Source organism: Panicum virgatum, chromosome 3N, assembly GCF_016808335.1.
Source record: "Panicum virgatum strain AP13 chromosome 3N, P.virgatum_v5, whole genome shotgun sequence".
NCBI lineage: Eukaryota > Viridiplantae > Streptophyta > Magnoliopsida > Poales > Poaceae > Panicum > Panicum virgatum.
Window position 1 is genome coordinate 9812503 of NC_053147.1, and position 67239 is coordinate 9879741.

Sequence of the window (67239 nt, forward strand, 5' to 3'; positions counted from 1 at the left end):
TCTGGTTAGCTTCTATACCTGAAACAGGATAAACAACAAACCATAATTATACTAATACTCAGCAAGACTTACCCGACTATGAGTATACGTAGCCCATTATCTAGACATGCAAGGCTTTTGGCTGTTGGTTTGCTTTGCGGAAAATCAGCTAAAAGTGAGTTCTTACTTTCACTATTTTAGCTCAAGATTATCTTTAACCTAACCATCAGCTAATATTTGCATAACAACTAGAGCAAATATGGTGGAACATTAAATAATAATTCACAGTAATCATCATCATATATTATTCATATTCCATCTCATTACTACGATGTGATTCGGAGATCAAGGTGCTCATATCCGAGAGCGATTGACGGCGAATCGATTCGATTTAACCTTGCAATGTGGACCTAACCAACACGGCACGCATATGCCCCGTCGAACTATACGAGACAACAATTCCCCTCCCCACCTCGAACTACAGGAACCAGCCCAACGACATATAGTCAGCCGAGCCCTACGAGAGACCACCAAAAGTAAATACGTACAACCCGTTTCTCCGCGGCCACTCGACCACCCTAGGAGTTGGGTGCGGGTTCCTGTACTTTCAAAGCAAGGCAGTACTAGGTTTACCGGTTTCGACTACCTCCTACTCCCGGCATGCGGTTAGTACAGTTCAATCCCCAATCAGCATTGCCGACAACGACCGGTCCTTAATAGACACAGACGGGGCTAAGACAACCAGAAACCCTGTTCTGCTGTCATACCTACATATCATCATCATTCCCCGCCCAGTCTCAATTTTCCATCATTTCCACCTTTCAGTCCATAACTCACATACTGAAGTATAAAGACAATTATATATATATATATATATATATATATATATATATATATATATATATATATATATATATATATCGCGAGTAATCCGGCAATTACTCGACTTCTAAATTTTCTGTATCTCGCGAGTGACAAGGTTGTCACCCGTCTTCTACCGACACCTATTAAGCATGGCATCACTATCGACCTATACATACTAGTATAAACTCAAGGCATCCTAAGGATAATGCAACTAGGGTTCCAAATAATTCCTAAAACATAATGCACAATTAATAAATAAACATATATATACTAAATTATAATTTAAAATAATAGGACATACACCGGGGCTTGCCTGAGGGTAACACTAAGTCAGTGTTAATGCTATTAAGGCCTTGGGCCCTTCCAACCTTGGGCCGGGTCTTCGGTTGCTTCGGCGGGTCCTTCCACCTTCTGGAGATGTCCACCGAACACCGTCTCGTGGTCCGGCTCCAACACCGTGTGCTTCACGTCCACACGTGTACATCTAGCGTACCTAAATGAGATGCAACAATGCATATGTATAAATGCACGGATGATACAACAAAAGGCGTAGCAATACATGCATCAAAAATCATTATTGCCTATACATGAGTAACTACATACGTGGAGGTTAATTAAACTCGGCACGAATCTAAACAAAATTACCTATAAAACATTTTAGCTAGCATAATTAGAACTATATAGTAAAAGTTGTTAAACAATATATTTTATAGATCTAACCTACAGAACATGAAAATACAAGTCTAACAAATCTAGTTTTACATTTTTCCTATTTTTCTACAATTTTCTACAAAATTTACGAGTTTCAGCCGAAATTATAAACCCAACACCACCGGTCAGACCGGTTGACCGACCGGTCAGACCGGTCCTACACGACCACTCACTGAAATCCAAGAAGCTCACATGGTCGGATGATCTGCCCATAGGCCGGATGATCTGGCCAAACAATACTTTTCGCCACTGGACAGTTCCGGATGATCCGACCCATAGGCCGGATGATCCGGACCCCTACTACCGGTCAGACCGGTCCAAGAACTGGTCAGACCGGCTGACCGAAAATAAACTCCAGCTAAGTCATATAACACTGGTATAGCTCTCTAATTTAATTCAACATAACTCTTCTTGATTGTAAACTATCCCTTAACTTCTAAATGTACTAATACATGGACAAACTAGCTAACACCTCAAACCACGTTTTCTAGACATGAAATTTTTACGGAAGACTAAACATGCCTAGATCAAACTACTGTCTAAATGTCACAATTTTCCGACTAATAGATTGGCACAAACAATTTAAATAAGCCTAAACACCATTTAATTTCTAACACGGGTCAAAAAGGGCATTTTGCAAGAATAAATATTTTCCCCTTAGAAATTTAGACCTAAACATTCAAACAAAACTAATTTTATATTTTTAGAATTTTTTCTTAATATACTAGACAACCTACAACTTTCATCAAATGAATAAAGGAGCAACTACCAGTCAGACCGGTTATAACAACCGGTTAGACCGGTCTAACCGGGGGCCATGGCCGGCGGCGGTTTGAGGCCGGAATCCGGCGAGCTCGCTCACCGGCGGCAGGAGCTAGGTGGGGAAGGAGCAAGAGGAGGTCACGGGCTACCTCGGGGTGGTCTTGGCGCGGCGAAAGGCGACCGGAGGCGTGCTGTCCGCTGCGGCAGTGGCCCGGCGGCCATGGCAGCGGCGCTCCGGCGAGGGAGGGCGAGCGAGGTCGGGCCGGGGAGGCTCAGTGGGAGGTGGCGAGTGCGCCTGGGGGCTTGGTGGAGGGCAGGGCGAGCTCGGACGGCGGTTCGGCGTGGAGGTGCGGGCGGCAGCCATGGCGAGCGGTGGCGGCGTGGCCGTTTCGGCCAGCGCAAGGCCAGACAGCGACGCTGTGGGGCGGGGCGAGCATCAGCGCCGCCGGTGCAGCGTAAGAATGAGGGGGCGGCACGGCATGGTGGGGGCGCGTGGCGCTCGACGTGCGCGAGCGGCGCCATGCAAAAATGGAGCACGACTCTGAGTCTAGGGGCTTCGGGAGGAGAATGGATGAGAAGCATGACAAGTGGGCCCCGGTGGTCATAGAGAAGATGAAAGAGAGGGCTAACACTGGGGTGTTACACTATGTCCATGGTTGCCATTTCCAAAACCTTTCAGTCCTAATCATCCATCCACATCTGACTAATCGCACGTGGTCCACCGTTGGCTAGTTCCTTGGGCCATTATCAATGACCACTACCATAGACAGTGCCAACTAATTCGAGCATGGTTTTGTCTATGCACAATTAGGATTTTTTTTACTATATATATACACGATCACCTATGTAGATGACTTTTTCAAAACACACGAGCATGCATATGCATCTTCATTGGTCAAAATGGCTTCATGGAGAGAAGAAGAAGAAAAGTACGAATGCACCAGAGAAAATAGTAGTGAAGCAGATTGAGACGTTTGCCAGCCTATGATGTGCACTGTGGGGTAGTTAATCCTACCTAATCAGTGACTAATTCAACATGGCAATCTATGCAGTGAAGCAGATTGAGACGTTTGCCAGCCTATCGATTTACCGGTCGCAGATGGCATTTAAAAAATGCGGCACAAAGTCTTGTGCAGGTTTCCCTTCCAGAGGACTTGATGTGACGACCAGAAAGTAAGGTCAAACTAAATCTAAAGGAGGGTACATCTTAGGTGTGGGCGTTATATAACTTTGAAAAAGAAAGACGTTCAACTTAAGGCCGTGTTTAGATCATTTTGTCAAAAAAATTAAAAAAGAATCTTGCTAATTTGAACTATTAAATAAAATCCATTTATAATATTTTTTGCACAGATAGCAATTGCGAGACGAATCTAATGGGCCTAATTTCCAGGGTTGAGAAAGAGAGAGTAACTGCGTTCTAAACAGGGGCTTAACCATGTAACAGAGCTCTGCACGTATATTTCCAGGATGAAAACAAATTAGAAGCTTCATTTGGCACCCTCACATCACATGGCAGACCAATTTCCCATGGTCCCATGCTGCTTATGGACGATTCGGCACACTTGCAGAAAAAACACTGGAGGAAAGAAACATTCAGTCCACTGTGAATGACATAGACTACCCTGACAAGGAAGGAGACGACAATTCCGATTTCCAACGGGAACCAGGAATCCAATTCTGGCCTCACAACTCTTGCGATTTTCCCCACATTTTCCTTGCGAGAAAGGACCCGAGAACACGAAGAAACCCAGGACCACCCAAGGTTATGCGAATTCCATGGACTCTCTGATCTTATGGAGTCTGATTCTTGAGAACCTTCTCAGCTGAAACCTGAAAAGCCATGTTTAGGGCCACATTTTGTTGATGCAAATTCATTAGGCGCAAGTTTTCCATGGAAGATGCCCCAAGACATGGGCTATTGATATGGTCAGAGAATTGACCTGCAGTCTAGGTTGGCTCAAGAGATTGTAAAATGTGATGTGATGGCTCGCCATCTCTTGTAAAAATATGAGACAAGAAATTCTACTTCACATGCTGCTAATGAAATGTCTTGATTCAACAGCAGCAGCAGCAGCAGACAAGAAATTCTACTTCACATGGCTGCTAATGAACGGTCACCGGATGCAACAGCAGCAGAGGTATTCAAGCAGGAGGAATGTCTTGATTCAAATGAATTCTTTGAATTTTACAAAAAATAGTGGTTCAATATCGGTCGACAATAATGAAATGTTCTCGGTTTATAATGCCACTTTAATAATGTACTTTAATAGTTTTGTTCGAATAAACTTACAAAATTTATATATTTACTAACAACTTGTGTATTTTGAATGATTTCTCTATCTAATTGTGGCTATGCCGTTATGATCTTTCCTGATTACCTCTCTGTTGTCAGCTCCTATGAAGTAGGATACGAACCATCGCTCATGCATGATGACAGAGTCAAGGCTTTGCTGGCGATGTGCTTGAAGAACGCTTGATGTTAGCTCACAAGTCACATTGACAGGGACATCCTCTGGCATGTCTCGAATTTGGAATTGGGGATGCAAAGATCAAGTTGCCACAAGCATCCAACGACAACGCCACTGCCCAGAAGCTTCATCACATCTAGCTAGAGCGATGTCACTTCATCTCCATCCCCATGCCTGCAAAGCTTGTGTTGACCAAACTATCATGCTCATCCATGGCGCGCCACTATATATATGGTGCCGTCCATGGTCTCTGCATCTCAAATCCATCAGCTGCAAACATACAACTCAAGCATCAAAGCCCTACTAGTGCTACTACAGCTACTGCATAACAACACTTCACTTCCGTTCCAGTTGCACACTTGCACATAATCTCCTCTCCTCTTCCCCGGACACACAATCAACAATGGTGGTCCCGGTGATCGACTTCTCCAAGCTCGATGGCGCCGAGAGAGCCGAGACCATGGCGCAGATCGCCAATGGCTGCGAGGAGTGGGGATTCTTTCAGGTAAAAACTTGCAAACATGTCGCGATCGAATTCTTGGACAGTGGAAAGCTGAGCACGCATTGCTTGCAATGTTGTTAGGTTAAGTCTGATGGAATTTTTGTGATTGGTCTCAGCTGGTGAACCATGGCATCCCGCTGGAGCTTCTTGAGCGCGTCAAGAAGGTGTGCTCCGAGTGCTACCGCCTCCGGGAGGTCGGGTTCAGGGCGTCGGAGCCGGTGCGCACGCTGGAGGCGCTCGTGCAGGCGGAGCAGCGCGGCGAGGCGGTGACGCCGGTGGACGACATGGACTGGGAGGACATCTTCTACATCCACGACGGCAACCAGTGGCCGTCCGACCCGCCGGCGTTCAAGGAGACGATGCGCGAGTACCGCGCCGAGCTCAGGAAGCTCGCCGAGCGCGTCATGGAGGCCATGGACGAGAACCTCGGCCTGGAGAAGGGCGCCATCCAGCGCGCCTTCTCCGGCGACGGGCGGCACGAGCCATTCTTCGGCACCAAGGTCAGCCACTACCCGCCGTGCCCGCGGCCGGACCTCATCACGGGCCTGCGCGCGCACACGGACGCCGGCGGCGTCATCCTGCTGTTCCAGGACGACCAGGTCGGCGGCCTGGAGGTGCTCAAGGACGGCGAGTGGACCGACGTGCAGCCGCTCGCGGGCGCCATCGTCGTCAACACCGGCGACCAGATCGAGGTGCTCAGCAACGGGCGCTACCGCAGCGCGTGGCACCGCGTGCTGCCCATGCGCGACGGCAACCGCCGCTCCATCGCCTCCTTCTACAACCCGGCGAACGAGGCCACCATCTCGCCGGCGGTGGCCAGCGGCGAGGCGTACCCCAAGTACGTCTTCGGCGACTACATGGATGTCTACGCCAAGCAGAAGTTCCAGGCCAAGGAGCCAAGGTTCGAGGCCGTCAAGGCGCCGAAGTCATCTCCAGCAGCTTAAAAGTAAAAAAAAAAATATTAGTGAGATTGAAAACAATTATTTATTGGTTTGTTGGATAAAATAGCCTAAATAAATATTTGAGGTGTTTCACTGTGTAACTATAGTGGCATGGTATGGTGATATATTGCTCTAGTAAGTAGTAATAACAAGTTTGTTAAGCCTTTGATCTCAAAAAAAAAGAGAGAGAGAGAAAGGTTTGTCAAGTCTTGGTATAGGATAGAGTTATGGACATGCATATCCATCTCTTGGGGTGGTTTTCATGTACTTAATGTGACAACGATTGTAAAATCAAAACTGTGATATTATTGTTCAGAGATGAAATTACTTCAAAAAAAATTGTTCAGAGATGAAATAAAAAAGTGACTCATTTACACTCATGGAAAATACTACTTGCTAAGGCAAGTTCTCAAAAGGAAAATGCTAACTAGACGAGTTATCCTCTTACTTACACTACAACACGGACATTCCTACACAGGAAATGCTACGCTGATAGAACTGTATTGCATTGCATCCCTACTTGAAAGATATCTCTTGTGTGTGAGCAAGAGTTACGTTTAGACTGCATCTTGTAGAAGCGATCGTATTCGTATGGACGGACGGACCATCGTGTCAACTGTCAACTCTAGGAGGACCACTACTATTTGTGCAAATCCAAGTCAGACCATGTGGCGACGGCGACACTGTCTCTTGCAACTTGGGGCGACAGGAGCACAAGGTGCTGGGCAGCCCGCTCACAATCACAGGCCCGCCCCCACACACTTTTTATTTGGATGGAGTGGTCCACGGCTGACGGGATGCTAGTATTCATCCTAGCAAAGAGTTATCCAGATTCAACAAACTCGTTGAGTGCTCTGTCTGTGTGGCAAACACCAGTTGAAAATGCATATCAGACAACTTGAAAACCATGGACCGATAGATCTGTGTACTTTGTTTACAAAGACCAATGGTGTCTGATGTATGTCAAGTGGTTACTTAGGGATTAGCCCCACATGGGGTATATTAAAAAAAACTCTACCCGGGGGTGTGAAACGTACCCCACCGTTTTTTCATTAAGAGGAAGCCTAACCGGCTAACCGGGTAGAGAAACCCCCCGAACTCTGGCCCATGCCCGAGAGGGCCAAGCCTTGCGGCGAGCACAGCGAGGGGTTTTTTTTTCTCCCAGCAGCCTGAAATTCGATTCTGATGAGATTCGAAGTTTTTTTTTCTCCCAACAGCCTGAAATTCGTTTCTGATGAGATTCGAACTCAGGACCTGCTGGGAGCGCGACGCTACCGGGCCGGGCTAGCCATCTCGACCGCCCGGCCTTTCGCCCCACATGGGGTATATGATAGAGATGTTAAAAGATTAGTTGCATAAACTGATTAGATGGATAACTAAAGATCACGATGTATATGGCTTCGCAAGTACACACACCCAATGACACAAGGGAATTGTCCTTCACCACTAATATTTGTTTACCTGTATTATATCTCTGTAGGGTTCATAACTTCAGATACAGTACACGCCATCGAATCTTGCAGTCAGTTAATTAGCTAGGGGACAAATAGCGAGTAAATCTCTACTCAGGAACAAGGGTCAAATGTATAATCTAGGTAGTAAATAAATGAACGAAGGGGTGGAATCCATTTATTTGTTGAGATATTATTATCACCCAAAATCTGTCATTTTTGTAGCCGTTGCATTAAACACAACACTTTGGATCTATCCATAATGATATGATTTGATTTGATTTTCTGGAACACTTGATTTCCCTACATTTAACATTTAATTCTCTGTCGGTACTATTTTTCCTTTTGACTAATAAATAACAAATCTGCAGTATTTCTACTAAAAAATAAAGTTTGTTGGGCATATAAGTTGTACAGCTCATAAATAAATATAGGTCGAGCATCTCTGTTGTCCTTTCTTGGAAAAAGATTGTTCCCTCCTAAATGGAATATCAGCAGCAGTAGGAAGCATCAATCCAAAAGAATCAATAACTTCTCGCCTACTCATTTTCTAAAAAAGCACCTCATTTTGTTAATTTGAGGAAAGCCAACAATAATTTAGGCTACTTCTAAAAGTGGCCTAACAATTCAGACTTTTTAAAAGTGGAATTCACCTATTCAGGCTCCTGCAGTCTGCAGATATAGCTAAGGTATCTAACTCAAAATGACATGTTTTTAAAAAAAGAAAATAGTGCCAGTTAATTATTGACAAAAAAAAATGTTATCTTGCCGCTAGGAGCAGGCCAACCCTGGCCTGTAACAAAAAGCTAGAGCACTGTGGGCCGGCGATGCCTCGATGTGGCAGCTAGTTCGTTGAAAAAATTCAGGAAGCGCAGAAGCAAGAACCGCTCAAGATCATGTTAATCTGCCCGAAAATTACGTACTCGTACTAATCGTCCTCCTCTCTTGGTTGCCTTCAACTACTGCTGCCGGCCGCCTGCTGCTACTCTCCACTCGGCTTCAGTTTCTCCGGCGACCCGCGGACGCGCACGTGCATGTGCATGGGGGGCTACGTGCCGGCGGCGGATGGCGGCGGCCGGGGACGAGGCGCGCGGTACCCGCCGCTGTCCGCGCTCGTCGTCTCCGCCATCGCCGCCTTCTCCGCGGTCATCGTCCTCGCCGTCATCCATTCGGTAATTAATATAGGTGGATCGATCGATCTCGTAGTTGGCCGCGAGCAATGTGGATCTTGCATCGTGGTGGCTGACGGCGGTGGGCGGTGTTTTCCTGGCAGGCGTACGACGACGCGCTGTCGCGGACGCGGACGCTGCTGGGGCACAACCTGGAGCCGACGCCGTGGCACCCGTTCCCGCACGACAAGGGCCGGCCGCCGGCGCGCGCGGCGCTGCGGTGCGCTCCCTCCATCGCCTGCCTGCCGCCGCTCTCGCGGCCTCGGCCGCCGCCGGACGCGGGAAACAACGCGTCCTCGTCGTCGTCGTCGGCGCCGCCGCCGCCGCGGCGGCAGTGCCCGGCCTACTTCGCGGCCATCCGGCGGGACCTCGCGCCGTGGCGCCGCGCGGGCGGTGGCAAGGGCGTGACGCGCGCGCTCCTCGACGCGGCGCGGCGGCGCGCGTCCATGCGCGTGACCATCACGGGCGGCGGGCGGCGGCTGCACGTGGACCTGTACTACGCCTGCGTCCAGAGCCGCGCGCTCTTCACCGTGTGGAGCCTGCTGCAGCTGATGCGGCGGCACCCCGGCCGCGTGCCCGACGTGGACCTCATGTTCGACTGCATGGACCGGCCGGCCGTGAACCGCACCGAGCACGGCGCCGGCGACCCCGCCGCGCCGCCGCCGCTCTTCCGGTACTGCACCACCAGGGACCACTTCGACATCCCCTTCCCCGATTGGTCCTTCTGGGGCTGGTACGGACTGCTCCTCATTTATTCCACTCCTCGCCGATCGGCCATCATAGAGTTGAACACACTGCAATATCTAAAACAATACTGGACCTTTTAATAAGAAAAAAAGAAACGGCCGATGCAGGCCGGAGACGAACATCGAGCCATGGAGCCGTGAGTTCAAGAGCATCAAGGTCGGCGCCAAGGCGACGAAATGGGCGGACCGGGTGCCGACGGCGTACTGGAAGGGCAACCCGGACGTGGCGTCGCCGCTGCGGCTGGCGCTGCTGGGCTGCAACGACACCAACCTGTGGCGCGCCGAGATCATGCGCCAGAACTGGACCGACGAGGCCAACGCCGGGTACCAGCACTCCAAGCTCTCCACCCAGTGCACCCACAGGTCGGTAACCAACCATCTTCACTTAATTATATATATGTATATATAATCAACCAACCATCCTTAATCATATCTATATATACCATGGTTTTAAATAGCGGGCTATAGCCCCGCTATAGCATTTTTAGAAGGTCCCCGCTACGCTATTTGTATTTGTGCCGCTATGGCAGCTATGAACGCTAAGTTGGGCTATAGCTGCGCTAAATGGCGCAGCTTTAGCGTCGCTATATCCTTTTTCCGTATCTCAATGCTGCTCCTTTTTTGTCTTTTGGACAACTCAATATTTGATTGTGTGAATTTTGTTGTATTTTTCAATTTAATAATATTTCCATAGCCCTAGAAACATATTTATATTTATGAAATTTGCTAATTACTATGTTTTTTCTGCATCTATTTCTTGTATTTTTTATGATTTAGTAGTAAACCGCTATTTGCCATGGTCCGCTATAGCCTCCGCTATAGCCTCTTAGTTTTGTGAAAAAATACACCTATATTTGTGATAGCCCGCTATTTAAAATCATGATATATATATATATATAATTTGGCTCTGCAGGTACAAGATCTACGCGGAGGGGTTCGCGTGGTCGGTGAGCCTCAAGTACATCCTGTCGTGCGGGTCGATGGCGCTGCTGATCGAGCCGCAGTACGAGGACTTCTTCAGCCGGGGCCTGGACCCGCGGGTGAACCACTGGCCGGTGAGCCGGGGCCCGGGCATGTGCGACTCCATCCGGGACGCCGTGGACTGGGGCAACGCCAACCCGGCGGAGGCCGAGCGCGTGGGGCGCCGCGGCCAGCGCCTGATGCAGGACCTGCGCATGGCCGCCGTCTACGACTACATGCTGCACCTGCTCACCGAGTACGCCGCGCTCATGGACTTCCGCCCGGCGCCGCCGCCCACGGCGCAGGAGGCGTGCGAGGGCTCCGTGCTCTGCCTCGCCGACGACAAGCAGAGGCGCTTCCTCGAGGCGTCCGCGGCGGAGCCGGCGGCCGAGGAACCCTGCGTGCTGCCGCCGGAGTGACACACAGACACACTGGTGGATCGGAGCTGCTGGGATGGTAAAACAGGAACTTGATGGTTTTTGCTACCCATTTAGACCGAGACGGAGCAGAGTTCGTCAGTTGGGCTTAGGATATACATATACTAGAAGTAATGGTGATGTAGGGATGGATGTCGCTTCATAAAAAGGCATGCGAATTGCAATGCCCATTCTAGCACTTTATGGTTCCCAAGACACCCCTCTCAAGTTAACAACGTTTTCTGCGTGATCTGCTCCTAAGGCTGAAGCAAATGGATAGATCACCTTGTCCAAACACTTAAAGCAAATGGATAGGTCACTTTGTCCACGTTGGCAAGAATGACCCGCCGTGTGCTTAGCCGCGAACAAGCATCCGCACTTCCGCAGCCAGCACGGTACCGCGTGAAACACGCCCTCTGCACCAACCGGTTAAGCGCTGAGCGCTGATTACCCATCCTAAACAAAAGCAGGTGCATTCAGGTCCAAAACTTGCCACTTCACTGAATGTAATCAGCTGCGTCTTAGCTTGTAAAAAAATAAGGGAACTAAATTTCGAATTGCCATAGTAAGCATCATTTCATAGAGCAAAACAACACTTCCAAGCATCACAGTTAACTGATGAGGGGTAGAGATATTAAGCATGGCATAAAAGGCACGGTTGATGGTACTGGAGTGCCTCTCCTATCCTCATATCATCATATATCTAATGTATGTCAACACGATTATCCTATTAGACGACGAATGTACAAAATGCAGCCAGCCCGTGCTGTGGCTGGGTGGATACGCTGCACGCACGGAAATGTCCAGATGGTGCTGCAAATCATGGCAAAAGTTGTCTAGGCACCACGACACTGCAGGAGCTGCCACCCCGTGGTATTGCGCAAGTCTGGAAGCTTTGATTTGACTTGCCAACCACCACCAATCAAGCCAGGTATTTGTACATGTTCGCATTGTCCTTGTCGCGCTCCAAGTAGTCCCTTGTGATGAGATCCTCAATCCTCTTCTTGATGGCTTTGAAGTCAGGCTGCAGCATTACACAATCCCAGTAAGGAAATGGCAAAAAAAAAACACAAACAGGTATATTTACCAAAATACTACTAGGCGAGATCCCACATTTCACAGCCATGATCAAGTCAACAACTAGCTTAGTTGATGTAAAAGACCTAAGTTGGGAGTCCTGGGACAATTGACATTCATCTACATTAATGTGAAGAAAAGCAACTTCACTAAAAAAAAGGGCAAATGTCTACTTCAGATGCAACAGGTTACCCAACATGCCGTCAGCAGAACACTCAGATTAAAATTGCTAAAACAAGCCAATTGCAACAGATAAATAACCAATGTAACTCAAGAAAACCAAGAAACTGCATGCTAGCATACAAGGACTAAGCTACTATGAACTATGAACAACTTTTCAATTAGGAGATATGACGTCAGTACCTTGAACATGCGGCTGAGCTGCTCAACACATTCAGCAACTAGCTGCTGATGACCCATAACTTTACGGCTCTTCATGATGCGCACAATTGACGCATCAATTGCATACCTCCTGTCTTTGTCAACATCTTCGACAACTTTTTTCTTCTCATCGACAGGTGGGAGGGGAATCTGTACATAGCATGAGAAGAAATGCAATGAGCATGACAGCAACTAAACTTCGATTGGCAATATCCACGAAACAGAAAAAAAAATGAAAACAGGAAATACCTTTATTCTTCTCATTCTGTCAGTGAATTTTGAATTGAACTCAAAGACATCGTTGGGAGAGATAGATCTGTTTGCTGGCTCTTTGTTAAGAATCTTGTATTTAGCACAAGAGAGTGAATGGAGCAAGCGCACTACATCATCATCTGACAGGTTTAGTTGAGTTACAATCTCAGAATAACTAAGCCTGTCGGCTCCATTGAATAGCAGTAGCAATGCAGCCTGCCAAAGTGAGAGTATCGAATCGCGTTAGACAGGCTAATATGGTATTTAATAAACTGACATGATCCAAGATTTACCTGATATGTTGTAACAATTAGTTCAATAGGCTTCGCATCAAACTTGGCATTGATGTTGCAGGTGCCCAAGGAATAAATCCAGGTAAGCTTCCTGTGCTTTGTTCTTGTTTGGTAGAACTCCTTGAAAACTTCTACACATTTCACCTAAAAAACCATTGACAATACACAAATATTTATTTCAAAGAACCACATGGAGCTAACATGCTCGATGATACGAATGTGATGGTGCTCTTGAAGTGATCAAACAGTTAGCTTACCATCTCAGCAGGAAGATTTATATCAAAGGTTTTGTAGCTTGGCCAGAATCCTGTTGTCAAAACAGTAACAGCCAAGTCTATTCCAGGATTCAACTCCGGATGTCCAGCTACAAACTCTTCAAATTTAGTTTGATGATCTCTGGCGACGGTGAGGTCCGTAACCATGCCCTCCATTTTTGAAGTAAACTGGCCACCGCACTGTTGCTTGAGCTTTGTCAGGATGCTTCTCTCATGTTCGTCATTGGCACTTTTGTCAAAAAGCAATCTTCTTGCAAGTTTCTTCCTGCAAGACAGTTCACACAATACAAAACATTAAAAAAAGTTCCAAATGACAAAAGATTTTCTTACACATGGTACCCGAGATCATTGAAAATACTATTCAGGACTACAGGTGCTTACCTATAGAACTCGGCAAAGAGATCTTTATCACTAATGTAAGCCAGCAACCTCACCACCTAGAAACCAGTCACAACACATATTAAGTTTTTTTTAAGATATACTAAACCACGTTCAGTTGCCACACATAATTTATTACCAGCAAAAAGAAAAACATACCTTCTCAAGGGCATCTTCAATGGCTTCATCACTGAGCTTTTCACTGCAGCCTTTCTTCAGAATATTGTCACAGAAGGTAGCCAGCAATTCAGCACTCGAACTGCCAGAGACGCCCTTGTTACAGAAGACCTCAAAGGCTTCTTTAAGTGCCTGTAGTAGAAATATTAGAGTAAGGCACCATTTGCAATTGTGGCAACAGCGAAATGAAATGAGGGCACATTAGTTGATATACCTTATGGAACAGTGTATGGCCCTGGAAACAATCCGTCACATAAGCCACGTATTTGTCATGCAACTCGATGATTTTCCAGACAAAGACCTAAAAGCAAGAATAAGCATAAGATGGCTTAAAACGAAATAGAAGCAGAGGACAATCAAGATACACACCTGTTCCTGCATTCCAACCATATCCTTCTTTTCTGGCTGTACATGTCATGAGTTGAGGAAAAAATTAATTTAGGGAAGATGAACCAGAAAAGTAAAAGAACACAGAAAAATCAAACATCAGAACATAACAAATACAAAATTGCAATGCAAGGAAAAGGACCGAGAAATGAGAACCATTTAGCAACCTGCCATCAGATGTAAGCTGTATGAGGCACAAATTATTAATGTGGACTTGTGGAGTTAACCGACACAACTTGATGTTGCCATATGAATCATAAACTGCTAAGAGGAAACACATAATTAATTAGATGAAGAAATACCACACCTTCTTACTACTAGCAGAATCTTCTGCTTGCTTGACCAAGGCTGTACCCTCATTCGTGACATGCTGAAGACCCAAAAAAAAAGGAATCAATCAGAACTGCACAGTTTTAAAGAATAAAAATGAGTGTAAAAGAGAATGAGACACTCTGCAAGGCAAGTACCGTTTTAAACATATTAGAAATAGGTTCCAGACCACGGGTGATTTTGGAGAAGAGCCTGTACATCCTAGAAAGATCCTCAACCTGCAGCAATAGAGGTGTAGTGAATGTTGTTAGAAAATATAGGTGTGTAGTGAATGTTGTTAGGAAACAATAGATCATGTTTTTAATCAAACCTTATCATCACGAAGCAAAGCAGAACATCCTGAATGCTCCTTCTCCAACAGCGGAGTTGCATATTGAGCAAGCAATTCATTTTGCACTTTCTGTGAAAAAACAAAATTATAACAATATAAAGGTTGCAGGGAATATGTATATCATTATTCAAGAAATATTGCACTATTCTGAATACGAAACTATGAAATACTTTAATACTTTAAGCAAATAAAATATTAATCAAGAAACACTAAAATTGGAACAGCAAACTTTCAACACACCTCCAATAACTTCTGTTCACTGCTAATATGCAAATAGTGACCAACTCGCTCCTTCTCCCACTTCAAACACTCCTCAGCCTAATGAAAGAGGCACCATCGATTAAGAAAAAGTCATGCATAAATACAGATAGAAGCAGACAGTGACCTTCTAAACTAAAGGTACCTTGATCATATAATCTGGACAGGAGTCCTCAAGAATCCAGCTTTGAGCCTTGACAGAGTAGTACTCTGTAGTATCCTTAAGCAAGAAGTCTTCAAAGTCATTCTCGTAACAATCCATTTGACCCAACCCAATTTCAACAAATATGTCTAGGACATTCTTCAATAAAGCCCTGTCAATCTGTTCACCTTCACGCTCTTTGTCTATCTGTTGAAAAAAATAAGAAGTATCACATCATGTCACTCCCTCTGTTCTAAATTTGATGACGCTTAGGGATGTCTGCACTGAAACTTTATAAACTGATACATTAGCAGTTCGGTCATGACTATATTTTCAATAAATTTGAACATCAGATTGATCATGAACTATATATTTATATACCGATTTGGTATGTTGATACTACTCTCGGTAAACTAGGCGTCTAGGCCAACTTTAAGAGAGTTTGACTTAGGACAGAACTAGAATTTCTTTTTGGTTCAGAGGGAGTATTACTAAGAACAATTGATGGTCAAAGACATATTGGTACCTTGTCATGTCCAAAACATCAGGTAAAAAGGAATGGATGTAGTATATGCTAATCAACAATTTTACATGAATTCGCATAGAGATGCAGAAGACTCACCAGAGCAATCACTGCATCTTTTACTTGTCCTTTAATCTCTTGATAAATCTGTTACCACAAGTGAAGTTCATAAGGACATGGACATTGAAAACTAATGCATAGAAAAGAAGCTGGGAATCAAGTGACGGTTGTTTTACCAACTCTCGGAAGCAAGTAAGCCCAACTTCTTTAAGTGGGGTAAGTGACCTCCTTGAGATGAAGTACCGATCAAGGTAGTGAAAGAAGCGTGAGAGCCACCGAACCATGACTTTATGGTTTGACCACCTTTGCACTAGCTCCCTCAACATAAACTCGTCATGCTTTTCCCTTAACGAAGGCAGTACCTGCACGAAGTTAAAATTAAGTGAGAAAACTCTCAGAATTTATTGTACAAAATTACAGTTTTGGGGATAGTAAAGAAATACAGCATGCAACGATATAGTAAGTTGGATTAAAATGCCATATAAAACCAGCGCACAATTCATACATTCAGTCTCCAGTCATGCAAATATGCATCATCAAACAAACCATTAGCAAGCCACAGCGTATGAATGGCCCCAGCACTAACACAGACATCTTATGTACTAGGTAGTCATCAGAACACCAGGCCCAATGCAAGATACCTTTAGGGGTACTAGGTGTCCAGATTCTATTTGTTTGTACTGCAGCTTTAGCCTACCGAGAGCCGAAGATGATGAATAAAGCAAATGAACTGAGGACAGACTGTCCATTGCTGAATTAGTGCAAGCAACGGCCTATTTAGCACAGCAAAACTTAAGCCAGGAGAAACTATCAACTAATGATCCAAGCAATCTGTTATTGAGCACAAACCAACCAAAATGAAATGGGAACATCCCCATACACATCAGGCTCGTTCCTGTCTTAGCAACCAACCGTTTAATCCCACCAAAAGCTAATAAACCCCATCCGAGCTGCCTTATTCACCTGAGATTTGGAAATCTGACCCTAATACCGAACTGCACATGCTAGATCATCTAGGTCACACACGGGCATTCACATGAGCAAGGGGGGGAATCAACAGGCGGCTCACCATGGAGGTGATGTACTCCTCGAAGGACTCGCGGTACTTGTCGTAGAGCTGCTGCGAGTAGTCGTGCGGCGGCTTCTGCGTGCACATGTTGTATATCGTCCTGCGAGAAGGAAGGAGCAAAACCCTAGATCAGGGTCGGATCGAAGCGGATCGAGACAGGGAAACCCTAGAGGCGGCCGCGGCGGAGACGGCGGCCGCGGCGGCGTCGAGGACGGGGGGCATGGGTGGAGAGAGACGTACGTGTAGAGCATCATGTAGTCCTCGGAGCTGAACTGTGGCTCGGGCTTGCCCTCAAGGATGTTCTTCAGTTTGGTGATGCCCTTCTGCATGAAGGCCCATCCCTCCTCCAGATCGATCGTCCTCCGCTCCTGCCCCGCCATCGCCGCTGCCGCTGCCGGTGGCGGTGCCGATGCCGGTGCCGGTGCCGCCGCGGGGAGACGCAAATCCTAGCGCAACCGCGGGGAGACGCAAACCCTAGCGCCGCCGCGGGGGGTTTGCTGGTTCGCTTTTTTGGGGGGTGGGCTCTTGGTCTGCGCGAGGCGAGAGAAAGGGCGATGGACAGAGAGAGGAGGGGTTCGCCCGTTCGGGTCGCAGGTCGGTTCTTTGGCTTTTCTTTGGCCTTGGCTTGGCTGGCTGGCATCGAGGGGTAGCCGTACGATCGCGCCGTGGACGGTCCAGATGACGACAGCGGGCGATTTTAATTTGTCGTGTAGCAGCCTAGCAGGACTCAGATTCGAGTTCGAGGATAATAAATCGACGAAGAAATTGAAGTAGACCGTGAGAAAGCGAAAATCTCCGTGAACATGATCTCGTGTTCAGAAATGTAGCCTTTCAATTTTATTTCTAAAAATTCTATTTTGAACCATTAATCATTTGATGATTAAATGTACGAGTATTCATCACGAGCATTTTTCTTACACATTTGACGCGCACAGCATTCACAATGAACATTTTTCCTAAGAAACTTTAGGTGCCTATCCCTGTCGCGAAAACTACGTCATTAAATTTCTGCACCCATACAAATGGTACCATAGGTCCTTCAAGATATATATAAGAGGGTGTTCACTTGGATCTGTCAACTTCAAAATTAGATTTCTGGATTTGTAAAATTTAATTTGTGTCACTTAGATACACAAATTCTAAAAGTCAATTTCTAGGTCTATAAATTTGTAATTTGTATCACCAAAGTCCATACATCTCTACCTAACCTTCATACACTAATATTACACTAACATAAATCTACAAGGTGCGTGCATGTTGCTGGAGTTTCACCGAAAGGGTGAAATTTAAGCCCGACTTTTAAATCAAGTGTGTATGGAGAGGAGAAGGGATAAAAAATATTAGAGGTTATTGATATGTATTAGGAATCAAACGGGGATTACGGACTGTCATGGGTAACTTTTGGAGCTTAGATCTTAATATTGTCTCGTAATATGGGTGGAGAGGAGAGGGTGATAGCTTGAAAAAGGTGGAGGAGATCACAGTAATTCAACAATATGTGTATCGTGGTAAGAGATATTATATCTTTCGTAGCGCGAGTGGCCAGATATAGTGGCGCCAAGTGTTCAAGAAATCTAATGGCGATGTTAGACTTGGTCAACCCAGAGCGGTTATTGACGAGGCGTTGAAAGATATTCATGAAAACAATATCGAGGTGACCTTTGCGGCTATGTCTATAGCTGTCGTGGTATGCAAACCCACAGCCGGGTGGCGTAATGCACCCGCCTAAACCCAGAGGGTGTACTCGGGGGTTAGCTAGGACTAGTTCGATCTCGATCTAGAACACAATGAATAACAGCGTTTAGAGTGGTTCGGGCCGCCGGAGCGTAATACCCTACGTCCACTGTGTGTTGTATTCCCTTTGCCTCGAGAAAGTCTGAGGGTCTGAGAGCTTGAGTCCCCTTGTGTGCAGTGAGCGCCTCCCTTTTATATCTCAAGGGAGACGCGTACATGGCTGTTGGATCCCCGACAGGTGGGCCCAAACGATGTAGTATAAAATAATACACTGTTCATACATTATGGCGTTGCAGGCGAAGGAGATTGCATTCCTGGATTTTCATGCCTGCTCCTGGGAATCCTCCGTCCAGCATACCCATGCGCTGTCTTGTCGAAACGGCGTCAGGCGTAGCTTGCGGCGTCGCCTGCAGCGTAGCTGAGCGGGCCGTGTAGCTTGCGGCGCAGGCGACATGATGGAAAAGTGCCGTGCCGTCGTATTCAATTAATGCGGCAGACGGGCTCTGCGCGGATGCGGCGCAGATGGCTGCACTGTGTACCTTGGTAACACACGGTCTACAGTGAGACCTGACAAAGGCTGTCCCGCGTGCCGCGGCGGCAGAGCACGCCTCAACCACCCGCATTGAATGAGGTGGGTGGGCGAGTCTTCCAGCGGAAGACCCGTGCCCGCGCCTGCGGGACACGTGGCGCCTCCGGACCCCCGGCGGTATGTCACGCGTGGGAGATCCGGATGGACGCGGGAGGTCCCGGACCCCTATGGGGGTCCGCGGCCTCAGCTGTTGGCTCGAAGCTTCCCCTCCTCAGGGACACGTGCGCGTCACCGGACCCGTCCCAGAGCGGGGAGCGGGTCCGGGGCCGTTGGCCCGGTGAGGAAAGAGCCTGACCCGTGGGGCCTGGCTGCTCCGCCCCTCATCGCGTAGTTATGGATGACCACACGAGTCCTGCCTTGCTGCAGTAAGAGTGGGTATCCCTGCTACAGGGTACCGACAATAGCCACTCCTAGATGAAGTTTGTGGACCTAGTAAATGCACTTTCGGAATTTATGACCTATATTTTCAAAGTTTATGGATTTAAGTGACATAAATTACATGTTAACAATTTTAAAATATATTTTTTGAAGTTCGTAGATCTAAATGACACACCCTTACAGGTGGACCTCTAGTGTATTTTACTCTTATTTTTATCTTTTATCTCTTCAAATAAAATTTTATTTTTTATTATAGGTAAATTTTTAAAACATAATTAAATACATTTATTTCTAAAAAAATATATATGGTCGAAGATTTAAATAAGTAAGTCGCTCCTAACTTATTTATTATTTTAGAAGAAAAGAAAGTCTTTGCAGATGAACTATTAGTGATATGAACTACTCATTAGATATTTTATCACGATGAGTGCATCGAATTTTGAATAGGATAATGTGGTCATTAATTCAAGAACGGAAGCTTTCTTCTTACAATTACCTAAGTGCGCAGTGCTTGATTGCTTGATATCAAGTAGTATACAATATATATTATTAGCTACACAAAATGATTATGACCGATATACACGTAAGGGTAGTTATTCAAGTGAAATTCAAAACACAAAAATACGACTCCAAGGTAATGGTGGGATGCTAAAATTCAAACCTCCCTGGATCTCCACGGCATGGAAGTAATGCCGAAAAATTGTGGATTCCATGACTACAATGAGACAGTAGCGCGTGAAATTACTTGCAAGGAGCTATCTAGTACCACGGGATCCACGTACAATAAAATACATGGCATCTCCCATCCTTTTTGGTCATGGAGGAGTGTACCTTAGCAGCAGCAACAAATAAATCTATTTTTATTTAATATTTAATACCAGAGCGTGTTCTTATCTCTTATTTTTTTCTAGCACTACATGGAGTTAGCATTGCATGCTGCAATGTGCAAAGCGATGTCTGAATTCTCTCTATCCTCTCTAAGTATGACTCTAGAAATATGTTGTGGAGGGTCCAACAATGTCCGGTAGAACGATCAAATAGAGTATCTGGAGAAAACAATTGGAGGTAGAGCCACATGCATTGATCTAGATTGAACTTGAAAAATATTATGAAGCTGCTTGTTTTAAGCAATACGAAGGCAATGTACTCATATTGTTATACTCAAACCTATGGCTGGGCAGAAAACCCGATACCCGATACCCGAACCCGAAAAACCCGAGCCCGAACCCGAAAAGTCCGAACCCGAAAAACCCGAACCCTAATTCGGGTTCCAACCCACGGTACCCGAAATTAATACGGGTAGTTCGGGTATTGGGCCACGGTACCCGAAATACCCGAACAACCCGAAATGATTTGTTTTTTCATCTATGATTTGATTTGTGTGCTTCAAAACTATGTTTATTAATTGTGATATGTGAAGTGTGAACTGTCACGGTTTGGACGTGTGAAGTGTTAGTTAATTTCGTTTGAACTGTCAGTTTGGACGTGTGAACTGGATGTATGGTTGGGTGTATTTGATTTGATTTTATACTGCATATATGGAATTCCAGAATTTCGGGTAATTCGGGTAAAACCCGAACCCGAACCCGAATTTTCGGGTACCCGAATTTTCGGGTTCTTCTTTTTCCCAACTGATTTCGGGTATCATTTTTGGAAACCCGAAATTCCTAAAACCCGAACTACCCGACCCGAAAATTTCGGGTAACCCGAATGCCCGGCCCTACTCAAACCGATGTAATTTGTATATGGAGTTAGAGTTGCATAAAAATCACCTGGAACGAAAAATATTTTAGCTGCTGTTTATCTCATATACATGACTTATCATGTTGATTCAGAGTTAGGGTATGTTTGGTATGGTTTATTCTAGCTTCAGCTTCACTCGTTTCACGCAAATTGAGACACTGTAGCATGAATCTATTTTATAAGCTCATGCTAAAATGAATTAGAAGCCAAATAAAGCTAGTTTTTTTTTCACTGGCTTAAGCTTCACTATAAGCTGTTTTGGTATAAACTATGCCAAATGGTTCTTAGTGCCATTTAAGGATGAGGGTCCTCGTCAAAATAATTTTCAGCATACACTGGCAGAGTCAAGAATTTTTTTGTACATCGTACAATAAATAACGGAAAATTTGTAAATTTGAAATTTTAAAAACCAAATAAAATTTGAATACATTCTGTTGGACACGTTCCTGTGAGTCCTTGACTCCTGACCGAGCCCACCACCCAACCCCAACCCAAGCCGCGTTTGCCACCGGACCCGGTCACTCCCCCGCACGCGCTCCCCGATCCACCGGCGCGGCCGCGATGAGCACCGCCTCCGGCGACGGCGCGGACGCCGGCGGCGATGGGGCCACCTCCGCGGTGGCGGCGCCCGCCGGGAGGCGGATCCCGCCGGCCTCGTCGATGCCGTGGGTCCGCAACCTCCGCCGCTTCGTCGGCACGGGCACCGGCCTCGGATCCGAGGCCCTCATGGGTTAGTGCCTGTCGCTTATGCTACTCCCTTAGCCGCTGCGCTAGGCTTGGTCGGAGCTGTGCGCTTAGGGTTCGGTGTGGTGATAGGACTAGGGTTTACATGCCTTTAAAATGTGTACGGTAGGAAGGGAGCTACTGGGTGCCAGTTCTGCGACGAGGATGAGATCTATGTGCCATATGTTGTATGGCGATGTAATGCAGTATGTTCTAGAAAAAAAAAGTTGGGTATTGATTTGCAGTTGTGGATTCTGGTGGAGATTGATTTGCAAAGGAAAGGGTGCTGTATCAAGAGGTAATGATGGTTTGGTGAGGCGATAAATTTTGGACCTTTGCCTTTTGAGCTTGCGTCTATACTCGTAATTTGATAATTGGACTGATTACATGGTCTCAGGATAGTGGTTAGTTAGTACCAGTACTTCTCTGTCCATGTACATTCACGCAGAACTAGAACATGCTTCTTTGTAATGTAACACATTTTCTGCAGTAGTTCGGTAGCTCCTTACTCGTGGGCATGGGGAAGTGATACAAAAGTGAAAAACTAGCTAGTTCTCTTTGGAAACAAGCTCGAAATAGAATACTAGTTGCTTCAACATATGCATTTCTCATTGTGGCAACACTAAGCTAATGATTTGTTTCAAACATATACAGAACTGGAAACAAAGAGGATATTGCTGGAGATCTTCAAGGAGCGGCAGCGAAAGAGTGCTGAAGCTGGTTCCATCCCAAGTTTTTACAAGAAGGTGACAATTCAGTTTCTTCAATGGACCACGATCATTCTAGTTTTTTTTTTCTTTCTGTACTCTGAAGATAAAGTTTGCATTGTAACTTAAAAATACAGCATTAACAGCTCTAGCAGCATGTCAAACTGATGTCCTTTTTTTTTAATCCAGAAACCTGAAGAAGGATCCATTAGCTCTAGAGTTCAGAGGTTGGCCAAGTACAGGTTTCTGAAGGTAATGTTCGACCATTCTTTTGATTTGGAGACATGCCATGTCTTTGTTTGGAAGCTTTCTTTTTGTTGACATTTTCCTTCTCATGACTTATGCCTTATGGGGGTCACTCAAAACCAATTACAGAAACAATCAGAACTTCTCTTGAATGCTGACGATCTTGATGCCATGTGGGTTTGTCTAAGAGAAAATTGTGTTATTGATGATGCTACTGGTGCTGAAAAGGTAATATTCTTTTCTCATACATGAATTCTTTTTGAAAACTGTACAGCGGGGGAAGCCCCCGCTGTGGTATGGTATATATATAACAACAACAACAACAACAACAACAACATAGCCTTTTTTCCCAAGCAAGTTGGGGTAGGCTAGAGATGAAACCCGAAAGAAATAAGTTCAAGGTTCAGGCACATTGATAGCTAGTCTCCAAGCGCTCCTATCCAAAGCTATCTCTTTAGAGATATTCCAATCCTTAAGGTCTCTCTTAACCGACTCATCCCACGTCAGTTTAGGTCTACCTCTACCCCTCTTTACATTATCGACCCGCTCAAGAACCCCATTACGCACCGGCGCCTTAGGAGGCCTTCGTTGGACATGTCCAAACCATCTTAGCCGATGCTGGGTAAGTTATGGTATATATATATATATATATATATGGTATATAGCCTTTTTTCTTCTTATTTATATATATATGGTATATATATAAATAAGAAGAAAAAAGAGTAGAACTGCACAAAAGGCCGCCAACCACAAAGGGCCCTGGGGACCTAAAAAGGAGGGGTAAACCTCATAGAAAACTCTGAGAAAGGAGAAGAGAAACTTCAACTAAAGTTGGAAATTATCAACCCAGCTAAGAAAGGCATGTCGTTTGTCTTCCTTGATTCTGTGAGCTTGTAGTCTTGCCTCGTCTATAAAGTTTGTAAACCAACCTCGGACTGTTGGTCTTTTCCCTTCAAAGATTAGATTGTTCCTTTGCTTCCATATGTGCCAGGTGGCTATTATGAAAACTTCCATGAAGAACCAGTGCTGAAAGTCCTGTCTAGCTTTCCTCATACATGAATTCTTACACCACATCCACTTTCACAGTGTAAGCTCCTGTTAAATTTTCTAATATAGGCATATGGTTCTTGTTGCATTTGTTACATGCACGATCTCCATTTATGTTTCTTTAGCTGTTTATGTGGCACTGTCTTTTGTTATTATCTTGTTTACTTATTATTCCTGGAATACTACAGATGAATTATGAAGACTTCTGCCATATTGCCACAGTCTGCACGGAGCAGATTGGTCAGAAATGCAAACGTTTCTTCAGCCCTTCAAACTTTATGAAGTTTGAGAAGGATGATTCTGGGAGGATTGCCATCCTACCATTTTATCTTTACGTTATGCGGACGGTAAGTTATTTCCACAAGAAAAAGCAGTTAAAATTGCCAGCAAATTTTGTCCCATGTGCTTCATTTTATTCTTAAATATCTAATAAATTGTGAGTATTGTAAACCCACATTGTTAGCATTGCCGTTCTATATCCTGATCTGAAGTTTTTTTTTGGGTCAAACAGGTGGTCCGCTTCATTATTTGTACCAGCTTGTTTAAATAAATTGTCAATCTTATTAGCAAATTATTATGGTCCTATACTCCTGTATTTATCATCTTCTTTGGTGCTTCTGCAGGTCTCTCTTACTCAGGCAAGAATCGACATGAGTGAACTTGATGAAGATTCTGATGGTTTCCTTCAGCCTCATGTATGGACACTCTAGCACATGTTGATGAGAGTTTACACCTAGAAGTGTTTTTCACGCCTTAATTATTTTCATAAGAATTGGAAGCATGCTTATGAGGACTTCTCTATTTATTTTCGTAGGAAATGGAGGCATATATAAGAGGACTCATCCCCAATTTGGCACAATTGCGCGACATGCCCACCCAATTTGTTCAAATGTACTGCCGCATAGCTGCACGCAAGTTCTTTTTCTTCTGTGATCCACACAGACGAGGTATAAAAAAAACTAGACTTATACAGTGGATTTACATCCAAAACAGCATTATGAGATTAACTTCCTATATCATAATGTACCATTTATTCTTGCAGGGAAAGCATGCATAAAGAAAGTATTGCTGAGCAATTGTCTCCAGGAGCTTATGGAACTTCATCAGGTAAATTTTTTAATACTGGCACTGTTCAATGTGGGAACTTGACTTGAGTATCTTGTACATTTAAAGTGTAATTATGTTGCTTAATCAGTAATCGCATGATTTTTGTGATTTGCATGCTCCGATGGCTGATTCTCATCACTGATATTTTTAGGAAAGCGAGGAAGAGGTAACTGACACCGAGCAGGCAGAAAATTGGTTTTCCCTAACTTCAGCTCAGCGCATATGTGGTATGTCAGCTGGAATTCTCATATGTACTTATCCCCCACCATTCCCAAACACACAGAGAGCATTGCAATAGAAAAATATTTTTACCTAGATACAATGGAACAATGGACATCTGTGTTTGATATCTACCTTATGTTTGTGCAGATATGTTTCTTGCACTGGATAAGGACCAAAATGGTACCCTGGGCAAACAAGAGCTCAAAGAATACGCAGATGGCACGTTGACTGAGATTTTCATTGAAAGAGGTTAAAATCTGCTACTGTTCTCACGAATCATTTGTTATCGCTGCCTCAAAACTTGTATATATTTAGACATTGATCATGATCTGCCTTTAATAATTTATTCATGAATACATAACAACGATGTGGCTGTGAATTTCAGTTTTTGATGAGCATGTCCGCCGGAGCAAAGTTGGAGGTGTAAACGGTCGTGAGATGGACTTCGAAAGCTTCCTCGATTTTGTTTTGGCTCTAGAAAACAAAGATACCCCTGAAGGCTTGACATATTTATTTAGATGCCTTGATCTTAATGGAAGGGGGTTCCTCACGACTGCAGATATCCATATTCTGTTTAGGTATGTATGCAAGGCGAAACTTGCTCCCATGCTATACCCTGCTTTGTCATTTGTATTTTTGTGAGAAGCTACCTGCTTAATAGTAAGAGTGGAGCCTCAAATAGGAGAAAAGGACCCATTAAACATTTAAACTACATGAAGTCATCCTCTCATCATTATGTGGCTGCATGTATAGTAGTTAAAAAAATGAATTTTGTGTTCAATAGTGCTGTGAGGTTAAAAGATTGAACTCTATTCAAATCTTGTTTGAAAAGCACCTGTACTCTGGAAGAAAAGAAAGGAGGCTGTTAAAGTTAACATTCCTGCCTGATGCCATCTTCCTAGATTGAATCTGTCATTTTGTGCTTGCTGAACTTTTAGACTGTTCTGCTAGCCTTAACAGGCAGGATATTAGTTTACTTCAATGCTTAAGTTCTCAACCACCAGATGCTGTTATGCTCCTTTCCCCCTTTGCATCCACAAGGCATTCTCTAGTTTGTTGTACTCACCAGTTGCACTGCCGTTACCTGTTAGGCAAGAAATGGGAGGTGACAAATATTATTCCTGTACAGGGGCTGTATGGTTGTTTTCTGCAATCTAATTAGTTACACTGTGAATATTTATTAAATTTAGTATTATTTTGATGTTTTCATTACATTAAAATGGTTCCAACTGTTATAGCTGAGACTATAAAATACCCAATAAACAGGTTAACCAACTAATAAATTTGATCTCATACCTTAATACTTCTCACTAGTCTTTAAACCATAGGCTTGCATGTAGTGCTCTAAGTTCTAATCAACACCATGCTAGTTGAGTCTTTTGTATCGAACCTATTCTATGGTCTTGTTGCCCATTGAGATCAGTGGGCTGTGTTTTGTTTAGTTTGATCGTTCATTTTTCTCATGTAACCATATTCATGTTTCCAGAGATGTACACCAGAAATGGATTGAGGGTGGGAACTATGAGCTTTGCATTGAAGATGTGAGGGACGAAATCTGGGACATGGTGAAGCCGGCAGATCCTCTCAGGATCTCGCTACAAGATCTTCTTTCATGCAAGCAAGGCGGGACTATAGCCAGCATGCTTATAGATGTGCGTGGCTTCTGGGCCCATGACAACAGGGAGAACCTTCTCCAGGAAGAGGAAGAGCAAGTGGAAGAGGCATGAGTTTCTCCAGAAGCCAATTGCCAAGTAATCCTATCCCATGCCTCGCAGTTCCAACGTTCTCGCAAGTCACAAGTCACAACAGACTCCGCTGTATCAGTTACTGTAACTTAGTGTATTGGACCATTTCCTACCAGTTCCCGTAACTTGTAAGTGTGCTGTAGCGATATTTGGAATATGTTTGAGGCTAGTCTCTTTTGGCCATATTGACGTCTGGACACTATCCCAGAGGGCCTGATTGTATGTACATCTAGATTATACCGAGCGCGCGATTCTTAATTCGCTTTGCACATGTATCCTATAAGTAATATGATGTGTTCTGTTCTTACAATCCTCTGGGTTCTTACCAGATTGCCTGGTTGACGCCAATTTTGGTGACGTCTTAACTGTTTTGTGATCAGGGAAGCTCAACTTCCGTCCCAGTGAAATTATTCTTCCCAGGATGCATTGCTAGTATTATTATTTTTTCTTCTTTTTTTAGAGAAGAGAATTGCATCCTTTTTCTCTAGACGAAAGAGCAAAAAGGAAGCTGTTGGGCCTAAATGGGCCAGAAGTAGCACTGCCCAAATGGTGTTCCATAGCTTTGGTTTCAAATCCCCTAACTCTCCTCTCCATTCTAGACTACAGTGCGAGCAATACGACGCAGACGGCGACGGCGACGGCTCTCAGTACGACAGTACCGGATCAGCAAATCAAACCAACCCACCAAACACCAAAAATCCCCGCACGAGCTCCGATTTCAAATTCCCCCGGCAGAGCTCGCCGCCGGAGATGGAGGCGGCGCGGGAGTCCATGGCGGCCCTCCTCGACGCCGGCCTCTTCGCCTCCGCCCAAACGCTGGTCCGTGCCGTTAGACCTGCCTCTCCTCCCCTCCCCTCCACACGGCCTTCCGTTTACCCCGCTCTCGAATCTCTAGGGTTTTGCCCCGAATCAGACGTGGTTCGAGCGTGCGCGGGGTTCGGGGTCCAAAGTGTTCGCGGGGTGCGGACCGCGGTGCCTTTGCGCCATGAGAAGGCTGAGTCGCAGCGTCGGGTAATGGAGCGAGGTTTTGCAGTGCTAACTGATTACTCGTCTCCTTTCGCAGGGGTGTTTCCTTGTGTCGTCAGCGGGTGCGAGCAACGATGCTAGCATGTCCATGAAGGCGGAAAGCCTGGTAAGCTTCCTTGAGCAGCAGCTCGGCAAGGGCTTCCTAGTTTGGTCTTACTTCTATGCTGTGCTGCTGTCAACTCCACTTCGTGTGCTCTGACTACCGAGGTCAAAACATAATGCATCAATTAGTTTCTGGACAGTTAATGCGCAAGCAAATGCATGGATTGTCCTGCATATCTAGCATTTTGCAATGCCAATTGTGTTGCCTACATGGAGCAAGTTGTTGTTTTTTTAAAGACTGATGTGTTAGTGTATCGCAGGTCCTGCATGGTGATGCTTTATATGGAGAGAAAGAGTTCCGTAGGGCACTGGTAATGTTTGCAAAAAACATCCAATTGACCGACAACGTGTTGCTGTATTAAACATATGAATAGCTGAAATCTTAGTTTCTAATTTTCCTTTCCTCCATGGTAGAATGCATACAAGCAAGCTATGCAATATAGCAGAAGTATCCCTAGGCAAGCAACAAGTAACATCAGAAGCTCAGTGTCTGCCACAGGCCGGTCACCTTCTCCAAATTCTTCTAATCTCTTGCCATTCAACGAAAACGAGGTGTGAATGGCCGAACATGACATTTCAACAACCTCATGTTAATATTTGTTTTTGGTCACGTGTAGCAAGTATCTCATTCAGTCTTGTTATGCTGTTGCAGGTGAAGTTCAAGATTGCACTTTGCCATTCTGCTCTATGTGAGCACCGTGAAGCACTTCAAGAGGTTCCTTGTTTTTCATTTACTTTTTTTTTAATCTTCTTTTTCAACCTTGAATCATGTTTTACGAATACAGATGCTGTGGCATATGGCATGTTGACATTGTATGCTCTCTGCAGATGGAGGGTATTCCTTCTAAAGTGAGAACGCTCAAAATGAATCTGATGTTAGGGAAGCTTTATCGAATATCAAGAAATAGCCGTTCAGCTGTTCTCTGTTATAAAGAGTGCTTGAGGTATAACCTACCAAATAATTTCCTTTCTGGGAGATTGAGTTCTCCAACCACATCAACATAAATTACCACTTTTTTCTTGTAGAGGAAGTTCTTTCTAAACTTGGTTACAGAAATCACTCTACTTTTCTGTGCTCACAAGGTTCTGTGTACATCTTCATACTTCTCTGTCAGGCAATGCCCTTACGTTTTTGAAGCTATTACAGCTTTGGCGGAAATGGGGCTTTCTGCAAAGGAATTTTCTTTATTATTTTCACAAGTAAGTGTACATTTCTTCGTTTAAGCTGTGAAAAGAAAACTTTGAGGGAAGATTAGTTTAAATTTCGCATGTTAAAATTCAGAACTTCTGAGTACTTTATTGTCGGATTTCCTGGTTACTGAAAGATGTTGATCCTGTCAAATTTATGAGCAACTTCCTGTTATTACAAATGCTGAATCCTGAAATTTTCTTCTCGTTTTGTACACAAAATTTACCTTCACAATATTCAACATAATCACAATGCCATCATCCACCAAACTTTTTTTTAAATTTTTTTGCAGTTGTTCTGTACACATAGTTGATATGTCCTAATGGGTTTCATTTTTTGTTTGAACACCACATATGCAGGCTTTTTAGAAACAATAAACCTCCATAGAATATTTAACAACTTAAATTTGTGCTCAATAAATTTCAGAAATTAGTCTTTCGAACTTGTTTTAACTGAAACTTGAAATGACTTTATTTTCCTTGTAGGCACCAAATAGAGGAGGCAAGCTTCCAACTGACTCTTTAGATGCACAACGATGGTGGAATGTAAGTGAAAACTGCTGCATCATGGCATGCACCGAGTTTACATTTTGGTGGACTGCTACTGTTTCTAGGCTCTAGGATAGTATTCACTGTGTTCGCTTGGCTGTGGCTGATGGCTGGTGCTGATTTGTTGAGAGAATAGTACTGCTGATTGGCTGGTAGCTGGTGGCTGGTGCTGATTTAGTATGAGAGAACAATACTGTTGGCTGGTTGGCTGACAAGCCAAGCGAACACAGCGATTGGCATTTTTAAACAGTACCTCGAAGCATAGGCATTCATTTTTTAGAGTTTTGCGGATTTATCCCCAGTCTTCGAACATGCAGGAGAGCTGCGTATGATTTATCCCGTCTTCGAACACGCAGGAGAGCTGCGTATGATTTATCCCCAGTCTTGATAGCATTGAAAACAGGCATAGTTCACAATTTACAGCATCAGGGCATAAGTATAAGTAGCGCTCAGTGTTTAAATCTTTATATGATATCCATCAAGTAACTAGACTTGTTTTCGTCCTCTTGAGTTTGATTTGATTATCAGTTATCACATTAACTATTGGGCCAAAAACAGTACTTTGCACATATAAATGCCAAATTCTGCTAAATCGAAACAGTGTGATGATGAATTCCTTGCCCTTTTTAGCTTCATGTTCATTGCTATACTTCTGGCCCTTTTCTCAAAATGCAGATTGCAGTTGTGTATGTCTGTTTTGTTGTACCGCCATTGACCAAGTGTAATAACATAACAATAGGAACACCAGTATTATAGTTAAACCTAGAGATCATGTTCATCTATATTGAGAATTATCAATTAGTAAACTATAATGCATCTGTTCCAAAATGCAGGCCGTTTTGACTTTTCTAGGTTCATAGATTTTGCTATGCACCAAGACATACATTATATCTAGGTACATAGCAAATACTATGAATCTCAAAAAGCCAAAACGACCTACATTTTGGAATGGAGGGAGTATTTCTTTAGAACGGTACTCCCTCCGTCCGGAAATGATCTACACATGAAGGTCTTCGCAAATACCAAGGGGCAGCAGTTAATACATGAATAGGCCAATGGATGCTATGGAATTTGAAGAGACACCCAATACATGCGTGATTACTACTCATGTGAAGATCAATTTAGGACGACTCTAAAACACTCATGTGTAGATCATTTCCGGACGGGGGGAGTACTTGTTATTGCAATTTTGACTAATACTTTATTACGATTTTCCAGAATGTCAACTCATCCAAACATATCATCATACTTCTTTATTCTTTCTATATATTGGTTCAGATGATAATTCACTTAAGTCATTATTTTTCTTAACAGCGGTATGTTGAGGCGCAGTGTTGCATTGCTTCACATGATTATAAAGGTAATATGACTGTTCTTGTGCAACATTTTGTCTGAGAATATCAAGATATAAGTGCATGGTTGAATTTGTGGTTCTGGTCAAGAAATATTTCACATTGTTACTAAGGATTTCCATTGTTGGTTAATGTTGAATGATGCAGAAACCTGTAATGCAGACTCGTGTGCCACTAAGTGTAACTTTATAGTAAACCTTTCCTGAACTTTTAGTTTACTTGTATCTGGTGAGCATAAAGTTATAGCTTTGAAACATTGTTTTTCTAAGATGCCATTTTTTAGATATCAATAATGAATATTACATTTTTTACCTTTACATGTTGTACATGTAGTTGTAGATTTTAACATGGTAGCAACAATATGTATTCATTTATAGTGGTCCTTTCGCTTTTATAGGTGGCCTTGACATATATCTAGAACTAATGCAACGATTCCCCAATAATGTGCATATCCTGCTGGAAATTGCAAAGGTTTGTCTTTCTTCAACTTGCATATTTTTTCCACATACTCCTTAATGTACAAACAGATGGGCATCAACCATCAAGTTCTCTTAGGCTGTCTGCACTCGTCATATTCTAAATTCATCCTCTAAAAGGAATATTCCATCCTGATCATCAAAATTCTCTACTCTATATCCAGTTTCTCCGCACCCGTTATACTCTATATTGCATCCTCTATATCAACTACCAACTCTGGGACCCATATGTCATACACTACTTATTTTTTTATCCCACACCCTGTCCCCCCTACATATCTCTCTGTCCTCCATTCTCCTCTCTCCATCAACCCCTCCAATGGCGGCGCATCCTCCCCCTCCCCTCCCCGGCGGCCCATCCTCCCTTGCCCCTCCCCTCCCCGGCGGCCGGCGCGGATCCTCCCTGGCGCGGACGGCGGCGGCCTTCCTCCCAGCACGGACGACGGCGGCGACCCGCGCGGGGCCATGGCGTCTTCTCTCGACGCGCCTTCATCCGCCACCCCCTCCTTGCTCCGGCCGGCGGGCAGCTCCGGCCCCTCCCTGCTCCGGCCGGCGAGCCGCCCCGGCCCCTTCCCGCGGCCGGCTGCGGAGGGCGGCGGGTCCGGCCGGCGGGGCAGCCTGCTCGACGCGGTCGTGGCGGAGCGGCCAGATCCGGCGGCCCCTACTCCTCCTGCCCGCCATGGCCGTCGTCCTCCCCCCTTCTCCCGCCCACCATGGCCATGGCGCCCCCTCGCGGCTCCCGATGCATACAGGGCCTCCTCGACGCGCCTCCTCGCGGGCGGATCTCCGCGTCCGCAAGCGCGCGGCGGGGCGGAGGCGGGCTGCCGGCACGTGCGGCGGGCCCGAGGCGGCCGGCGAGCGCACCGCGGGGTGGAGGCGTCCGGCACGCGCGGCGGGGCCGCGGCGGAGCTGCGGCGTGGGGAGAAGGGGAGGGAGGGCAGCGGCGGCGGCAGCATCCTTGTCGCCTGCCCGCGGTGGCCGACGGCGAAGCTTCTTCCGCGTCAGCGCCGGCGGCGCAGTGTTCTCCAACGGCAACTTCCTCCGGCGCTCCTCACTCCCGCATGGCCTCGACGCTCGTCGCCGCCGTAGCTGGCTCTGACGCTCCTCCGGTCTAGCGGCGGTTGGGGATGGGCGCGGGAAGGACGAATGGGCCCTGCGCACGACAGATACCGTCTCACCCATACTACTCTGGATATCGCGTGCGGGAGGCCGTCCGGGATGATACCGTGCGGCTTTAGCGTACCCACTGCAGACGTTTTTACCGTAAAATGTTACTGCAGGACGGCGTAGCGGGGCGCGTAGCGTAGCCGGTGCAGATAGCCTTAGTTCATATATTCCTTAGTTTGATGCTGTTGTGCTCGTTAGTGTCTAGAGAACGAAGGACATTGTTCATTTTCAATTTGGTTTGGTGGTTTTAGTGACAATTCTTCATTGTGTTGATCTCTGAATTTTGATCTTATTTGAAGGTTGAAGCGATCATAGGCAAGAATGATGAAGCAATAATGAACTTTGAGAAGGTAAATTGAATGAGTACAGAATTACAGGCACCTGCTTTTGTAAATCATGTGAACAACAGAACAAGTAATAGGTTCTCAGACCATTTCTAGTGTTGGCTGTTTTTTTTTGCAGGCTCGGTTGATTGACCCAAACATTATGACATATATGGATGAGTACGCAATTCTCCTAAAAACAAAATCTGACTATATCAAACTGAACAAGCTGGTACATGATATGCTGCATATTGACCCCGCGAGACCAGAGACGTGTGTTGCTCTTGCAGCCATGTGGGAAAGAAAGGATGAAAGAAAAGCTTTGACATATGCGGAAAAGGTTCACACCTTTTAGCTTTGTGTTTTATGGAAGCTTATCTTCCATCTAATTTTCTTACAACGTTTTCGTTTTCATCAGAGCCTTCGAGTTGATGATAGGCATATAACTGGTTATATTATGAAGGTAATACTGCAAAACCTTGTCTATGCAAATGGATTTATATTATGGTAATTCCTCTTGCATTGCAATTTGGAAGCATAACTGCAGAATCATGGTTGGGTGGAATTGCAAAACCCCTCTATGTGATTTCTGGTTTTGGTCTGTGAACTTCATGTATAGATTTGTGTGCCCTGCTACCATCTTCATTTTTTCAGAATCACCTCCTTCCCATTTTTAGGCATATCATTATTTCCCTTATCGATCTTCCATTATTTGTTTACTATCTTTGAAGGGCAATCTGCATCTTTCATTGAACCGGCCAGATATGGCAGTGACCGACTTCAGAGGAGCTCAAGAATTGAGGGCTGATCTTCGTTCTTATCAAGGTTGTTAGGCTGATACCTCTGATATTCAAAATCTATTGTCCTATTGTCTGTCTAAATATAGATATTCTCCCAGGTTTAGTGCGTGCTTATCTAGCACTTGCTAAATGCAAAGATGCATTATTCACTGCACGTGAGGCAATGAAGGTTATGCATCAGTCTGCAAAAGCGCTCAAGCTAGTTGGTGATGTTCATGCAATCAGTTCCAGTGGGAGAGAGAAGGTAAATTTTGTTTTGCCATGGGTCATTGATTTACAAACTATCTGTTCTGTGTTTCTGGAAGCAAGCAGTGCCCAGCTAGATCGCTGCGTTTAACTAGGTGAATGATGATACCACTTATGAGGCACCTCTATTTGCTTTAGGAAAGAGGAAAGAATCTGCACTTTGTTACTGATTGCCACTCCGCCTATTAGACAACATGTGACATGTAAACTGATATTTTGTAATTGATGCAGTAGATATTGGTGAAGTGTTACTACCCAGGGACTGCTCAGATGTTGCCCCATGTTTTTTATATTTTACCATGTAATTCCTTGGTAGGTACCAATAGATGGATATTCGCTTATTGTGTTCATAGCTGTAGAAGGAAATGATTGGATAGATTCCTCCAAACCCTAGAAGGGTGGGAAATATAGTTCCTATACATGGGCCTCTATACATGGGCTCAATATACACCAACATCTCCCCGCAGTCTGAACTACCGGCGCAGCGGTGTTCAAGACTGGACAACAAGAAAGCCAACACCCCCCTCCCCCGCAGTCTGAACAACCGTCGTAGCGGTGTTCAAGACTGGACAAGAAGAAAGTACAAAGGGCAAACACCCCCCCAGCCACAACTAGCCGCCTGCTACGTTGAGGCTGGAGCGAAACTCCGAGATGGTCGAGGAGGGTAGTCCCTTGGTGAAGATGTCGGCAAACTGGGAGGTGGTCGGGACATGGAGTACCCAAACATCGCCGATGGCGACCCTGTCGCGCACGAAGTGCAAGTCGATCTCCACATGCTTCGTCTGCTGATATTGAACGGGGTTGGTGGAGAGATACACGACGCTGGCGTTGTCGCAGTAGATGAGCGTGCTCTTGGTGAGCGGGCTGTGGAGCTCCGCCAAGAGCTGTCGGAGCCAGGACGCCTCTGCCATGCTGTTAGCAACAGCCCGGTACTCCGCCTCGGCACTGGAGCGGGAGACAACCGGCTACCGCTTGGACGACCAGGAGACCAGGTTGCCGCCCAGAAAGACGGCGTAACCGGAAGTGGAGCGGCGAGTGTCCGGGCAGCCAGTCCAGTCAGCATCGGTGTAGACCACCAGCTCAGCAGAGGACGAGCGGTGAAGCACCAGGCCGAAGTCCACAGTGCCACGGACGTAGCGGAGGAGACGCTTTAGGACAGCAAGGTGTGACTCCCGGGGATCATGCATATGGAGACAGACCTGCTGAACAGCGTAGGTGAGGTCCGGCCTGGTGAAGGTAAGGTACTGCAAGGCACCGGCCAGACTCCGGTAGGCAGTAGGATCAGCTACAGGAGCACCCAGATCAGCAGACAGCTTCGCTTGAGTGTCGACAGGAGTAGAGCAGGGCTTGCAATCAGTCATCCCAGCCCGCTCCAGAATATCGAGTGCGTACTGCCGCTGGTGAAGGAGAAGGCCAGATGGATGAGGCTCAACAGTGACGCCCAAGAAGTGGTGGAGCTGACCAAGATACTTCATAGCAAACTCCTGCTACAGAGAGGAGATGACGCGCTGAAGCAACTGCTGATTGGAGGCTGTGAGCACAATGTCATCGACATAGAGCAGCAGATAGACAGTCTCATCCCCACGGCGGTAGATGAAGAGAGACGTGTCAGACTTGGCCTCGGTGAACTCCAATGTCAGCAAGAACGTGGCGAACCGAGAATACCAAACCCGAGGAGCCTGCTTCAGACCATAGAGAGACTTGTTGAGCCGGCAGACCATGTTCGGACGACTGGAGTCCACAAATCCCGCGGGCTGAGAGCAGTAGACAGAGTGTCATAAAGAAACGCATTCTTCACATCGAGCTGGTGGGGTCGGACAGAGGAGAGGATACCGGCATCTGGGGTGGTGTGGAAGGAGGCACCCGAGTCGGCGATCCACTCGGTGCTGACCGGCGGCGTCAGTCCCATGATGCTGAAGGACTGCGCCAGAGCGGCCTGGTCCCACCCCCCAGGCCAGGTCAGCTGCTGGCTGGGCTGAGCGGGCGGGGTCCAGGGCTGCGCGAAGAGGGGAGCAGCACCGGTGAACATGGCTGCCGGCTGGACCTGAGGACGAGCCCCCCCGGGACCCCGGAACAGCCACATCGAGATGCGCCCTGACCACGGGTTGCTGAAGGATGGCCAGGGCGTACCTCCAGGGGCAGGGGCAGGAGCGGGAGCCGGAGTCGGCGTGCCCCGACGGCCCCCACCGGTACCGGGTGGTCAGGGCCCCCTACACCTCCGGTCTGCCCGGCGGGAGCAGCACCAAGGAGGGAGGTGGCAGGAGCGGCGGAGGAAGCCGGTGGAGCGGCAACGAGCGCGGTGTGGGTGGACGAGGACGATCCGGGCGCGAGACCCCTGGTGATCTCCTCGAGGGCGAGGTCGTCCCGGACCTGCAGGAAGGAGGGGAAGCGTCGCTGGCGGGTGATCCATGTCTTCAGGTGGTCATAGGTGCTGCTCAGGCCGCGCACGACATTGAGCACCAAGACCCGATCAGACACCGGGCACCCGAGGTCGTGAAGAGCATCAGCTATGCCCTTCATCCGCCGGCAGAACTCACCGACGGAGAGGTCCCCCTGCTCGAAGGTGCGGAAGCTGGCGTCGAGCTGGAGAGCGCGGAACTCGGCGTTGCCGAGGAACTGCCCCTCGAGCGCCACACAGGCCTGTCGCGCGGTGTCGCCGTGGGTCCTGACGAGGTCCTGAAGATCTAGGGAGATGGTCCCAAAGATCAAGGACATGGCGACGTTGTCGAGGCGCAGCCACACCACGTCCCGTGCCTCGATCGGCGTGTCGAGGAGAACGTGGTCGTCGAGGGCAGAGGGCGAGGAGTACCTGGTCCCGCCAGCGTCCGTAGTAGGAGGACGTGGGGTCGAGGAGGACGGTGACCAGGGCCCGGATGTTCTGGACGCCGGCGGCCTGGAGATGGAGCTGGGCGACCATGGAGTCGGTCGGGTCGTGCCGGGGTTCAGATCCAGGGGGCGGGGCCTGGTGGGACGAGGAGGCGGCGTGCTCGACGAAGGGGACGACGGGCCGCGGGCCGGGGAGGAGGATGTAGTGCTCCGCCTTAGCGACCCGGCGAGCGAGATCGTCGGTCGTGGCGCGCTCGAGCTCCCAAGCGGCCACGCGGACCTGCTCCTGGGCCGCCGCGGCCTCCGACTTGGCGGCGAGGAGGGCCGCGGCGAGAGCGGCGTCGTCCTGCTGCCCACGGAGTGCGGCGGCGGCGGCGGCGAGCGGCGCATTCGCGGGGGGCATCCCGGGCCCAGGCCACGTGGGCGTGAGCGCGGCCGGCGCGGGGAAGACCGCAGGAAGGGCGGCGTCGGCGGCGGGCTGCTTGCCCGCAGCGACCGCGGCGCGGTGGGCCGCAGTAGTGGCAGCGGCGGCGGCAAGATCGGCGGCCGGCGGCATCCGGGGCAGCTGCAGGGCGGCGGCGGCGTCGGAAGCTCCCGGGCCCGCGCCCCCGGCGGCTGGGGCGGGCGGATCCGCGCCCTGGGCGGCGAAATCGGCGACGGCGGTGTCGTCCAGCGCGCCTGCGCCCAGGGGGCACGAGGGCTGCGGCGGTGGCGGCCGGCTGCCAGGGAGCGGCGGGCCAGGCCCCCGGCAGCACAGCGGCGCGCGGAAAAAAGAGGAGTGGCCGCCGGCCAGCACGGCGGGTCTGGGAGCAAACCACGTGCCTGGCGGCGGGCCGGCGGCTGCAGCAGAGGAAGAGGAGGGGAGGGGAGGGAAGGAGAGAGGAGGAGGCGCCGGCGGCCGGCCATGGCTGCCAGCGGCGGCAGCAGCTGGGTAGGAGAGGGAGGAGAGGATCCTAACCCTAGGCTAATGATACCATGTAGAAGGAAATGATTGGATAGATTCCTCCAAACCCTAGAAGGGTGGAAAATATAGTTCCTATACATGGGCCTCTATACATGGGTCAACCTGATAATGGTTTGAGATCCGGACCATAACCACCCCAAATTAGTTACTACTTTGCTCACTGATCGAACCGCACCACACCAAACTACACACCTCAAAAACCGATCCAAACCAATGTTTCAAACCAAACTCAAACCGAACCATATGAGTTAGAGTCAATATGCCATATCACAGATCAGAATCAGAAGTACAGCTTACAGTAATACATGGGGTTAGGAACACGCAGAATGAGGGGCTAGCAACCAGAGTGCGAGATCGAGCTAGGAATCCATGAGGCTAGCAGGATTCTTATCGATCCATGGGAGAGGGGAGCAGTATCCAGTGGATCTACGGGGATCTACGGACAGACGGACGGGGAGCTTCACCTTGCAGACGATGTGGAGCTAGTGCCGGAGCATCAGACCGTAGTTGCGGTGGATGCTGCCGGCCAGCGAGTTCTCCACGAGGAGCACGACGCGGTCGGAGATCCAGGGCTCCAGCTTGAATGGGTCGCAGCTTGAGTACGCCTTGTGTAAGCATCTAGGCCCTCAAGGTATGTTTCGGTGATTAATGACAACCATTATTGTGACTAATGAGTTTGTGCAGCTTAATAGATCATTATCGCTCATTTGGTCATATGTCAAAAGAGGCCCCTCAATTTCATTATTCAAAAAGGCGATCTCGGTATTCAACTCAATTTTATGTCAAGACTAAGGATCTTTCTAGTCCTAAGTGTCATAAGGTTGAGAAGGACACTTAGGTCAGTATAGGTTTTATAGTTTTGTAGTGATCGCACTATTAAGAGGGGTTAAGGCTAAGTAACTTGAGCATGGACATGATCATTTGAAAATGGATGCACACTATGGTCACTCAGGTTTCTAGAAGTTCAAATAAGTGGTTCTCAAACTATATCTCAAGAATATTTGGATTTCATTCAAGACTCAAATCAGAAAAGACAAAAACAGAAAAAGTCTATACACCGGTTTAATCGACGCTCTCAATTTTCTATACGTCGGTTAAACGAAGTCAGCAGAGTCTGGACAAATTCAATACACCGGTTAAACCGACGTGTTTGAAATTAACGTCGGTGCATTGGTCCAGAGTTGGTTTTTCCAGGGTATTTCAAGTTCTATACACCGGTTAAACCGACGCTGTTTAAATCAAGACGTCGGTGCAATTGACCAGTGAGATGATTTTTCAGAGGAATTCAAAAGTTGTACTCACCGGTTAAACCGACGATAGGTTTGAGTTAACGTCGGTGCAGTTGTCCAGAGACTTGGTTTTTTAGTGGTTCAGTGGACAACTACACTCACCGGTTAAACCGATGCTACGTCGGTTAATCTGCCCAAGTTGTAACAGCTAGTTTTCAGAAGAGGCAGTTTACATTCACCGGTTAAACCGACGATGACAAATGGAGGGACGTCGGATTAACCGGCGATACGCAGTTTTCTGGCAGCTTTTCTCCAACGGCTCTATTTGTGTGAGCTGCCTATATATACCCCTCCAATGGGTCATTTCGCCCACTCTTGACACCAGGCAACATCCATACACTCACACTATAGTCAAGAGCCACCTTGAGCTTCATCATTCACATACTTGTGCATTCAATCAATCAAGAAGCAAGATTAAGGACTTGAGTAGAGAGAAGCTAGTGTGCATCCGTTCTTGGTGATCGGTTCTTGCTCAAGTGAAGGCCTTAGCTTGTTACTCTTGGTGATTGGCATCACCTAGGCGATCTTGGTGATCGAGGTGTTTCTCGCGGAGCTTGCCAAGGATTGTGGGAGCCCGGAGAAGAAGATTGTACGTGGCTTGAGCTCCACCACGCCGGGATGGTGAACGGACTCTTAGTGAGCGCCCAAGTCTCGGTGACATGGGAGGTGACAAGACTCTTAGTGAGTGTCACAACGTGGACTAGGGGTGTGTGCCAACACATCGACACCACGGGAAAAAATTCGGTCGTCTCTTGTCCACTCTCTTTATTCAAGCATTTTCTTTCATGCAATTTACTCATGTGCTTGACTTAGAGATCATAACTTAGCTCTACCTTGCTAGGCTTTACTTTGTTTTTATCTCTCTTAGCTTGTGTAGGTAGCTTAGTTATCCGGTTGGTGAATTGGTGCCCTACTAGTATTGCATAAGTTAAGGTTGCTTTACTTTGTTTTAGAAATTGAAAAAGGCCCAATTCACCCCCCCCTCTTGGTCCATCGATCCTTACACCTTGCCGGCAGCCTTCTTAGCGCCCGGCATGTCCTAGTACGCCATGTGCACCTGCTGCGCTGCTGCCGCCGTTGCTGAGCCGATGAGGACGACAGATGAGATGACGGGATCCATGAGCAAACCAGCCCAGACCGGATTGACCCACTTAAATCATGAATCCAAACCGAACCAATCCATTAGCTATCTCAGCCCGATTACCACCAAACTGGTTGGCCCAAATGAAAAAACCAACCCATAAAACTGGTTTTGGCCCAACCCATTAGCAGATTAATACATGGGCTCAATATACACCAACAATAGCTATATACAAGTCCTTTTATTTTAAAATATGATAATGTTTACCAGTACTTCATATTACTTAGGTATGTTCTAACTTGGCCATCATTTTTCAATTTCATATTCTATCGTGGAGGGTTGCTGACTTGCTGTTGTTAAGCCGTTAGTCACATGCAAATATTTCCATATTTACTTTAGTCAAGTAGCTAATCTGCTTGTGCTTTCCTTTATCAACTAAGTTACTGCAACTTTATTGAAATGGACATTTAGCTCTTATGATTTTTTTATTTAAGTTTGTATTCTATACCTAAATGATAGCACCCTTTGGCAAGTGGTACTGCTATAAATATCAATATATCATTGCTTCACTTGCAGGCAAGAAAGTTCTATGAATCTGCCATTCGTCTTGAACCTGGATTTCTCGGAGCTGCACTGGCCCTGGTTGATCTGCATGTTGCGGAAGGACGTAACAGGGAGGCTGTTATGCTACTTGAGAGATATCTACGACAATGGGCTGATGATTCTCTACACATCAAGCTGGCTCAAGTGTTTGCAGCAACAAACATGCTTTCTGATGCACTTTCACATTATCAATCTGCATTAAGGTGTGCTTTTTCTTGAAGATTTGAAATAGCATTGCAGCACTACACCTGTCTATTAACCCTATATTCACTGTTGATCTGAATCCTGAAGATCTGGCCACATAGTATTCGATGTTTTGTTTGTGAATACTTATGAGCAAATATGAATCTAGAGGTAAGGTTTTGATGATAGGTCCTAGGGTTGGGTTTGTATGTCATCTTCAAAATGTAAATAGATGGTGGGAAAAGCTTCGTGCTAAGTCGCGGCCTTCATTTTTCAGAAACTTGACTCTTAATGTTCAACCTGCAAGTTTTGCCTAGTTTACAGACAACTCAAACAATTAACTTTCATCATTACCTGCAATGGCAAAACTGCATGCCTGCAACTGAAAAGCTACCTAAGAAGCATGTGAAATGTGTTCCAATAGGTTCAGTTCTAGTGTATCTTGATCCGGCTTTGGGATTGGTGGTCACTTCTGGTAGCTGTCAGGGAGCTCCAGCCGCAGTTGACTAACTAGAGGGAACTACTCGATTTTGGTTTCTAGCCCATGCTTTTTTATACTCAACCATGTGCGTACTATTCTCTCCTTTGGTATCAATGCACTAGCTGAAGAAAAGGAAATCACTTGGCATTTCAGGATAAACCCACAAAATGAAGCTGCAAAGAAAGGATTGGAGCGTTTGGAGAAACAAATGAAGGTCTGTGCAGTTTCAGAACCATATATTGACATATATCACTCTGACTAGCTACCCCAATGTTCTGTTCTTTTGTTTTTGCCTCGTTTTTTCCCTTTGTGAATATCAAGATAATAACTTGGGCGTGTTCAATTCTCATGTGCAGGGAGTAGACCCAGATGCACCTGAAGAGGATGAAGATAACGAGGCCGATGACATTGATGCCGACCAAGATGATGCTGAACTGCTGTAGATAAAAATTGTGAGCTCGAAGTATATCACCGCGCACCTCTTGGTTCCAAAGAGCAACGTCTGGTTGCACAATCACCTCATCAGTCAACAGGCATGGCAACCAGATGTCCAGATCCACGGCAGTGCAAGTTAGACTAGGAGGAGCTCCAGAGCTGCTGTGCTCTGCCGTTTTAGCCAATTTTCATGCTAAAAGGAACGGCGACTGCACGATGAAGGCTGTAAGCTACTAGGGTCCAAGCTGTACACATCGAAATTGTTGTCCTCGTTAGGTTTTGTTTGGATAAACACATTCCCTCCCAATACGTATGGATTGGAAGGGAAAATGAACTAAACTTCTACCTCAATCCCTCCCAATATTTACGGATTGGAGGTGATTATATGTATCCAAACAATGCGTTAACTGCTGTGCATTCGAAATGTCTGGATTGCTCTGCAGGAAGAGTTGCTGCACGATCATTGTTGCTTGTAGGCACTTGCAGTTACATAATCATCTGCAGCCTGCATTGAAACAGTACTAGCATGAAATCAGTTGAACAAGTTCTTCTGTCGATGAAAACGCACAATATTATATTTGTCTAGGCATGATCAATTAAAAGACATTCAAACAAAAGGTGGTAGTAAGCCAGTTCCTGATGACAAATAGTAGCATTTCATAGCCAGAGCCCGATTTCATATCACAAAGCATTCTGACATGCCTTTCCACTCACCCTGGTCTTTTCCCGTCTTCACTGGACAGCATTGTCGTACGTGGCATAGGTCTAAATTTGATAAAAAAATTCCTATTAACATCCGCCTGCATTAGGGGTTGGTATTAGTTCTTATTTATTTTCTTTGGTAATGAATGAGGTCACAAGGAACATACAAGGTGATATCCCTTGGTATATGCTTTTTGCTGCTGATGTGGTACTAGTTGATGAGAGTAGAGCAGGGGTTAATAGGAAGTTAGAGCTGTGGAGACGCACGTTAGAGTGAAAAGGGTTCAAACTTAATAGGATCAAGACCGAGTACATGATGTGCGATTTCAGCGCATCTAGGCATGAGAGTGGTGACGTTAGTCTCGATGAGTAAGTGGTGGCACATGACACTTTTCGGTATTTAGGTTCGATGCTACAAAAGGATGTCGACATTGATGAAGATGTTAGGCATAAAATCTCAGCTGGCTGGTTGAAACGGCGTCAAGCTTCTAGTGTCCTCTATGACAGGAGGGTACCACAAAAGCTAAAAGGTAAGTTCTATAAGACAGCAATTCGTCCGACGATGTTATACGGTGCTGAATGTTGGTCTACAAAAAGGCGACATGTCCAGCAACTGAGTGTAGTAAAGATGCGGATGTTGCGGTGGTTTTGCAGGCACATGAGGGATAGAGTTCGGAATGAAGTTATTTGAGAAAGGGTAGGGGTGACACTAATTGAGGAGAAACTTACCCAACATCAGTTGAGATGGTTTGGACATGTCCAACGGAGACCTCCGGAGGCACCGGTGCATAGGGGGTGCTTAAGCGTGTCAATAAGGTAAAAGAGGGTAGATGTAGACCTAAACTGACTTGGGACGAGTCGGTTAAGAGAGACCTTGAAGAGTGGAATATGTCTGAGGAGGTAGCTTTGGATAGAAGTGCTGGGAGACTAGCTATCAACGTGTCTAAACCATAACATTTGTGTCTTGTGGGTTTCATCTCTAGTCTACCCCAAATCGCTTGGGATAAAAAGGTATGTTGTTGTTATTGTAAAAGGTAGAGTAGCTAGGAATCAGGCAGTACGCATACTGCAATACAACAAGGAAATCAGTGCATCCTTATTACTTGACTTAAAAGGCGCGTAATGGCAAATGAATCTCTTTATTTGTCACACATGGTATATGATGTGTCAAAATGTTTTCAGCTGACCAAAATGGGTACATAACCACACATTTATTATCAATATTGCAACTGCTGAAGGAGACTCCTCAATGGTCTGTGCTGTGCATGTGGCAGTCACAACAAAACTTCTTGAGTGTACGCTCATCCTAGTTCTTCTTTGGGTACTCTCTAGCACCGAATATGGTTGATCCGACTCTTACATTTGTGCTGCCCATTTCAATCTGCAGACATGGAAACAGTAAATATCATTAGCAATTCATCTATTGGCCTACCACACCTCTTCTCCGTTCTCAATATTTTCCTTACCGCTTGCTCAAAATCAGCAGACATGCCCATAGACAACTCGCACTGCTCTTCGGGTATTCCAAGCTCCTTGCAAACCTCTTTCTGGCAATGAGCCAGTGTCTAGGAATTTAACAAATCGCGTGCATGTTAGCCACAGGTATGCTGCTAGAGGGAAATAATTTCTTGTATTTCTCCAAACCCTAAAATAGTGGGTATATACAGAACCTATATATGGGCCTCTAGATGGGCCGTAACACTGGACCAACACATACAGCAACCCCCCGCAGTCTGAACTACCGGCGCAGCGGAGTTCAAGACTGGACAATAAGAAACACACATAGGGCAAACACCCCCCACAGCCACAACTAGCCACCTACTACGTTGAGACTGGAGCGAAACTCCGAGAAGGTCGAGGAGGATAGCCCTTTGATGAAGATGTCGGCAAACTGGGAGGTGGTCAGGACATGGAGCACCCGAACATTGCCGATGGACTCTGTCGCGCACGAAGTGCAAGTCGATCTCCACATGCTTCGTCCGCTGATGCTGAACGGGGTTGGTGGAGAGATACACGGCGCTGACGTTGTCGCAGTAGACGAGCGTGCTCTTGGCGAGCGGACTGTGGAGCTCCGCCAAGAGCTGTCGTAGCCAGGACGCCTCCGCCACGCCTTTAACGACAGCACGGTACTCCGCCTCGGCACTAGAGCGGGAGACAACCGGCTGCCGCTTGGACGACTAAGAGACCAGGTTGACGTCCAGGAAGACGGCGTAGCCGGAAGTGGAGCGGCGAGTGTCCGAACAGCCAGCCCAATCAGCGTCGTTGTAGACAACCAGCTCAGCAGAGAACGAGCGGTGAAGAACCAGACCGAGGTCCACAGTGTCACGGACGAAGGGAGGAGACGCTTCAGCGCAGCAAGATGTGACTCCCGGGGATCATGCACATGGAGACAGACCTGCTGAACAGCGTAGGTGAGATCCGCCCTGGTGAAGATGAGGTACTGCAAGGCACCGGCCAGATTCCGGTAGGCAGTCGGATCAGCCACAGGATCACCCAAATCAGCAGACAGCTTCGCCTGAGTGTCGACATGAGTAGAGCAGGGCTTGGAATCAGTCATCCCAGCTCGCTCCAGAATATCGACTGCATACTGCCGCTGGTGAAGGATAAGGCCAGATGGGCGAGGCTCAACAGTGACTCCCAAGAAGTGATGGAGCTGATCAAAATCCTTCATAGCAAACTCCTGCTGCAGAGAGGAGATGACGCACTGAAGCAACTGCTGACTGGAGGCTGTGAGCACAATGTCATCAACATAGAGCAGCAGATAGGCAGTCTCATCCCCACGGCGGTAGATGAAGAGAGACATGTCAGACTTGACCTCGGTGAACCCCAATGTCAGCAAGAACGTGGCGAACCGAGAATACCAAACCCGATGAGCCTGCTTCAGACCATAAAGAGACTTGTTGAGCCGGCAGATCATGTCCGGACGACTGGAGTCCACAAATCCCGCTGGCTGAGAGCAGTAGACTGTCTCTGGCAGAGTGCCATGAAGAACACATTCTTCACATCCAGCAGGTGCACAGGCGAAGAACGAGAGAGCGCAAGCGAGAGGACCGCGCGCACAGTAGCAGGCTTCACCACTGGACTGAAGGTCTCATCATAGTCCACACCAGGCCGCTGGGTGAAACCCCGGAGAACCCAGCGAGTCTTGTAGCGCTCCAGTGTGCCGTCAGCTCGACGCTTATGCGTCTAGATCCACTTGCCTGTGACCACATTGCAACCAGACAGACGCGGCACGAGGTCCCCCGTCTAGTTGGCAAGAAGAGCTGCGTACTCCTCTTCCATCGCGCGACGCCAGTGAGGATCCGCCAAGGCGTCGCGGACAGAGGAAGGTACCGGAGAGACCCGCGGCTCCCCTTCGGTGGCGGAGAGAGTCGCGGCCTGAGACGCCATCCGCCGAGTCACCATCAGATGGATATGCTGAGGATCCCGATGGATGACTGGCGGGTGGTACACCGCCGGCTCGACTCGAGAGCGCGGCGGCGGAGGCGGCGGCGGCGACGGCTCCGGTGTAGGCGTTGCAGGAGCCTCCGGAGCCGGAGGCGCCGCCGGTGTCGGCGCTACACCTGCACCGGCTGAGCGTACCGCGGCGGCGCCGGTGCCGGCGCCGAACGACGGTGGTACACCTGCACCGTCTGAGCGTACCGCGCAGGTGTAGGTGGAGGCACCGGGGCCGCGCGGGTCGCAGCAGGAGACCCCGGGGCCGCGCACGGCACGACAGGAGGTCCTGGGGACGCGTTTGGCGCGACAGCGGGCACCGGGGCCGCGCTGGGCGCAGCAGCGAGCACCGGAAGCGGTGCGGTGCACCGGGAAAACCTGCAGAAAAAGGACAGACAGGTAAAGGTGGCTGAACCACCGGGTCAGTCGAAAACAGCGACTCCAGCTCGGTGTCAGGAGAAGGTGTGAAGGAGATGGAGTAGGGGAAATCTGACTCGTCAAACACGGCGTGGCGGGAGATCAGAACGCGGCGGGAGATCAGAACGCGGCGAGAGGTGAGTTCAAAACATTGGTATCCCTTGTGGTCAGGGGAGTAATCAAGAAACACACAACGAGTCGAGCGGGGCGCCAGCTTGTGAGAAGCAGTGGCGGAGATGTTAGGGTAACAAGCACACCCAAAGACCCGAAGGTGGTCGTAGCGAGGAGTGGTACCGAAAAGAGCGTGGTGTGGAGTAGGAGCAGGAGAAGCAGTGGACGGAAGGCGGTTAAGCAACTAGGTGGCGGTGCGGAGGCTCTCAGCCTAGAAGCGCGGGGCAGAGAGACCTGGATCAGAAGGGTGCGCACGACGTCGTTCGTCGTGCGAATCATCCGCTCAATCTTGCCGTTCTGAGAGGAGGTATACGGACAAGACATACGTAGCTGAACACCCCGAGAGAGAAAGAAGGAACGGGAGGTGGAGTTATCGAACTCACGTCCGTTGTCACACTGGACGGCCTTAATGGTGAGGCCGAACTGAGTGGTCACCCAGGCAAAGAAGTGGAGGAGGGTGGGGAAAGTCTCAGACTTGGCGTGCAAAGGAAAGTCCAAGAGTAATGAGAAAAATCATCAACCACCAACAGATAATATTTATAACTAGACATACTGAGTACAGGAGATGTCCACAGATCACAGTGAACAAGATCAAAGGCATGCGCAGCATGCGAAGAAGAAGAAAAAAAAGAAAGTCTGACATGACGACCTAACTGGCACGCATGACAAAAGTGCTCTGCAGGAGTCCTAGTACATGGAACATCGGTACTATGCCTTAGCTGAGCCAAAACGTCGCGGCCGGGGTGACCAAGCCGGCGGTGCCAGGTGGTGGAAGTCGGCGTCACGGCAAAAGCAGCAGACGAAGAAGAAGGCGAAGGCGCATCAACGAAAGCAGGAAGACGAAGGGTGTAAAGGAGCCCCGAGCTGTCACATCGGAGGAGCGGTCGCCGGGAAGCCGAATCCTTCACAGTAAGACCAGAAGAGTCAAATTCGATGGAACAGAAATTGTTAGCAGTAAACTAGCGAATGAAAAGAAGGTTGTGAACCATCTGAGGAGCTACAAGAACATTAGGAAGACGAAAAGAACCAGGAGCAGAACCCACAGCGGTGATAGAAAGGCAAGACCCATCACCAACCATGATGGAAGAAGAACAAAAGGGGTGTGGGGGTCGGACAGAAAAGATGATATCGGCATCTGGGGTAGTGTGGAAGGAGGCACCCGAGTCGGCGATCCACTCGGTGCTGACCGGCGGCGTCAGTCCCATGGTATTGAAGGATTGCGCCAGAGCGGCCTAGTCTCACCCCGCAGGCCAGGTCGGCTGCTGGCTGGGCTGAGCAGGCGGGGTCCGGGACGGCGCGAAGAGGGGAGCAGCACCGGTGAACATGGCCGCCGGCTGGAGCTGAGGACGAGCCCCCCCGGACCCTAGAACGGCCACATCGAGATGCGCCCTGACCATGGGTTGCTCAAGGATGGCCAGGGCGTACCTCCAGGGGCAGGGGCAAGAGCGGGAGCCGGAGTCGGCGTGCCCCGACGGCCCCCACAAGTACCGGTACCCCCAGAAGCAGGGCCAGCAGTACCACTACCCCGTCCCCCCGCCGACGCCGTCCACGCCCCCCCCACCTCCGGTCTGCCCCGCGGGGGCAGCACCAAGGAGGGAGGTGGCAGGAGCGGCGGAGGAAGCCGGTGGAGCAGCAACGAGCACGGTGGGGGTGGCCGAGGACGATCCGGGCGCGAGACCCCTGGTGATCTCCTCGAGGGCGAGGTCGTCCCAGACCTGCAGGAAGGAGGGGAAAGGCCTCTGGCGGGTGATCCATGTCTTTAGGTGGTCATAGTTACTGCTCAGTCCCCGCACGACATTGAGCACCAAGACTCGATCGGACACCGGGCACCCGAGGTCGTGAAGAGCATCAGCCATGCCCTTCATCCGCCGGCAGAACTCACCAACGGAGAGGCCCCCCTGCTCGAAGGTGTGGAACGTGGCGCCAGAGCTGGAGAGCACGGAACTCGGCGTTGCCGAGGAACTGCCCTCAAGAGCCAACCAGGCCTGTCGCGCGGTGCCACCGTGGGTCCTGACGAGGTTTTGAAGATCTAGGGAGATAGTCCCAAAGATCCAGGACATGGCGATGCTGTCGAGGCGCAGCCACACCACGTCTTGCGCCTCGATCGGCGTGTCGAGGAGGACGTGGTCGTCGAGGGCGTAGCGGCGGCGAGGGAGGACCTGGTCCCGCCAGTGTCCGTAGGAGGACGTGGGGTCGAGGAGGACAGTGACCAGGGCCCTGATGTTCTAGACACCGGCGGCATGGAGGTGGAGCTGGTCGACCATGGGGTCGGTCGGGTCGTGCCGGGGTCCAGATGCAGAGGACGGGGCCTGGTGGGAAGAAGAGACGCCGTGCTTGTGGACGACGTGTGGCTGGCCGGAGGAGACACGGAAGTAGTGCTCCGCCTCGGCGACCCGGAGAGCGAGAGCATCGGCCGTGGCGCGCTCACGCTCCCAAGCAAGGGCAGCCACACGGACTCGCTCCTGAGCCGCCGAAGCCTCGGACTTGGCGGCGAGGAGGGCCGCGGCGAGAGCAGTGTCAGCCTGCTGCCCACGGAGTGCGGCGGCGGCGAACGACGCATCCGAGGGCATCCCGAGCCCAGGCCACGTGGGCGTGAGCGCGGGAAGGGCTCCAGGAGGGGCGGCGTCGGCGGCGGGCAACTTGCCCGCAGCGACAGCGGCGCAGTGGGCCGCTCCGGAGGCGGCCGAGTCAGGCAGGGGCGGGTTCCCGGTGGCGGCGGCAGAGGCCCCCGCGCCCCCTGCAGCCACGGCTCCTGCGCTCGCGCCCGTGCCCGCAGTGGCGCTGGGCAGCTGCACAGGCGGCACTGGCGGCTGCGGCTCGAGCGGCAAGGGGCCCTGCGGAGCCGCGCCCGCCGGCCGGACGTTGGTGGCACCCGCGGCGGCGATTTCCGCGGCCCCCGCGGCGGCGGCGCCCTCAGCGACGGCCGGCGCCGGCTCGAGGACGGCCAGGGCGGCTGCCGGTGCGCGCCAGGGGCCGACGGCCGCAGCAGCCCAGGCGGAGGCGGGCGGCGCCAAATCCATCGCAGAGGAGGCGGCCGGCGCCAGATCCAGAGCAAAGGAGGAGAGGGAGGAGAGGGGAGGGAAGGAGGAGAGGTGGGGCGGCGCCGGCGGCCGACGGCGGCTAGAGGGAGGGAGGGAGAGGAAGAAGAAGGCTAGATATCATGCTAGACGGAAATAATTCTTTGTATTCCTCCAAACCCTAGAAGGGTGGGTATATACAGAACCTATACATGGGCTTCTAGATTGGCCGTAACACTGGGCCAACACATACACCAACAATGCCACTCCAGAAAAGCTCTATTACAGGGTATATGTTACCTTGAAATTCTCTGGAGTTGAGGAGTAATTAAGCATCCCAATTGTCATCAAGCCAGAAAACACAAGGTTCGGGCAGTTCAATTTGACATGCTTTGCTAATTCCACGCATCCTGACGGATCTACTCCGAATTTTGCTGCAAAATAGAAACAAAGTTTCAGATCTATGTGCATGCTCAGAGACAGGGCAACTATACCGACATCCATCAAACTTTATATCACTTATCCACGACTAAAGCCTGGAAACAATGAAGAATAAAGGTTCCAACATTCAGAAAATTCAACCATAACAACCCCAAACTGATACTTTTCAGGCTTCAGAGATTCCATAGATATTAGAGAAAAAGTTCAGAATTTGTATTGACAAAGGGAATTATAGTACTCACATTCCTCTCCACTAGTGTTGACTTGGACTAAAACCTTAAGAGGTTTTCTCCCCAAGTCAGCTACCACGCGATCAAGACGGTTAGCAATCTGAAAGAATGAACATTAAACTTAGTCTGGTTACAGATGCAAGGTCAAGAATATCAAAATGCACCGCAATGAATAACCGCAACACCACCTATTGGTATTTAGGTCCTAATTGACGCAACAAAATCTTTCTCGAATATTTTTGATAAATGCAAAGTCAATACAAGAATGATTGAACATACATTATGAATGGCCAAATCTCACTGGAAATGACAAGTACTACTAGGATGCAGATAGGCATGAAGACAATATTGTTTCTCTTTTTCTAGCAAAGGATCCCCCCTCTTACTAGAAAGAAACCAAAGTGAGCGAACTGCTGGTGAGTAAAGTGCCTCAAATGTGAGTGTACCATGAAACCAGAAAGAGATGAAGTTGACGAAACATTAAAAAGATAGATTCATCATGTACCTTCTCATCATCTACACTCTCAACCATATCAAGATTTGGCACGCCAGCTAAAGGTTAAAGAGACAAGAAAAGAAATGTTAGCTCAGACCAGAGAGCATAAGATATCCAACCTATGTATATAATTTAGAACACTTTTGGTAAATATATGTAATAGTATGTGGTATAAGTAAAACAAAACTTGAGCAAACGGGAGTTCATAATGAGACTCAGCATAAACAAGAAAACAGATGCCCGCAGTCAAATTTTTGAAACTTTGACCAGTGATATGCATATAAGAACAGATTTTGTAAAACTAAAATTTAAAATGCAATTAGATGACTAACCATCAACAGTACTTCAATATTGTCAACATTGTTGTATTTTGAATGAGTTCTGACATACAACTAGAAAAACAATTATCAATACAACTAGAAAAACAATGATAAAAGATGTTCATAGAACGATCAATGCCCTAAATGACAGGTAAGAATGAACAGACACTAGTACAAACCAAGTAGGGCTCTGGCTTTGTTGCTTTGCAAGTTCCCAATGAAGTGCCACTCGATATCCTCAGGAAGCTGTAAGAAGAAAAGCACGTGCTTAGACAGTTTACATGGGTCATTCGCTGCAAGGACTAGGAAGCAAGCAGAGCGAGAATTCCCTGAGTCATGAAAACTTGTAGCTGTAGATGATGGAACCATTAAATTTTTTGAAAATTCTCCAAAGAAAAGAACAGTTGTCAACTTTCAGTTCCTAATAGATAATTATCGCCCAAACCCTAAACCTAAATCCTAGATTGTTTTAGGATAAAAAAGGTTAAAAAAAGAGAGAGGAAGTGATCGACCAAATGATGTCCAATAAGAACCAGAGATTTTAAATGGTCGTAGCTTCTCATGTTAAATGGTGATAGATTTTCACAGCGAATTGTCAGTATTGCCACCATATTACTAGAGATGTATTTGAAATTTTGAATACCAACAAAGCTTGTAAATACTTTCCAGTATCATACAAAGAAAAAAAATGATATTTGCATTTGCCTACAGATAATATGCCCTGTTGCATAGTTCAAACGCATACCAAAATGATGTCGTACCAACTAAAATTATAACCATTTCCCTTATCCAAAAAAAATTATAGGCATTTCCAATTTACCAGTTCCTCACAAGCTACAAGTGTAAAGGTAAAACTCTTTGATACCCACGTGACTACGTCTGTGCAGAACAACCATAAATGCACAAAGTTATATTTTCTATGCACAATATGGTGCCGAGGAGGAGTATCATGGCTATGGAACTCCCGATTTCAGACACTAATGAGTAATGACGAACAACTGTGAGAACTCAGCGAAGATCGGAATTAGCAAGCTGTTGCATCCAATTCAACGTTCCAATAGGCCATTCGCTTTTCTACCATGGCTATCTCCCACGGCTGTTATTCGCCCAACCCCAGGCTTACGACACAGTTACGAGGTCCTAGCACCAAGCTTAATTAACAAGCTGCTGACTCTGATTCAGTGTTCTAACCGGCAATTCGCACAGCGAGGAGACCAAAGGCAAGATTTTGTTGTTAGGAGTCGTGAGCAATCCAAGCCAACCTGGGGCGCCTTGTCGATGAGCTCCTGGACGTAGTTCTCGCCGAAGCAGCGGTGGCCCGCGTCGTAGACGCCGCGGATGACGGGCACCGGCTTGGTCTTGCTAACCGCCACCACGCGCACGGACCCGAGCGCGCGACCCGCCCGCGCCGCCGCCTGCTGCGCGCGCGACAGCACCGAGCGGAGCGCCGCCGCCGCGCCCTCCGCCGCGGCCACGGACGCCATCTCCGCCGCCGCCGCCGCAGGCGACGATCCGGCCGCCGACGCCACCGCCGCCGTGAGGGGTTGGTGGTAGTGACCTGGTGGGAGGCTGGGAGCGCGCTCTCAGAGCTCTGATTCCCCTGTCTTGGGTTCTTGGCTTAGTTCGAGCCTTCCAAGCCTCGGGTGGAATGATCCTTTTCCTTCCTTTTGCCCTTTTCTTCTTTTTAGAATGCTCGTAGTTTTCCAGAGGGAAAAGTCTGTTTTTCAACCTGAACTATCACGCTAGTCCGATTTTGGCCCTTGAACTACGAAACCGGACATCCTACACCTCCAACTAACGAAACCATTTGAAAAACAACCCTGGCTCAGCCAAAGGCGGTTTTGCTACAGTAAAATTTCCGAATTTCTGGAATTTCACACCTCTCTCAATTAAATAATAAAGAAAGCATAGTTAATATTGTCTAAAAATCATGATATTTTTTTGGGAGGTAGATCAAAAGACAAGGAATCTATTTTGGCTAGATGTGCTACAATAGACATAAATGAATTTGAATTATAAAATTTTAAAAATAAGTAGAATTCAAAATTCCTTGAATTTTTAGGTCAGCTAAACCTATGATAAAAATGCATTAAAAATATGATAATTCATAAATTTTTATTTAGTTTAGTTATGTACTTTTTATTGGCCCAAGTTCTATAGAATATTCATAAATTAAAATTTGAGGAATCAAATTTGATTCAAATTTGAGCATTGCGAAGGAATTCAAAAACTTTCATAAAAACTTGGGCCAATAAAAAGTACCTAACTAAACTAAATAAAAAATTATGAATTATCATATTTTTAATGCATTTTTATCAAAGGTTTAGCTGACCTAAAAATTCAAGGAATTTTGAATTCTACCTATTTTTAAAATTTTATAATTCAAATTCCTTTATGTTTAATGTATCACATCTAGCCAAAATAAATTCCTTGCCTTTTTATCTACCTCCCAAAAAAATATCATGATTTTTAGAAAATATTAACTATGCTTTCTTTATTATTTAATTGAGAGGTGTGAAATTCCAGAAATTCGGAAATGTTACTGTAGCAAACCGCCCTCAAAACAGCTTGCTACAGTGATCGAGGGGGTGATTCGGACGGTTTTGCCAGTTCGAGGACCTATGTTACCCGGTTTTTTAGTTGGAGGTTGAAAAACAGACTTCTTGACTAGTTCGAGGTTGTAAAATAGACTTATCCCTTTTCCAGACGGTTCCCGGCAGTTTCAAACTAGACTGTTCCCTTCGCATCCTCCTCGTCTGAAGATTTTTGAAACTGTGGTCGAATATTTGGCCGAAATTTGGTCATGTGCTTTGGTTTGTCACGTCTAATAGAGGATGCTACATCTTGTTGTAGCATACAGAAAAAAAAAATTGAGCCGAGCTACCACAATACATAGCATTCTGCTTTTATCATTCAGGGCTTGAGCCGTTCGATTGCCGACGTAACTGATATTATTTGGGTTGTGTTGAGTTGTAAATAGAAAATAAATTTCTTCTTCTTTTTCTCCGTTGATCAAAAAATGACACGTAGTTCTCCATGAATTCATTTAGCAACCATGCACGTTTTGGTGCAAGGAACAGAAGTAGTGGACCAAAAGGTCCAGCCCCATATTCGTCTGATCAAACAAACATCCTAACCAAAGAAATGAAGCCCTGCAGGGCTGCAAGCGCCTCGCTGGAACTACAGAAATAAAGAATGTGGAGAATCAGATATGGCAGTAGGAAGGCGAGATGCAACAGATCTTATATACAGAGATGCAAACTGAACTCCCAAGCAAAAATTCAGCATTCTGTCAACATTGGCAAAAAGAAAAAAAAAGAAAAAGAATCAACATTCAGCACACAAGGAAAAACTGTATTCTCTATCTATATTATAACTCTCGTTAATTTTTCTTGATAAGGACGTGGTATTATCTGTAGAATCTAAAGGCAGCGTGGAGACCGCAAGCACGACTCCCACACAACTCTTTCAAGAGTTCAGTACCTAACTAAAACACAAAGGGGAACACGAACAGAAACTGAGAAGGGAAAAAAGAGGAACAGAAACTGAGATTCTGCCAAGTCACAGACCTAACTTACAGCTCAGCAGAACCAAAACTGTGGCTCAGACATGGAGCTTATTGAGTTGGGTGCTCCCTGTTCAGGGCTCTTTCCCCATTATTCGTATTCTTGGCAGTTTCTGGCTCACCTCTAGCCAGGGCCAAGCGGTTCTGGGCCATCGGTCTTACTCGAGCTGCTCCACAAGCTGTATTCACGGCATTCGGCCTAGCTGAACACACTGGGATGGCGGTTCTGACTGTAACAGGGGCAGCCAGCCAAGGAGGTCGCTGCTGGTATACATGACCTGGTGAATTTACAGGGACTGCAGTTCCAGATCTGGGTGCAGCTGCTGAGCGGGAAGACCACAACTCTGGCAACGAAGGCCGACTCGTTTGAGGTGGATCATTTCTGTGGATCTCATCATGCTGAACAGAGCTAGTATAATGCTTTGGCTGGTTAGAAACATGTGCGGGATTTGAAGGGCTAATCCAAGGTGGTGATGACTTCGGCTGTTGTTCTTGGGACTTAATTGGCTTACTGCCCAAAGTTTCTTTTTCTTCATTCAGATCCAACTTTGGCGATGATGGATGTGTGGTTGAGCCTGAGATACTGAGAGGAGTAATAATTACTTCCTCAGGGGAAGCACTACTACCAGTACAGTCTTCTTTTCCATTTTTGGGTGGTTCTTGAAACTTGTGTGGACCACCATATTGGGAGAAGACCACGGCATCAGGAAGCTCAACTGTTTCAGAGAGATCTTGCCTTCTCTCATGAATTTTGTGAACAGTAGCTGGCACAGGACTTCTTGGCACATAGGAGACAGGGTAAGGCGAGAAGTACCTTGGGAGGGCAGGAGCGCCTTCAGGAAAACATGGAAGAAGACCTAGTGCATCTTTGCAGGCCGGTGTGGCAAATTGCCCTCGAGGTGAAGAGTACATGGAGAGCATAGCTGCTGGTGGTGGGAACCTCGTATTACCCATAGTTGGTACCATTGGAAAACTAGGTGCTGGTTGGGTTGCTTGCACCCGGTGCCACATATGATACATTGCTTCCGGTGGAACACTAGGATAAGCCTGGTTTGGTAAATGTGATCGGTAGAATGAAGGATTTGATTTAGGATAAGATCTTCGTGATGAAGGACGGTTATTGCCTTGCTGTTTTTCCTTTTGATGTGGCATCTTGCCAACATTTGCCTGGTTTAAGCTTGCAAGAGTACGAGTAACTATGGCCTGTTCATGCTCCTCGTCATCCTGATCGAGTGGACATGATGAGGACGATGGCTCACCTACCCGGGGCACTGTTAGGAACAGAAAATTAAATAGTCAGCAAACATATTAAGTTACAATAAATAAGAAATGTTGCATTGCTGTGCAACATTTATGGATAACAGATATAATTTTGTAGAAACATGATGATAATTCTTATGTCCTTGCATCTACGAGACGCTTAACAACTATTCTTACCAAAATCATCTGCAAAGGAAGACATGACCAACAAAAATATGCATCAACGAAATGAAGCTGGTAAAGTACTCACATTGCTTCAGTTCAGACCAGGCAGCCATTGCAGCATTTTTTTGAGCTTGCTTCTTGGTCTTGCCAGGATTGCCAGTAAATGTCTTTCCTGCCAATTCCACTGTGCATGTGAACACAGGTGTGTGACCTGGTCCAGATCTAACAGTAGTGTACACTGGAAGTTTTAAACCAGCTCGATGAGCAGTTTCTTGAAGTAGATTCTTGTATATCCCGGTTTCATCCTGTGGGGTAAACAGAGTTAGCAGCTCGACTTCAACAACATTCCTCAAGAGGTTACCTTGTTGCACACATGCCCATTACAATTGCAATTGCATTGTAAAGTAGGGAACATAAAGTAGTAGACTAGTAGTAGGCACAAAATATATCTAACCCCCAATCCAAATACTGAAATTTAGATGGAATCAATGTCATAAGTATTGAGTATTGATGTATGAGGGGAAAGTTCACAAACATGTCACCTTCAAATTTGAACCACTTGAATTGTACTTACTGCAAAAGCAACTAATGAGGATGGGAAAAAAAGTCAAAAACTGTCTAATTACCATTGGAATACTGAATTGTAGACTACACTACATCAATGACATAAGTATTGACTTTTGATGTATACAGGGTGAAAAAGATCACAAACATGCCAACTTGAAATTTGAACCGCTTGAATTGTACTTGCTTCAAAATCAGGCAATGGGGATGGGACAACTAGCAAGTCAACATCAGACATCATAAAAGAATTGCACCTTCCCAACCAACCCATCATAAATAACCTCTCAGTTTGACTTATTGCGGTATGAATTGTCAAGAATAGTGAACTTTTAATATACTCTGCGTTGGGATTTGACAGTGTCTGACACAGATGAAATTGATTGATCTTTGACTTGAAAAGGCTGTCTTACAACTCACATACATGGCACCTCACAATGTCCATTGCCAATACAAATACTTCGTAAGTGAAATTTTGCAGTCTTGTTTATGGAAAATGTAAAGGCTGGCATAGTTTACAAAATAACAAATAATGAAATTCAGAAAGTTTGACTCAACAAACATTAAAAAATAACAATTTAATGAAGAAATGGAGATGGCATATAACAATTCTAGTCTAGCATGCTAAGTGGTCAAAAGTTAGGCAATGCCAATAACAGCCATCAGCTTGATATGATTTATGCCACGGACAATAGTTCTTCCGTCTTAGAAGTGGACACCAAAAAAGATCAGCTGTAACCGTGGTAATGATTTCAGGATCAAGTGTATGCCATATGCATAGATAACCAGGATAGAATGGAAAAAGACCTAGGTGCCTAGACCTTCTCAAAACATCTAATACCGCATTATAACTAACCTGCAGAAACATGATTTTCAAAAATCAATAACTAATTATCTTGTCTTTCACCTCCAGTGCCTTAAAGAGGGAAACAAAGACTCTCTATGAAGATTATGTAGCTCTGTGATGATTAAGCTTGTGGTACCTATCAATTGATGGCCAGTAAAGATGCATGCTGAGTCCGCCTGCATGCTACTAAGATTAGGTAGAAACCAAGCATGGAAATTGTTGAGCATACCCTACAATTAAAACTACCGGGAGATCTAAGGTGAGCACTCGTCCCGGCTGTTGGTAACTGGCTTCTCCAGGTAGGACATGCAAAAGGAGATTCTCCATACAAGCAACATAAAACGAATTCCATAACTTACTGCAACAGAGGATAGGTTTCCAGAGGCATTAACAAAAACTAACCAGAACTTTGGCAGCAAGTGTCGATGAAGGCCCCCTCTTTGATAACTCATTGAGTGCTACCTCAGCCGCTGCATGCTCTGCCTGCCGCAAAGTAGAACAAAAGACTGGGCTCTCGAACGTCTCTCCATTGAAATTAACTGTGGCCTTGAACCGAGGCGCATGATCTGGTCCCTCCCGGATGCATGCATAGGACGGTAGATTGAAGCAGCTCCTCTGAGCAAGCTCCTGGAGCTGGTTCTTATACATGCCTGCACATTAAGCAGAAAATACACATCAAATTACTACACATATAACCATTACATGCTCATAACAGGAAAAGATCACATCTTGCTGGATAAAAGATATGAACAAAAGCATCTGGTGGCACAAAGAAGCAGATACCTCCAACACTGATGTGCAAAACTAAGCTTCAGACTTGATAGCAGCTCCTTCCCATACTCTCCCAGCGCATGGTAAACCCTTGGATTCCACCTGCTGCCGCAGATAAGATGAAACAATAACTGCTGCTGTACCCACTGTCCTGCAGAAGAACAAGTCCCGGATTAAAGTTTGGCAATAAACCAAATGCTGGGCTTGCAATAACAAGCATACGAGACGAGATGAATGCAGCCTCGCAGGAAGATTCTCTGCTGACGATTCACCAGCAGCAGCGCTGCAGAGGCAATAAAACAGCAAAGGACAGCAGCAAGAGCACAGGATTAGGCATATCATCGTTTGAAATAAATTGGGAAGGATCGATTCAGTTGACCGTACCAATCAATGCAGTGCCACAAGAAATCAAAGAAGCAGCCGACAAACCGAGACGGGGGGATTCGCTTCTAACCGCCAGAAAATCCCCAGAAATTAACTGACAAAGGGCTAATACCCGAATTTTTCGCGAGTGAGTATTCTCACCGAGGACCGAATCCGCAAAGGAGTCGAATCCTTTGCGAGATGGATCAAATCCCTCGAAGAACCCACACCCCCTCCTCAGATCACGCGGATGCCCGAGAACCGAGACCACGAAAAAACACCTCGATGCGAGAAGTAACAAACAGAGAAACCAGATAGGCAACCTGCAACCACCTTTTCGATTCTTCCTCCTCGATCCCTCCCTCTCCCTCTGCAGCTCCAACAGAGGCAATCAGCAGAGGAGGAGGAGGAGAACCAATTAGCCCCTAAAAATAAAGCTTCCCCTTTTCCAGAAACAAAGATGAATTTTCCCCCCGGGGTGGGGTTCGTGGGATCGAGGCGCGGGCAGGGCTGCTGCGATGCGACGCAGCCTCCGCTTGGCTCTCTGCCTGCCGCTAGCTACGTCTGCGAGACGAGGCGACGAGCTCAGCTAAGCTCGGAGCATAGTGGGGTAACCGTCGCGGCAGTGGTGTGATTACGAGATTGGGAAGGGGGCGTGTTGCTTTCGGGCGCCTTTCTTGTCTGCGCCCTGTGTTTACTTGCAATAATCTCTCCGTCGGCTGCCATGTGCGCATCATGATTTTCACTCGGGATTAAGCGTCGGTTATCATCATTTCGGTTGACCATGTCGAATCGATTCTGCATCAGTGGTTCACTGACCCGATAAGAAAAAAAAAAGACTAAAAAAGAGAGAGAAACTGGCCTCAGCTGAGAAACAGACTGGGTAAAGACAGTCCCTCTCTCTCTCTCTTTTTTGTCTGAACTCTCTCTCTCTTTCTTTGTTATCACACAAATCACATACAGTAACTTGATGAGAAGAAACATAAATCGATGCTATTAGTTATGGGCCTTGTTCGTCAACACATCCGTTCTTCTGCTCCGATCACAGCCATCACTGGGTCAAACCATCAAAATAACCCGAGATGAGAACTCCTGAACAGCTGTACATGTATCAATTTTTGTACTACATTTTATACTATGGATCTGTCTGCTCCTCTGTCGGAGCCGGCGAGCTGATCTCGAAAGAGCTCGTTGGAGTGGGGCCCTTAGACCTGTCGGAGATGGACTGCGGCTTATGCAGTCGCGCCTCACTCCGGCCATCCCCCGACAGCTGGAAGGGCGTCGGCCGGAGGCGGACCGATGGGGGGGGTGGCGGGTTGAGGGCAATTGAGGGCTGGGGAGGGCGAGAGACGAGAGCAGGGGAGATGAATGGATGCCGATGACTCCAACAAGGCTGACCACACCGCTATCAAGCGGCTTCCAATGTGGGCCGGCGGTAGGAACACCAAAGTGGGTCGTTCGGTGGAGTAACCCGTCTAGGCAACAACAATCAAACAAGCCTCTACTTCTCCACATATACAGGTCACCTAGTTAGCCAGGAGACCAAACACAATCTACAGTAGGCCTGCATACACCGACTAGGGATGGCAACGGGTACAAACCCGTCGGGTATCACTAATCCAAACCCGCCAGGATAAAATCGTACCCGTTAAAAAACCCATACCCATCACGGGTATGATTTCATGGTCGTACCCGTACCCGTGCGGTTTTTTTTGTACCCGCGGGTTTCCCGTACCCGATAGAAGAAGCAACAAAATTTAATAGAAAACATAAACAAATACACAATGCATTATAGCCAAATGAGTCTATGAATAGGTAATCATCGATGGGAATGGAAGTACATGAGCCTAAGTCTCTCTTAGTATGTAATTGGACCTTATTTTGGTACAAGACCTTGTGACATTAGTATTTTAGGTTATATGTTGTCGGGTTTATTGTACCCACAGGTTTGCGGGTTTGAGTATTTGAAGAACAAACCCGCACCCGCAAACCCGACTGGTACGAAGTTTATTCCGTTAAAAACCCCGCGGGTATAAAATTTAGTCTATGCCCGCACCCTAATGGAGCAAAAACCCATCGGGTTTCGGGTTTCGGGTACCCGTTGCCATCCCTAACACCGACCACCCAATCAAACACCAAAAGTTGATGAAAACAGAATCAATTTTTTAAACTAGTGTACGATATTAAAGACATCAATATCCTAACGAACTTATATTTGGGATCAGATGGAACAGTTGCCACGCTAAGATCCACGACCTGAAATTTTGGGCATAAACCACCACTAGGGCTGAGAGACTGCATTCAGTTTCCAGTGAACTGAACTCTCTGCTCAGCTACACTCGAGCACAGTCGATTTGAGTCGCTGGTAATGTAAAAGAACAGTCCACTCTACTAGCATCATTTATTTGGTTTGTCTATTTGACCTGTCGCACAAAACATTGATCCACTGAACTCACCTGAATCACTTGAATCGATCAACTTCACTTCTTTTTCTCCCCCTAGTACACGTCTCAGGTTCAAAACTTGCAATGTTTAACTCTCAGGGTTCGAAAATCTGCTCGTGTCAAGGCGCGCGCCAGACTGACCACGACGAGGCCGCAGCTCTGCAGCTCTGAAACAAACATTCTGGAATCATCGAAGGCCTGCAATAATTGACTGCCCAAGAAGCATCATTTGCATGGAAGACAACTGTTCACCGTGTTCGACAGGCTGGAGTTGGAGGCTGGAGCTGGAGTGATGTAAGAGAAAAATACTATTACCTGACTGGTGGCTGGAGGCTGGAGCTGGAATGATGTGAGAGAGAAATACTGTAGGGGCTGGAGGCTGGAGACCAGCCGAACGCAGTAACACATCTTATTTTCAGAGTTCACTATCCAAGCATCACTTTGCAGCAGATTTTGTTTCTTTCATGTTTCATCTCGAGCATTCAGAATCCAACGAAAAAAACATTCAGGCATAAACTCCATAATCGGATCTCGATCCAAATATTTTACACTAAACCCCCTAAAACTGATCAGAGCTGTTAATTGCGATCCGATATTTTACGAGAACACCCATATTATTTTAAAAAACACCCCTGACCTGACCAGAGTCCGCAGGCATATCTCCAGTGGCGCCTCCCCCCTCCCCTTGCTCCTCCGCCCGCGCCCTCCTCCCGGCGGACCTCGTCGATCCCGGGATCCATCCTTGGCTTCGGAGGCCGGCCGGCGGACTTGCTTTGCTTGCAATCTCCAGTTGCAGCGCGCTGTTCTTATTCCCAGAGCTGCCGTATGCCGTGCGAGTGCGAGGTTCTCGGCGTCAGTCAAGTGTTGGTGCTAGCCAGGCAGCTTGGACGGCGACGGCAGGGGTAGCCTATGTGCTCCATTCCAAGTCAGTGAGGTTCGGCTCCGATCCTGGGCTCTGCATATTAGTCTCCTTGTCGATGATGCTTTGCGCGCAGAAAATCATCCGCGTTACCTCCAGTCGATGGAGTTCTGAATCCAACACGCACGAAGTCGAATTGTTCAGTCAGTGGACTCACATTGTCAATCGGTTTGTAACACTACTGGTTTTCAGTAAAAAAAAAACAACCTGCAGACAGGACATTTTCTGTTCAAAGAATCCATGCGCACATTTTGAACTGATACGTACTTGCTTTCTGTACCACACTCCAAAGATCTCGATGTTTTTCCTTCTCAAAGGCTACACATCTTCTAGATGGTTAAATGCACGTAGATCCCCAGATGAAAGATTCAGAACTAGGAAGAGAAACTAGATGATTATATGATTTATATCCAGCACTCAGTCTATGATATAGCTGCTCTGGCGGTAAATTTTGCATTGTCTTGAGAAAAAAAAACATCCTGAACACAAAACTGGATTCAGAAGCAATTTAAATTTCACCCCGAGATCACGGGAGGATAAAGGTACAGTTCTTGAGAACCCCGTGTCAAACAAAAAAGCTTGAATTATTCTACATTCACATATCACTACAAGTTGGAGCAACAACCCATGATTAGAGACTAGAGGGGAGGTCAAAAAAGCAGAAGCTCCTGGTACAATTGTTCCGATAGTACAAGTACATTGCGACATTGGAATGATCCCATATTTTTTATACATGAAAAGAACTAAACACGCTAAGAAAACAAATCCAAGTTTTCTCAACACGCTATCTAGTTTCTGTAACTCGTCCAGTCTCCTCCCTACAGTTATTAACACCTGAAAGGGGTCCCGAGTCTCACCCTTAAACTCGCAGCAGCAGTTTTACAGCTGAACAGAGATTATGATACCAGATCACCAGCCCATCAACTTCAAGGAGACCATCCATGTTATGCAAGGGAGGTGCTGAGGATTCAAATCCAGACTGAAAATGGATACTGCATAGTATCTTTCCCATACTGCAGGTTGCCACCCCCTAAACAATCTGGACGCAGGCTGGTGTGTCGGACCTTGGACCTGCAATTGTCCGATAGACATACAATGTCTCGACAGGGCTCTCATCTGTAAGCGAGTCCAAGGGGCATGCCCGTCGAGGATCATTCATGACCTCCACACTAAGGCGGGGCATCTTGCGTGCAAGCTGTCTGCATGCACCCAGGGTCAGTGAGCACGACGACATCCAAAGGGATCGCATTGTCTCCAGCTTGGCAGCATTTGCCAGCAAAGGCTTATCACCAAATGGGCAGTCCCTGATCTCCAGCTTCTTCAAACTCTTGCAGCCCGAAAGGATGTAATGAAGGCCCAAGTCACTGTTGCCAGCGAAGGCGATTGAAAGCATCTCAAGACGATCAGCATGTGCCCCGATGGATTTAAATACACGGTCTGTGAGAAGGCCTGAGACAGAAAGCCGCCTAAGGCCCTTGCATGATTCCACAATGGCACTAAAACCTGCATCAAGAGGCTGATGCGTGATGTAATCTGGTGTGTGCGGCTCTATGATGCATAGGCGGAAGCAAGTGAAGTTGGGCCGATTCTTTGCAATGGTAATAAGGGCCTCATTGGTCATCCGTCTGCAGAAGTAGAGGACTGATTCCAACATTGGGCAACTGGCAGAGACAACAACAAGACCTCTTTCAGTCAATGAAACCTGCTCGGCTGCATCAAAAGGAGAAGAAGGGAAGACCCGCAATTCCTGCAGTTTATTACAAGATGATGCCACAACAGCAAGACCGTGGTCCTCAATTAAATCCATAACCTGAAAATTGCAGCTTTAATGTTTAGAAGAGAATCTTCAAGAATATGTATGATACTCTAAAACAAAGAGAAGCAATTCACTTAATAGAACTTTGAGAATGAACTGAATCACTGTAGAAAGCCTTCTATGGCATATTAATTACTGTATTCTCAAACAAGGTTCATGTTTCCCATGAAGATAAAAGGCAGTAATTCCAATAATTTCATGTGATGCCTTCAATATACAATGTCATGAAGTGCACCCTAACCAAATAGTGGTGCTTACTGCATTAAAAAGCATAAGCACAGGATCTAACGATTACTAAAACAATTGAAACAACATTTATGCAGGTAATTTCACTTCCTGGAATCAAGTGTTCATGCCAATATGCATACGAGTAGTTTAAACTTTAAAGGTAAAATTCAAAAACTTAGTTAAGTAAAAGATGCGAACAAGCATACCCATAAGAGTTGCAGATTTTTGCATCTGCTAATGAATTTAATCAGCTCAGGGCCTCGTACGGTAGCATAACTCAGATTTAGTGATGTGAGGCCCTCACATACGCAATAAAATGCTGGCAGGTACTCTGGAACAGCATCCCAAGCCCCAGAAAGCCTTCTTAGGCTTTTACAACCAGCAAATGCTGCTTCAAGTTTTGAGAAGAGATTCAGATGGTAATCCGCAGAGAATCTTCCTGTTCCGAGCTCTACAATCTGAGGAGCCTTGCGAAGGAGGCTAGCAAGCATGTCAAGAGGTATAGAATTGTTGACCTTGAGAGTCTTGAGGTTGCGGCATCTGGTTACTAGTCGTTCAAGTACAGCTATATTGACATCCCCTTCTAAGCATGAAAAATTTAGAGTTACCAAAGAAGTGAAGGATTCTGGAAAGAGACTGAGCCAATTAATAGAGCAATCCTCAATCTCATTCTCCTGCAGGTCAAGTTCTTTTAGATTCCTGCAAAGAGAGTACAAAAGTTAGGAGATGAAAATAACAGTTTAATAGATGATAAGTCATATCTTGAAAGAACAGTGAAAACTGGAACAAGGGACAACAGCCAGTGCTATCATCACATTCAAATAAGCATGGAGAATTGTGAGGGAAAAACACTAAAAGAACTACATGTAGACTTTAACTGCAGCAGGAAAATCCTCAAAACACAACTGGTTACAGAAACATCATACAACCGTTACCAATCATTAAGCAAAGATTTTCCTTATATTTTCTATTTGTTACTCCAGTTATACGTGACTTGCTTAAAATCAATACTTAGTCTTAGTCCCTGAAAACAAGTTACATCATTTCAATCACATGAATACAGAATATGCTAATTTGCTATTGTTTGGTATGACCTGTAAACTGCAAGAGATAGTTAAATTCAAACATATTTCAAGGGAAGCTATATCAGGAGAATTCATGCAACTATTCCACAATCTGTGTCAAGTTATAATCATGCAAAATCACTGCATTGCATACAGCGAGAAAGAATATAAACAAAAGCAGACAAGGGACAATTATCAAAAAAACTGAAGGCCTCCAACAGACAGCATCAACAAAGTCACAGTTCAAAACTAACATCTTCCATGAGTTTTAGAAGACTCCTGCATTGGTCTGAAGTTAAATAAAGGAAGCAATAGAAAAGCAGCAACAGAGACAACACTAGCTTTCTCTGGGACTTGCCAATTTTCGGTTACCCCAAAGGCATGAATAAGGGATAAAAGAAAAGCTAATAATTGTAGATAGTGTATACACGTCATATTGCTTTCCTGGCATATCGCGCAGATGCTTGGAATAAACTAGAAACATTGAACTTGCTACTTCCACTTTTTAGGTTATATTCATGCAGAAATAATATATAGTATCTTCTAAACATAGAACCATCCAGAAGCAGGTGCAGCAAATTGAGGTGCTTTACCAGAATGACCAGTATAAAACAATATTCCTCAAGGTATTGACTTTTCAAATGAAAAGGCTTACTTCACAGACAGATCAGCACTTACTCCCACTGTTACAGGATTAATTCGAAATATCTGAAAATGATCAGCAGATATAAACCAGACACGGAAAAAAAAAACATGTATGGCACCTTGTTTCTAGTACAGAACACAAATATGTGCATTTACAGTAATAATCACAAGAATCTGTGTCATCCAGAACCAATCCATCCCCATTCTGGTTGTGCTTGCACAATTATAAAAACATATTTTATTGTGTCTGAAACATTTTTTTTTTGCGTCTGTATAAGGCACCAGTGTATCAGAAACCAAACACACTATCAAGTCATCTATGTTGAAGTGTTTCTTGTCACAATAAACAATACAAATGACACAGCTTTCGCATGGTAAGGATCAAACGAATAAAAGCTCAGCATCTTAGGCACCAGATTCTTAAAGCTCCTTTTTTTCTAAAAGGTGGGACTTTAGCAAGTTCATAAATCTTTTTGGAGAGATACAGCAAGTCCTTCCTAAGTAAATTTTCTTGCCTGCGATTAAAATTCAACAGTCACACTAATAAGGTGAAGTTAATGTGCTCCTACTTATATGTCCTAGATGCAAACATCATTGGTATAGGAGCAGATACAACATATTTCCACCTAAAACAAGATAGCGGCTAGAACTTAATGACAAAAGGTAGGCACGCACAAACCACACAAATGGAATCTAGATGTCAAATGCATGCTAAAAGACTTGATTCTTTGAATCCAGGTTGAAGTATATCAGGACGTAACTCATTTGAATCTCAAGCATAAGTAAAAAGCAAAACAGTTCGAGTCAGATCTAGCATCTCATGAACTGGGGGAAATACAATTGTTTAAGTAAAGGTGCGTCCAATTGGTTCTAATCTTGAAACAACCCTATCATTTTGGTGGAAAGATAAAGGGGTGCATCCATCATTGCCCAGCAAGTACAAATGTTTATTCTGCCAAACCCACAGATCCGTGCAAGAAAGCAAGAAAGATAGCACCTCCACAGACCAATCACTCAAACACAGTAGAATCCGTGGTCAAAGCTTGCCAAGAGGAAATAAGGCTTACTGAGGAATCCAAGCTAAGAAAGGTGAAGCTTTTGATGGTGACATGAGCAACAAATTGTATC

At 46.6% G+C, this 67239-nt stretch overlaps 8 protein-coding genes, 1 long non-coding RNA gene and 1 other non-coding gene across 18 annotated transcripts in view; 5 read left to right on the top strand and 5 right to left on the bottom strand.

Moving 5' to 3' along the window:
* Nucleotides 1–4923: 4923 nt before the first annotated feature.
* On the top strand, nucleotides 4924–6607 carry LOC120667208 (1-aminocyclopropane-1-carboxylate oxidase-like). The gene is made up of 2 exons (XM_039947272.1): nucleotides 4924–5289; nucleotides 5403–6607. Exons 1-2 carry the CDS (start codon nucleotides 5188–5190, stop codon nucleotides 6228–6230), a joined length of 930 nt encoding a protein of 309 aa, XP_039803206.1. The 5' UTR covers nucleotides 4924–5187; the 3' UTR covers nucleotides 6231–6607.
* Nucleotides 6608–8438: 1831 nt separating this feature from the next.
* LOC120667207 (O-glucosyltransferase rumi-like) lies at nucleotides 8439–11168 on the top strand. Its single transcript, XM_039947271.1, has 4 exons — nucleotides 8439–8850; nucleotides 8952–9580; nucleotides 9702–9956; nucleotides 10507–11168. Exons 1-4 carry the CDS (start codon nucleotides 8713–8715, stop codon nucleotides 10970–10972), a joined length of 1488 nt encoding a protein of 495 aa, XP_039803205.1. The 5' UTR covers nucleotides 8439–8712; the 3' UTR covers nucleotides 10973–11168.
* Nucleotides 11169–11506: 338 nt separating this feature from the next.
* On the bottom strand, nucleotides 11507–17488 carry LOC120667209 (cullin-1-like). The gene is made up of 18 exons (XM_039947273.1): nucleotides 17143–17488; nucleotides 16903–17002; nucleotides 16010–16195; nucleotides 15873–15920; nucleotides 15254–15457; nucleotides 15091–15168; nucleotides 14830–14919; nucleotides 14657–14737; nucleotides 14497–14559; nucleotides 14172–14207; nucleotides 14017–14103; nucleotides 13785–13934; nucleotides 13629–13684; nucleotides 13230–13512; nucleotides 12973–13116; nucleotides 12677–12895; nucleotides 12410–12577; nucleotides 11507–11993 (listed from the first exon to the last, which is right to left on the bottom strand). The coding sequence occupies exons 1-18, from the start codon at nucleotides 17280–17282 to the stop codon at nucleotides 11892–11894; spliced, it is 2235 nt and encodes a 744-aa protein (XP_039803207.1). The 5' UTR covers nucleotides 17283–17488; the 3' UTR covers nucleotides 11507–11891.
* Nucleotides 17489–21815: 4327 nt separating this feature from the next.
* On the top strand, nucleotides 21816–27453 carry LOC120667211 (probable serine/threonine-protein phosphatase 2A regulatory subunit B'' subunit TON2). Its single transcript, XM_039947276.1, has 12 exons — nucleotides 21816–22076; nucleotides 22724–22815; nucleotides 22966–23028; nucleotides 23152–23250; nucleotides 24258–24416; nucleotides 24693–24764; nucleotides 24884–25016; nucleotides 25112–25176; nucleotides 25328–25403; nucleotides 25546–25647; nucleotides 25784–25976; nucleotides 26885–27453. The coding sequence occupies exons 1-12, from the start codon at nucleotides 21908–21910 to the stop codon at nucleotides 27123–27125; spliced, it is 1464 nt and encodes a 487-aa protein (XP_039803210.1). The 5' UTR covers nucleotides 21816–21907; the 3' UTR covers nucleotides 27126–27453.
* On the top strand, nucleotides 26254–26371 carry LOC120668283. Its single transcript, XR_005672377.1, has one exon. It is a non-coding gene; the product is annotated as a small nucleolar RNA snoR104 (small nucleolar RNA).
* A 320-nt stretch (nucleotides 27454–27773) lies between the features above and the next one.
* Nucleotides 27774–42691, top strand: LOC120667210 (anaphase-promoting complex subunit 7-like). Of its 2 annotated transcripts, XM_039947274.1 has the most exons (18): nucleotides 27777–27962; nucleotides 28207–28275; nucleotides 28532–28582; nucleotides 28686–28823; nucleotides 28924–28986; nucleotides 29100–29215; nucleotides 29387–29471; nucleotides 29946–30005; nucleotides 31323–31368; nucleotides 31758–31831; nucleotides 33303–33353; nucleotides 33466–33666; nucleotides 33745–33789; nucleotides 34058–34151; nucleotides 34225–34370; nucleotides 41109–41338; nucleotides 41953–42013; nucleotides 42156–42691. In XM_039947274.1, the coding sequence occupies exons 1-18, from the start codon at nucleotides 27894–27896 to the stop codon at nucleotides 42240–42242; spliced, it is 1686 nt and encodes a 561-aa protein (XP_039803208.1). In that variant the 5' UTR covers nucleotides 27777–27893; the 3' UTR covers nucleotides 42243–42691. The 2 variants fall into 2 exon arrangements, with proteins under 2 accessions (XP_039803209.1, XP_039803208.1); XM_039947275.1 differs by lacking the exons at nucleotides 41109–41338; nucleotides 41953–42013; nucleotides 42156–42691 and adding an exon at nucleotides 34604–34626 and having other exon boundaries at nucleotides 27774–27962.
* LOC120667214 lies at nucleotides 38411–40871 on the bottom strand. The gene is made up of 2 exons (XR_005672098.1): nucleotides 40458–40871; nucleotides 38411–38767 (listed from the first exon to the last, which is right to left on the bottom strand). It is a non-coding gene; the product is annotated as an uncharacterized LOC120667214 (long non-coding RNA).
* Nucleotides 42692–44017: 1326 nt separating the features above from the next.
* Nucleotides 44018–53113, bottom strand: LOC120667212 (pyridoxal phosphate homeostasis protein-like). 2 transcript variants are annotated; one of them, XM_039947277.1, is made up of 7 exons: nucleotides 52726–53111; nucleotides 51643–51709; nucleotides 51153–51199; nucleotides 50660–50747; nucleotides 50277–50410; nucleotides 44403–44501; nucleotides 44018–44317 (listed from the first exon to the last, which is right to left on the bottom strand). In XM_039947277.1, exons 1-7 carry the CDS (start codon nucleotides 52945–52947, stop codon nucleotides 44243–44245), a joined length of 732 nt encoding a protein of 243 aa, XP_039803211.1. In that variant the 5' UTR covers nucleotides 52948–53111; the 3' UTR covers nucleotides 44018–44242. The 2 variants fall into 2 exon arrangements, with proteins under 2 accessions (XP_039803211.1, XP_039803212.1); XM_039947278.1 differs by lacking the exon at nucleotides 44403–44501 and having other exon boundaries at nucleotides 52726–53113.
* Nucleotides 53114–54725: 1612 nt separating this feature from the next.
* On the bottom strand, nucleotides 54726–59683 carry LOC120667215 (double-stranded RNA-binding protein 2-like). 7 transcript variants are annotated; one of them, XM_039947281.1, is made up of 6 exons: nucleotides 59017–59683; nucleotides 58855–58915; nucleotides 58645–58778; nucleotides 58264–58511; nucleotides 56539–56758; nucleotides 54726–56299 (listed from the first exon to the last, which is right to left on the bottom strand). In XM_039947281.1, exons 4-6 carry the CDS (start codon nucleotides 58507–58509, stop codon nucleotides 55080–55082), a joined length of 1686 nt encoding a protein of 561 aa, XP_039803215.1. In that variant the 5' UTR covers nucleotides 58510–58511; nucleotides 58645–58778; nucleotides 58855–58915; nucleotides 59017–59683; the 3' UTR covers nucleotides 54726–55079. The 7 variants fall into 7 exon arrangements, with proteins under 7 accessions (XP_039803215.1, XP_039803214.1, XP_039803220.1 ...); XM_039947280.1 differs by having other exon boundaries at nucleotides 58645–58783; XM_039947286.1 differs by lacking the exon at nucleotides 58855–58915 and having other exon boundaries at nucleotides 59329–59683.
* Nucleotides 59684–62921: 3238 nt separating this feature from the next.
* LOC120667216 (transport inhibitor response 1-like protein Os05g0150500) overlaps nucleotides 62922–67239 on the bottom strand; it is a 5513-nt gene continuing 1195 nt past the window's right edge. Inside the window, exons 2-3 of the mRNA XM_039947288.1 lie at nucleotides 64609–65101; nucleotides 62922–64168 (exon numbers count right to left, since the gene is read on the bottom strand). Of these exons, the coding sequence (XP_039803222.1) occupies nucleotides 63389–64168; nucleotides 64609–65101 (1273 nt within the window). The 3' untranslated portion in view covers nucleotides 62922–63388. The remainder of the gene's footprint in view (nucleotides 64169–64608; nucleotides 65102–67239) is intronic.

Excerpts from the sequence above, each read along its gene's own strand:
- LOC120667212 (XM_039947277.1), bottom strand. The coding sequence starts at position 52,947 with ATGGCGTCCGTGGCCGCGGCGGAGGGCGCGGCGGCGGCGCTCCGCTCG. Across the intron at positions 51,710-52,725 it reads TCATCGACAAGGCGCCCCAG|CTTCCTGAGGATATCGAGTG; the intron begins GTTGGCTTGGAT and ends TTCTTCTTACAG. Across the intron at positions 44,318-44,402 it reads CTGCTGATTTTGAGCAAGCG|ATTGAAATGGGCAGCACAAA; the intron begins GTAAGGAAAATA and ends CCATGTCTGCAG.
- LOC120667211 (XM_039947276.1), top strand. The coding sequence starts at position 21,908 with ATGAGCACCGCCTCCGGCGACGGCGCGGACGCCGGCGGCGATGGGGCC. Across the intron at positions 23,029-23,151 it reads CCAAGTACAGGTTTCTGAAG|AAACAATCAGAACTTCTCTT; the intron begins GTAATGTTCGAC and ends AACCAATTACAG. Across the intron at positions 25,177-25,327 it reads AGCTTATGGAACTTCATCAG|GAAAGCGAGGAAGAGGTAAC; the intron begins GTAAATTTTTTA and ends TGATATTTTTAG.
- LOC120667215 (XM_039947286.1), bottom strand. The coding sequence starts at position 58,509 with ATGTATAAGAACCAGCTCCAGGAGCTTGCTCAGAGGAGCTGCTTCAAT. Across the intron at positions 56,759-58,263 it reads CACTTGCTGCCAAAGTTCTG|GATGAAACCGGGATATACAA; the intron begins GTTAGTTTTTGT and ends TTTACCCCACAG. Across the intron at positions 56,300-56,538 it reads CTGGTCTGAACTGAAGCAAT|TGCCCCGGGTAGGTGAGCCA; the intron begins GTGAGTACTTTA and ends TGTTCCTAACAG.
- LOC120667208 (XM_039947272.1), top strand. The coding sequence starts at position 5,188 with ATGGTGGTCCCGGTGATCGACTTCTCCAAGCTCGATGGCGCCGAGAGA. Across the intron at positions 5,290-5,402 it reads AGGAGTGGGGATTCTTTCAG|CTGGTGAACCATGGCATCCC; the intron begins GTAAAAACTTGC and ends GATTGGTCTCAG.
- LOC120667207 (XM_039947271.1), top strand. The coding sequence starts at position 8,713 with ATGTGCATGGGGGGCTACGTGCCGGCGGCGGATGGCGGCGGCCGGGGA. Across the intron at positions 8,851-8,951 it reads TCCTCGCCGTCATCCATTCG|GCGTACGACGACGCGCTGTC; the intron begins GTAATTAATATA and ends TTTTCCTGGCAG. Across the intron at positions 9,957-10,506 it reads TCCACCCAGTGCACCCACAG|GTACAAGATCTACGCGGAGG; the intron begins GTCGGTAACCAA and ends TTGGCTCTGCAG.
- LOC120667210 (XM_039947274.1), top strand. The coding sequence starts at position 27,894 with ATGGAGGCGGCGCGGGAGTCCATGGCGGCCCTCCTCGACGCCGGCCTC. Across the intron at positions 29,472-29,945 it reads TTTCTTTATTATTTTCACAA|GCACCAAATAGAGGAGGCAA; the intron begins GTAAGTGTACAT and ends TTTTCCTTGTAG. Across the intron at positions 33,790-34,057 it reads TAACTGGTTATATTATGAAG|GGCAATCTGCATCTTTCATT; the intron begins GTAATACTGCAA and ends CTATCTTTGAAG.
- LOC120667209 (XM_039947273.1), bottom strand. The coding sequence starts at position 17,282 with ATGGCGGGGCAGGAGCGGAGGACGATCGATCTGGAGGAGGGATGGGCC. Across the intron at positions 15,458-15,872 it reads AAGATGCAGTGATTGCTCTG|ATAGACAAAGAGCGTGAAGG; the intron begins GTGAGTCTTCTG and ends TTTTTTCAACAG. Across the intron at positions 13,935-14,016 it reads GCCATACACTGTTCCATAAG|GCACTTAAAGAAGCCTTTGA; the intron begins GTATATCAACTA and ends TTTCTACTACAG.